This window comes from Rutidosis leptorrhynchoides, chromosome 8 (assembly GCF_046630445.1).
Source record: "Rutidosis leptorrhynchoides isolate AG116_Rl617_1_P2 chromosome 8, CSIRO_AGI_Rlap_v1, whole genome shotgun sequence".
Classification (NCBI taxonomy): Eukaryota; Viridiplantae; Streptophyta; class Magnoliopsida; order Asterales; family Asteraceae; genus Rutidosis; species Rutidosis leptorrhynchoides.
In genome coordinates, this window is record NC_092340.1 from 99316840 (window position 1) to 99388928 (window position 72089).

The 72089-nt window shown below is 35.1% G+C and overlaps 8 protein-coding genes across 9 annotated transcripts; 7 read left to right on the top strand and 1 right to left on the bottom strand.

Annotated features, from left to right (window-relative positions):
• Positions 1-2384: 2384 nt before the first annotated feature.
• LOC139862130 (O-fucosyltransferase 27) lies at positions 2385-8255 on the top strand. Its single transcript, XM_071850681.1, has 10 exons — positions 2385-2822; positions 3487-3571; positions 4012-4082; positions 4161-4249; positions 4336-4579; positions 4982-5094; positions 5200-5290; positions 5413-5541; positions 6336-6886; positions 7667-8255. The coding sequence occupies exons 1-10, from the start codon at positions 2607-2609 to the stop codon at positions 8157-8159; spliced, it is 2082 nt and encodes a 693-aa protein (XP_071706782.1). The 5' UTR covers positions 2385-2606; the 3' UTR covers positions 8160-8255.
• A 1267-nt stretch (positions 8256-9522) lies between these two features.
• On the top strand, positions 9523-11454 carry LOC139862795 (uncharacterized). The gene is made up of 2 exons (XM_071851425.1): positions 9523-9729; positions 9883-11454. Exons 1-2 carry the CDS (start codon positions 9534-9536, stop codon positions 11451-11453), a joined length of 1767 nt encoding a protein of 588 aa, XP_071707526.1. The 5' UTR covers positions 9523-9533; the 3' UTR covers position 11454.
• Positions 11455-17177: 5723 nt separating this feature from the next.
• On the top strand, positions 17178-28679 carry LOC139863659 (uncharacterized). The gene is made up of 20 exons (XM_071852268.1): positions 17178-17267; positions 17469-17528; positions 17584-17702; positions 17809-17920; positions 18039-18116; positions 18468-18540; positions 18619-18676; positions 18868-18963; positions 19079-19196; positions 19272-19325; positions 19521-19961; positions 20704-20805; positions 20871-21228; positions 21307-21420; positions 22186-22808; positions 22894-23090; positions 23726-23945; positions 24055-24174; positions 24722-25483; positions 25575-28679. The coding sequence occupies exons 1-20, from the start codon at positions 17178-17180 to the stop codon at positions 28494-28496; spliced, it is 6717 nt and encodes a 2238-aa protein (XP_071708369.1). The 3' UTR covers positions 28497-28679.
• A 1181-nt stretch (positions 28680-29860) lies between these two features.
• Positions 29861-32102, top strand: LOC139863660 (WPP domain-interacting tail-anchored protein 1-like). Its single transcript, XM_071852269.1, has 2 exons — positions 29861-30455; positions 31408-32102. Exons 1-2 carry the CDS (start codon positions 29861-29863, stop codon positions 32100-32102), a joined length of 1290 nt encoding a protein of 429 aa, XP_071708370.1.
• Positions 32103-33350: 1248 nt separating this feature from the next.
• LOC139862069 (WPP domain-interacting tail-anchored protein 1-like) lies at positions 33351-37268 on the top strand. 2 transcript variants are annotated; one of them, XM_071850620.1, is made up of 4 exons: positions 33351-33432; positions 34180-35721; positions 35816-35959; positions 36692-37268. In XM_071850620.1, the coding sequence occupies exons 2-4, from the start codon at positions 34225-34227 to the stop codon at positions 36848-36850; spliced, it is 1800 nt and encodes a 599-aa protein (XP_071706721.1). In that variant the 5' UTR covers positions 33351-33432; positions 34180-34224; the 3' UTR covers positions 36851-37268. The 2 variants fall into 2 exon arrangements, with proteins under 2 accessions (XP_071706721.1, XP_071706722.1); XM_071850621.1 differs by having other exon boundaries at positions 33361-33432; positions 34192-35721.
• Positions 37269-38426: 1158 nt separating this feature from the next.
• LOC139862029 (probable galacturonosyltransferase 9) lies at positions 38427-41214 on the top strand. Its single transcript, XM_071850576.1, has 3 exons — positions 38427-38826; positions 39495-40736; positions 40835-41214. The coding sequence occupies exons 1-3, from the start codon at positions 38656-38658 to the stop codon at positions 41108-41110; spliced, it is 1689 nt and encodes a 562-aa protein (XP_071706677.1). The 5' UTR covers positions 38427-38655; the 3' UTR covers positions 41111-41214.
• Positions 41215-58604: 17390 nt separating this feature from the next.
• On the bottom strand, positions 58605-59387 carry LOC139863661 (uncharacterized). The gene has a single exon (XM_071852271.1). The coding sequence runs from the start codon at positions 59385-59387 to the stop codon at positions 58605-58607; it is 783 nt and encodes a 260-aa protein (XP_071708372.1).
• A 1413-nt stretch (positions 59388-60800) lies between these two features.
• LOC139861403 (6-phosphogluconate dehydrogenase, decarboxylating 2-like) lies at positions 60801-64002 on the top strand. Its single transcript, XM_071849787.1, has 2 exons — positions 60801-60832; positions 62119-64002. Exon 2 carries the CDS (start codon positions 62338-62340, stop codon positions 63790-63792), a length of 1455 nt encoding a protein of 484 aa, XP_071705888.1. The 5' UTR covers positions 60801-60832; positions 62119-62337; the 3' UTR covers positions 63793-64002.
• The last annotated feature ends 8087 nt before the right edge of the window (positions 64003-72089 follow it).

Here is a 72089-nt window from a genome sequence, read left to right on the forward strand (position 1 = left end):
AACAAACACAATTTTAACTCAAACTTCCTTCCATTTTTCAAAGATCAATGGATTTCGTTCATGCTAGATAGGTCCGGGTCAATGATTCACTTTTGTTTTTACAATCTCAAGAGTCTCATAGGTCCTTTTCGATTTATACGAGTAAAATTACGGATGAACAAATCAAACCAAGAAAATGTGATCGGGGTTTTGGGATCATATCAAAATTCCACCAATGTCTCGTGAGCTTTGTGTATAACCTCGACTTTAGCCCCGAAGGTCCAACTGGCAGTGTAGTTCTCGCACATGTTTATAGAAACTTGTGTCGTGCCGCTGACTATAAGGACATATGGGGCATAAACGGTGTGATGCTTTTAGTACAACATTAGTTATATGCAAGAATTCCAACCCTTGTGCCAACTCTCAGTATTTATATTTATATAAGTTAATTCGTATGTAGAAGGCGTAGACCACAGACAAACAGAGAAATGCTCGCACATGTATTGGTAACGTGTCGCGCATCATTTACGGCGTTACACGAGAATAAGGTATATATATATATATATATATATATATATATATATATATATATATATATATAGTCATCATCAATAGGGAAACACTTTTTTGGAGGGAGTAATTTTTTCCCCTTTTTTTTATTTTTTTTTAAACATTAACATCACATGAAAATATGAACATTTTAAAAAGACACTTTGTGATGAATGCTATTATTTTGGCGAGAAAACGCTCGAAGAAATAAAAGATAACAAGTAATGTTTTAATTATAGTTTTTTCTCATCTTTTTTTATTCATCTTATGTGAAGTTTTTTTTCTTCAAAATTTAGCCCGATTTAGAGTTTATGATTTAGGGTTTAGCGTTTTGGGTTTAGTCCCTAAACCTTAAACTCTAAACCGTTCGAGTTAAAAATTCAATAGAAACCCTAACCCTAATTTATAAACCCTAAACCCTAATTTCAAAACCTAATTTATAAATCCTAATTTCTAAACCCTAATTTCTAACCCCTTAAAAAACAAACTTTATTATTATAACATTATAAATTATAAATGATTGCATGTTATCAATTATCTCTTCTAACGTTTTCCCGTCAAAGTAATAACATTTATCACAAAGTGTTTTTTTTAAATTTTCATATTTTCATGTGATATTAATGTTTGAAACAAAAAAAATTTTAAAAATAAAATTTACTTCCCCCCAAAAGTGTTTCCCTCTTGATTAAAACAATATATATATATATATATATATATATATATATATATATATATATATATATATATATATTTATATATATATGTATATATATATTACATCAACGAGGCTATATATATGAATTCTAAACAAAAAATTGATTTGTTATTATATTATGTTGTTGCAGTTTGTATGGCGTGCATATATTCAGATTTGATTTTGAGGCGACTACCCGCTGAGTGTAGAGCTAGTAGTGACATGTAGCTGTAGGCATACCGTGGGCGGATTATATTATGGGCTACGATTGAGATGTATATCTCAAATAGGGTATGCAGCAGTTCGGACGGATTCATGATATTCCGTTGACAAACCTGATGTTCACATCGCATCAGCATAATGCCATACACGCGCAGGGAAAACAAAACGTGGATTAAGGCTTATGACCCCGCATGTTACGTACATTGGTCATTGGATGGACCGAGCTAACAGGGTCTATCATGTTACGCCGGGGGAGGGCACAGTTCAATGGTAATTTCGGGGGTACTACGACCCCACGATTTGTATAATCACTGATCCTGGAAGAGAACCACCCGCTAATCAATATCGTGATTGGGGAGCAACTCATAATGTATATGTAAATAACAGTATTGTTATATATTAATTATATAAATTTTCTAGCATACGTTCGAAATGATTGGTTTTAATATTTGTTTAGTTTTAACTAATATGCATGAAACGACCTCTACCCGTTTTCAGAAAACGACAATTTTTCTTTCTTAAAGCTGTTCCAGATGCGGCACATATGCATCTAATAGTCCAGGTTCAGTTACCTTAAACCACATGACTCGTTTCCAAAGACCCAAATCGACACTTTGTTTAATCAACACATAATTCACCTCAATTACCTAAAACCAACTCTTTTATAAGTTTACATGTTCGTCAACAACATGGAGTTTCAAATGTTCTATTTCAACCATAAGTGTCAAAGAGCAGAGAGAGATTAGTGAAAGAAAAAAAAATTTATGCTCATGTAATTCTGATGCGAAAAGATAAGTTCAGCGAATTACAAGGAGGCGTCTTAAGTTACCCATCTATATAAAAAGTGTGTTACAAGATTTTTTTTTAATAAAAAGAAATTTTGTATACTCCGTATAAAAAGAACAAGATTCACGCGCCACCGAAGTATTAGGCGAAATACTTGTTTTAATCCCCTGCAAAAAATGAAGCATGTCCGCTGCAACACATCCTTTTTAATTAATCAATCATCAATCTTAAACAAATCATATTTTTAGCGAAACGCAAACACTCTCTCATCTTAATTTAACTCCTCAACTTCCCCACTTCATCCATAATTCTAGAGAGAGAAACAACAGAGACAGAACAACAGAAGTGTGTATGTATATGTACATCTGATCTAATAATGAAAGGGGATGTTGGGGGAAAGATGGTAATCAAGTCAAAATTGAAGTGGGTAGGTTTAGTTGGACTTGTACTCTCTGCTTTATCCCTTTTTACTCACTTCCTTCTTGCTAGGTATTCTTCATATACAGATGAACCCCTTACTGAGTATCAAGCCTTTACTATTTTTTCTTGGAGACCCATTTTTGAGAATGCAGCGGCAGATCTTTCCCCCAATGTAATTTTACTCATTACCCACTTCTAAGTTCTCATTTTTTTGCTTAAAGTTTATGTCTTTTTGTGAAATTTGCATTTTTAGATCAATCTTGACTATAGGGTTTGCCTTTTTTTTTCCCCCCCTATAAAAAGGGATGTTTATAGTGTCTGAGTATCAAGCCTTTACTATTTTTCTTGGAGACCCATTTTTGAGAATGCAGCAGCAGATCTTTCCCCTAATGTAATTTTACTCATTACCCACTTCCAAGTTCTCATTTTTTCGCTTAAAGTTTGTCTTTTTTTGAATTTTGTATTTTTAGATCAATCTTGACTATAGGGTTTGCCTTTTCTTTTCTTTATTTTGTCTATCCAAAAAAGGGATGCTTATAGTGTTTGAGTATCAATCCTTTGCTATTTTTTCTTGGTGACCCATTTTTGAGAATGCAGCAGATCTTTCCCCCAGTGTAATTTTACTCATTACCCACTTCCAAGATCTCATTTTTTTGCTTAAAGTTTATGTCTTTTTGTGAATTTTGCATTTTTAGATCAATCTTGACTATAGGGTTTGCTTTTTCTTTTTTTGCTACCCAAAAATGGGTGAAGTTTGCATTTTTTCTTTTACCTGGGTTGTGTTTATTATCGAAGTTAATTAGGCTATTTGCATGATTTAATTGAATGTTGTGCAGAGTAAACTGTATAGAAGATTATGGGGACCTGTTAGACGTTTTGAATATTTACAACCGCATGCTAAAACCAGAGAGCACTATGCAGGTTTGTTTATTTCATGAATTTTGTCTAATTTATGGTCATTTTACACAACCTGTGATTTGATTACTAGAACCAATGGAATTAATGCATAGAATATGTATGCTTTGACTGCTTTTTGTTTAAAAAAAAGCCTTAAAGATTGAAGCTTGGAGTTGCAAGTAGTGTTTTACAGTTTCAAAATGCAGATTCTGATTGAGTTGAAATTTAAGCTTGTTTTGATCTGAACTTTAGCTTATTATTCTACGATGTTGACCCATAATTTATTCTTCCCTGTTGATATATTAGAATTGAATAAAAAGATGTAAATCAGTGTTTTTAGTTCCTATTTAAAACACTGGACACTAAAATAACATTTATACTCTGATAGGTATAATGTTTTCTACGCGCAATATGGTTCCTTCCGTTTATGTTTCATACTTGTTCTGATATTTTTCAATTATCAGTGCCAGTTTCAGAAACAGATAGGTTTATTTTTGTTCGGATACGTGGAGGTTTTCATGAGATTAGAAGCTCGGTGAGTACATCTTTTAATAGCATCAAATTCAACACAATATGTTATTTTTGGTTGTGTTAATCCGTTAGCCTTTTGTAGATATGTGATGCTGTTGTTATCGCTCGGCTTTTAAATGCTACACTAGTGATCCCGGAAATTCAGTCGACCACTAGTAGCAAAGGAATCAGGTCTAAATTTTTCTTAAATAATTAAAGAGTTCCGAAGTGTATGTTCATACATATTAACCAACGTGTTAAAATTATGTTATTTGCAGTGCTCAATTTAAGAGTTTTGCTTACCTTTACAATGAGGATCAGTTCATGGCAGCATTATCGAACGATATAACAGTTGTAAAAACACTTCCCAAAAGCCTTAAAGGAGCTAGAAGAAAAAAAGAAATTCCATCGTTTAAAGTGGCCAACTCTCAATCTCCGTATTATTATTTACATCACGTTCTCCCGGTTTTAAAACGCCACTCTGTGGTTGAACTTGTTGTGTCAGATGGTGGATGCTTGCAGGTAATGCACTACTTTTCTCCTTCCGTCCCAAAATAACTGGCCCTTTTTGACTTTTGAAAGTCTTTACTTTTCAACTTTGTTTTTATGTATTTATTTATGTTATATAATATTTGATGAAATGAAATTTATCTGTATAAACCAGGTTTTAAACGCGTTTTCATTGATATAAATCCATCAACTACAAACAAAAATATTTAAAAGATAGTAATTTTGGGACAGAGGGTAGTTATACTCACTTTCTTCACATGTGCCATAGAAGCTAGAGCTCGTGAAAGTTGTTTCTATTTTTTATAGAAGCATATCTTTACGATTGAATTCTTATAAAATAATGCAAAATGTCTTCAACTTTTCCATGTAATCGAATAAACTTTCCTAATAAATTCGATATTCACTTTTCCGAAGGCAATACTTCCTCCAGATCTTGAGGAATATCAACGGCTGAGATGTCGCGTTGCATTTCACGCTTTAAGCTTCAGACAGGAGGTCCAGGAATTGGCAACCAAGATTTTGCATAGGTTATTTGGCACCAACTATTTCTTATTACTTTGAAGACTCGGTTCATCCATGGTTATTGTTTTTATTATTATTTTTTTAAATAAATCATTATTTATGGTCTTCAGGTTAAGGGCTCCAGGAAGGCCATTTATAGCGTATGACCCGGGGATGACAAGAGATGCTTTAGCATATTATGGTTGTGCAGAACTCTTTCAGGTACTTAATTATTTAATTTAATCCAAATTTCCTACTTTACAAAATAGCGTCTGCTAGAATTTAGATTGTTTGAGAGAACAATGTTTTGAGTATATTTTGATGTGTTTTACGTATATATGAAGGATGTGCATACCGAACTCATTCAGCACAGACGGTTGTGGATGTTAAAACGAGGAATTGTGAAAGGCAATCTTACTGTGGATTCAAATGCACAACGTTTAAATGGTTCTTGTCCACTTATGCCAGAAGAGGTAAAGTTTATAGCGATTTATTTTCTTAATCATCATACTTGATATTTCATTGTAAACAGGCTTTAGAGTGTTATCTATCTTGCAAAAATGAAAAAGTCAATTATCTGTTATGCAAATAAGGATTCAGGACAGAAATTGTACAACATGAATTCTTTTGTATTTTTATTTTTTGCAAATTGTAATGAGTGGCTTGGTATTTTCACAATTAAGATTGTAACAAAAAGACTATTATGATGGTTTAAAAGTTTTGATCAATATTGTGCTAAGATATTATATATTAAGGTGACAATGAGATTTTATGAAGGTGTAAAATGATTAGAAAAAGATTAAGATATTAGTAGTCTTGAAGTCTTCTAGACAACTGAATCCTCGGTATTGAATGAATGACACATTTAAGGACCGTGTGCCCAATGTTGTAGAAGTCTTGAGTCGGGACGAGTCGGCCGGGTCCTTAGAGGGACGAGTCAGACGTTGACCTACATTGACTTTTAGTAATAAATATATTAAACACACACACACACACACACACACACACACATATTCATAAATATTTCAAACATAGATATATGGAACAAAAATCTAATTTTAAAAAATATAATTTTTTAACCGAACTTTGACTAAGACCGACTCAGACCGACTTTTTAGCGTTGACTGACTTTTGAGGTGTTTTTGGGCGACTCGGGTCCATCCATAGACAATGCGTCAGCCGACTTTTACAACAGCCCTTTGGAATCAGGTATTCTTTTGACATCAAGCGTCTTCTTGTTAAAGGTGTGTATTTTGCTTCTCTGTAGATTGGCATCATCCTTCGTGCATACGGATACTCTTGGGACACAATAATCTACATATCTGGTGGAGAAGTCTTCGGTGGTCAAAAGAAACTAATCCCGTTTCACGCAATCTTCGAAAACGTAGTCGACAGAACATCCCTTACTACGCCTTGGGAACTAAACAAAATATACGGTCGTGAAGCCAACCTCGTTGACAAATATATAAAAACACCTCCTTCTGCTGAGAAAGAAACGAAATATGAATCTTGGAAAACATCGGGTCAACGCCCTCGGCCGCTGCCGCCACCTCCCGCTAGGCCGAAGTCCTATAACATCGAAGGGTGGTGGGGTTGGGTGGCCGAGAGTGATAATGAGCCCGAGAGTACCGTAATCGAGTTGAGGACTAATGCTCATAAGCTGTTATGGGAAGCAATTGATTACATGGTGTGTGTAGAAGCTGATGTGTTTGTTCCTGGTTTTGATCGTGATGGTAAAGGAAGACCGAGTTTTGCAAGTTTAGTAATGGGCCACAGACTCTATCAATCCGCTTCAGCCAAATCTTTTAGGTTTGACAGGTAATTACTCTTTTCACGAGTCGTAATCAGTTATTTTTTCTGGATTTTTTATGACGAAAGCTACAATCTTTTGTGTTTAAATGTGGCTTTGGACCGAGTTTTGTGATGTTGTCGAACACTTTATATGTCAGACTTATAGGAGTAAACCTGTGATGATGACTATACCTATGGGCATTTGGGTAATTCTTGTTACGAAGATAATGGGTAAATAGCCAAATAATAGGACGTATATTGGCGTGAAAGTAAAAAAATGCAATTACATTGTAATTTTGACTATTACATTAGGCTAAAATGTTCACGACAGAATACACGGACCTTGTAATTATAGTCTTGAGTAAATAAATATATGGTTTCGAATGTTGCCATAAGTGATTCAACCCTGTGGCAAGGTTGCAAATCTCGCTACTCGGGAGTACTCTGTCGGAACTTTTTAAGTAGTACTCAGCAACTCGGGTAGTACTCGGATGTTGACCAAGTTTGATTTTGACTGAGTTCTGACCGTGTTTGACTGATCCGGAGTTTGACCGATTTTTGACTGAGTTTTGACCGATTTTTCGAGTAATCCCAAATTTTGGCCGAGTTTCGACCGTGTTTGATTACTCGGCTCGGAGCTCTCCAAAAACTCTTCAGTGCTCGGCGTGTAATTCCAAGTTCTGCAACCTTACCCTGTGGTAATACTGACTGTTGTTTTAGAACCGGGTAAAATGGAGGAAGTTTTTCGTTGTTCATGTTACATGTGGTAATCTTCCTTGATTTAAGGTTGTTTTTTTGTTGATTCAGGAAAGAAATCGCAAAGTATATGGAAGATATCAATGACCATATGTACGAAGTCAACCATACCTGGATCAAATCAGTGCGACGTCACCTGAGTAAAAGCTTGCTTGACGGTTTAACACAAGACTCAAAAGTTTCAAAATCATCATCTTTTCTCTCTTTCCCGGTCCCAGAATGTTCTTGCCTAAGATTCGAGTCAAACAACTCATCATCTCGTGCATCCTCTTCCCAACTTCCAGCTGCTATTAAGGCTGCACATGGTTGTCCTTCATGGATGGGTAAAGATGTAATTTTACATCCTGGAGACGAAGATGATGTTGAAGATGATGATAATGATGATGATTCTGGACTGTTTAGTTTGTTTGCTCGACCTAGCGGTGGCGGTTCTAGTAATAGAAATACTGTAAGCAGTGGCGGCAGAAGCGGTGGAGAGATGATGAGCAGCAAAGAAGAAACTCAGATGGACGATCAAGAGGAAATGGACGGTGGTGATCGATAGATGATGGAGTTAGGAGATTTCGTAATCGTAGATTAACTTTAGTGTTTTTTTTTTTTTTTTTTTTTTTTGTACAGTAGGAACACATTGTTGATGGTTAGACTGTTCTAGTTTGTAACTACAGTTTGACTTCTAATGTCAAAAGCTGTTGTATTTTAAACTGTAAAATTTATTGTAATTTATTAAATGAATTTTGTTAGCTTATTACAACATTATAATGTCTGACATTCAACTTGATTGTCAGGTAGATAACCAAGACTATATTGAAGCCAGATGACCAAAACCACCAGCTCTGATTGAAGCGTCATATCCTGGCGGATCTAGGAATCGTAGTATCGTAGTTATGAGCATCACTAATTAAAAGTTCAAAAATATTTACACTACTAAATGGTGTCACTAGTTAAAAGCCTAATTTTTTTTTTTTTCACTGGATTGTGTATCTCAGTGGTAGCCGGTGCTATCACTCGCCCCTGTAGGGACTAAACTATTATAACTACTATCTTTTAAGTAGTGTAGGGGTAACTAATAAAAAACGTAAGCATCAAAGTAGTTTGAAGTGTCTTCATTGTCATAAACCAACACAAAAACATCAAATTATAGTTTGAAGTCGTCTTCATTGTCATAACTCATCACAAAAACTTTAAATTAACATTACCACCAAAAGCTCTGAGAAGCATATTTTCACAAGCTTTTACTTTTCTTTCATAGCCACAACCGGCAATTTTGTTGTTGGTCCGAGGGCAACTTAGATAGAAGGTTGAAAACACATAATATCTACAAATAAGATTTAAGGCATTGGGGACAACAACCATCATGTTCTCAATACCTGTTTCACCGTTTACACCACATCACTCTACATCCAAAAAGTCGATTCACCCTAAACCCAACATAATCAATCACATCAAATATCAACCAGACAATGTTGGGGTATGGGTTAAAATTGATCGGAATAATAGCAACGAGACTGTCCAACCTTCGATTAATCAAGTCCCTAAGCCTGATGAATTCCCCGATCTGAACCAATCTATCAGGAACCCTAATATTCCCACAGCCGCCAGATTCAACACCTCATCTAACAACATCTACCAACGATTCAAATCCCATGAGAATGCAAAAAACCTGATCAAGCAATACGGATCTAATTCCAACCAGCATTCTCGTGATAAACCTGAACCAAAAAACATCATATCTTTCCTTTTTTTCAACTTTCCCGACTCCTGGAATTCTGTAAAACTATGGGGTCTGTTCAAACAATTTGGGGATATCACCGAAGTTTACATCCCAAAGAAAACGTTAAAAAATGGAAAACGCTTCGGTTTCGTCCGATACAGGAACATTCCGGAATATCTTGTTGTTTCGATGGTGAGGAAACTCAATATGATTGTTGTTGATGGTATGCTTCTTGTAGTTTACAAAGCTCATGACAGAAAATTGCACAACGTGTCCAATACTCATCCTCCTGTGAACAAACCGTGTCAGAATAATCATCCGCCAACAAACAAGTTCACTGATGATCGCAAATTCTCCGAAGTCACTGCCCCTCAGGCTCAAAATGAATCGAACAAAAGCTCAGGTATAACTAATAACTATCTTAAAACTATAGAGATTAACGTATTGCAAGACGAAAAGCTCAATGATTTACTTGGTCATGCTCTTGTTGGGGTGATAAAAAACATTGATCACCTTATGTATTTTGATGAAATCTGTAAATCGGAAAATCTTATAGGATTTGAGCCTAAATACCTAGGTGGTCGTGATGTTATGCTTATCTTTGATGACAAAAAATTGGCTCTCGATGTTTTAAACACTAGCAAACTGAACGAAAATAGGAACCCCTTGTGGAATTGGTTTGATGACATCCAACCTTGGGATCCTGATGAATACTCCCATCCTGGGCGTTTAGTTTGGGTTGAAATCAAAGGGGTACCGTTTACATGTTGGTTTGAATCAACGTTCAATGACATTGCTAAAGAATGGGGTGAAATAATTGAACAAAAAAATTGTTCCATTGATGAGAAAGGTTCACAAGATTTATCTTCAGGAAAGGTTCTCATCATTACTAGATCACTTGAACCCATTTACGGTCGTGCCCTTATCAATCACGGGTCTACATCTACATATGCTTTTGTTTCTGAAATCAACGAACCTACGATTGAGTTTAACTCCATGGATAACGAATCATCAGTTTGGGATGATGATGTACTATCTGATGATTATGCTTCGGACGAAGAATCCCTCATGGATGGTAACCAAATATTTGAAGGTTATGCGACACAAAAATCGCCAAAAAACATGTTCAATACCAACGACACTAGCGACAACAATTCTGGCACCGAAAATATACCACCTTCGGATGGGTCGTCTTTGTCTAACTCGAAGAGATTTGCTGCCTGCAAGTTTCCAAAAAATCTTGATGACACTAATTCGAACTCTGAGCCTAAAGATAATGGTAATAATGAACATGTTGTTTCATCAGATTATGATCATGTTTCGGAAACGGACACAGGTGATGATAACTTATCGTCCCCTATAAGCGGTAATCAGAACAGTCCCCATACATCCCATGATTTACACAACTCGACATCTGAACCCAACCCCAATCCTCTAAACGAGACTACACCTCCAACCATACCTATTAGCCCAATTCAGATTATGAATAACCTACAATCCTTGAACTCCGCTAAGCCCAATATCGATCTCCATGCTCCTATAACAAACCCAATAAACCTATCTTCTCCTAACCCACCTCATAACGAACCCGTCCCTTTAACCCAACCAAACCACGAAACCAATCCTTCTAATTCTAACTTTGATGGAAGCTGTGATGTGTCAAATAAGGCTGATACAGACAGCTCCTCAGGGATCCCTTCATCCACTCATGATTGTCCAATTAATATTGACGACAATGTGACTTCTAATCCAACACTAGCCGAGATTCGATCTAACGAAAAGAAGAAACGTTTGCATGCGAAGAAAGAAAAAAAGAAAAGTCATCGAACTAGCGACCTTGAATTCAAAAAAATCGCACGGAATCAACCAAAACCGCCTCACCATTCTACGCTAGCTGAACCGAGTAGAAAAGCACCGCAATCCAAATTCCTATATATTAAACATTGTGCACGTAGCGGACAAAAACTGAAATTCGGTCAACTTAACCGCAAATGTAGCTCGACATCTAATCCCAACTCTACACTGAATATTCCCAAAAAATCGGGCTCAAAAAATGCATCTGGAAGCAGCACAAGTACAAATGAATTTGGTACAGGTATCGGAATCCGATGGAATGCGGAACATTAGCACCCTCCTTCATCATCTCGTTCTTTGTAAGTTTTCTAATGGCTTGTATTTCTCTTAATATTCGGGGAGTAGGGGTAACGGGTAAAATTAATTGGCTTAAAAAAATATGCAACTCAAACTGCCCTATCATCTTAGGTCTACAAGAAACAAAATGTGGACAATCTCCTGATTCACTTATTGACTCCTTTTGGTATAATTCCCACTTCAATTTTGTTCAAAAAGACGCTATCGGGGCCTCGGGTGGTCTACTATTGATCTGGGACTCCTCCACTTTTACATTTGAAAGTGCAATTGAAGGTGAATTTTTCATTGCTATCAAAGGAAAGTGGTCTGGATATGCCTCAGACATGGTAATCATTAATGTTTACGGGCCCCATTCACACAGGAAAAAACTTGTATTTTGGGATGAACTCTCAAGACTTGTTGATTCCATTGATATTCCTCACATCATCTTTGGTGATTTCAATGAAGTTCGATCCAAATCTGAACGCCTAAACTGTTTCTTCAAGCAATCCTGGGCCGACAATTTTAATAAATTCATTGATAACTCTAACCTTATCGATATTCCACTTGGAGGTAAGAAATACACCCGCTTGTGTCTCAAGACAATGAAATTCAGTAAACTTGACCGTTTCTTGGTGTCTGAGTCCATCTTAAAACTTTGGCCGAATATCTCCTCAAAATCACTCGACCGTGACCTTTCCGACCATTGTCCTATTATTCTTAAAAACTCTATCGTAGACTTTGGCCCTAAACCCACTCGTGTTTTTAATACCTGGTTGAAATTAAAAAATGCAGACGACATCATAAAATCTACATGGTCACAACCCGTAAGCGGAAACCGCCCTGACTGTATCCTCCGAAACAAACTAAAAAACGTCAAATTTGAACTAAAAAAACTAAGCGCACAACTAAATAATCTAGACAATGAAATTAAAACACACCTCGATGCTTCTAATGATTTTGAGAAACTTGCGGAAATTAGGCCCTTAACAGATCTCGAAAAGGACAAATGGATTAATAACAGAATGCAACACATAGTAAAAGAAAAACAGAAATCTAACATGTTCAAACAGAAAGCCCGAATCAAATGGAACCTCGAGGGCGATGAAAACTCTAAATACTTTCATAATTACATTAAAAGAAGAGTTAACAAAAACAATATCCGTGGCATATCCCTAAATGGTACATGGTCCGAAGAACCTAACACAATAAAAAACGAGGCACTTAAATACTTTGAATCACTTTTCCGCTCCAAACCACGTAAAGGGTCTTGCCCATTCGAAAATGAACCTGACCGCATCTACATTTCGCAAGAAGATAATCTAATCCTCGAATCCCAATTCTCAGAAAAAGAGATCTGGGATGCCCTTAATGATTGCGAAAGCTCCAAGGCGCCTGGACCGGACGGTTTTAACATGAAATTCTTCAAAAAATACTGGTGGTTAGTTAAAGAAGACCTCATTAGGGCCCTAGATTGGTTTTGGCTCAAATCCGAAATATCTAGGGGATGCAATGCATCTTTCTTCACGCTAATACCTAAAAAATCCAACCCTATTGGCTTTAACGAATATCGACCCATATGCTTAATCGGAAGTTACTATAAAATCCTCACCAAGATTCTCGCTAACCGTCTTTCAAAAGTTATCCATAAAATAATCGGTGTTGAACAAACCGCATTTCTAAAAGGCCGTAACATTCTCGATAGCGTTCTAATTGCAAACGAAATTATCGATGAACTTAAAAGAAAAAAGCAAAAAGGCCTCATATTCAAAGTGGACTTCGAAAAGGCATTCGACTGCATCGAATGGGATTTTCTTTTCGAGACCATGGCATGTATGGGATTCGGACGCAAATGGATCAGTTTCATCCATGCATGTCTTTCCTCTTCCTCCATTTCCATCCTTATCAATGGTTCCCCGACGGCGGAATTCTCTCCTGAAAGAGGAATTCGCCAAGGCGACCCTATCTCTCCCTTCCTTTTCATCATCGCGGCCGAAGGTCTAAACATCCTCACTAAGCGTGCTATAGCAAACGACCAATTACGAGGGATTTGTGTCGGGCATGATAAGATTGTGTTATCCCATCTCCAGTATGCGGACGACACAATCTTCTTTGGTGAATGGAGTAAACGGAACGCTAAAAACGTGTCCAAATTACTCAAATGCTTTGAAAACATATCGGGCCTAAATGTTAATCTCAAAAAAAGTAATTTATACGGAATTGGTGTTGCACAAAATGAAGTTGATGCTATGGCTTGCTACATAAATTGTACGGCCGGCACAACTCCTTTCACTTACCTCGGACTTCCCATCGGCACCCTCACTACAAAAGCCTCGTCTTGGAAACCAATCATTGAGAAGTTTGACAAAAGACTCTCTGACTGGAAAGCAAAATCAATCTCTTTTGGCGGACGACTAACCTTAATCAAATCCGTATTATCTAGTATCCCTCTTTACTACTTCTCCTTATTCCATGCCCCTTGCAACATCATCAATTTACTCGAAACAAAAAGACGCAAATTCTTTTGGGGTGGGTCCGAAGCGGACAAAAAAATTAATTGGATCAAATGGGAACACATTCTTTTACCTTATGATAAGGGTGGTTTAAACATTGGTTCATTATCTTGCAAAAACATCTCCCTACTTTCCAAATGGTGGTGGAGATTCCATAACGAAAAAGATGCTCTCTGGGTTAAAATAATATCTAGCATTTACGGTCCGGGTGGGGGGGGGGGTTTGCGCTAATGTTTTATCTAGAAATGTTTCAGGTAGCACAATTTGGAATGAAATTATCAAGGCGGGTAATATCGCGGACAACCTCGGGACAAACTTCACCAAGTCTATCACCAAATGCATTGGAAACGGAACCGACACCAAATTTTGGCATGACACTTGGTGTGGTTCCGAAAAATTCAGCAATCAATTTAGAAGACTATACATGCTTGAAAGCAACAAACAAGCTCTGGTTGCCGATCGTATCACGTCACAAAACTCTACTTCCACCGGATTATGGAATTGGTCGAGAAACCCATATGGACGTACCCTCAACGAATTAACGGAACTCAACAATCTTATTGCCTCCTTTAATTTAACTGATAAACCTGACACTTGGAAGTGGGCCTTAGATAACGATGGTATCTTCACAACAAAGAAACTTGCTTCTATCCTCGACAACACCAAACTCGCCACTCCACAACACACCTTCAAAACTCCGAAAAACAAACTTTTACCCCAAAAAATTAACATATTTATCTGGAGATTAATTTATGGTAGAATTCCCACTCGCATTGAACTAGACAAACGTAATGTTGACCTTAATTCGCTTCTTTGCCCATTATGCAACTCACACGTCGAAACCATTGAACACATTCTTTTTCTTTGTCCGAAAACATCAAGTGTATGGCTATCTATACTAAAATGGTGGAACCTTCCTTCTAACACCCTCACCACCTTTACCGACATTACCATCTCGGAGCAACCGTTCCCTACGTCGAAATCCGGTTCATACATATGGCAAGCCACTAAATGGGCATCTACATACATTATTTGGAAACATAGGAATCTTAATGTCTTTAGCAAAAAGGAATGGTGTGTTGCTACAATTTTAGCCGAAATCCAATCACAATCTTACGCTTGGATCTCCAAAAGAGCAAAGAAGTCTATAATCGATTGGCATCAATGGCTCATCAACCCATCATCATACACCTCGGATCAACAAAGAACGGGCATTGGCTAATTTACTTCACGTCCTAAATAGTCCTTTTGTACTCATGCTTCTCCATGGATAGGTCTTTGCATTTTGTCACTTGGTTAAACGGATAGTATTAATCAACTTTGTCACCGAAAGTTCGGTACTGTTCGGTTAATTCTATCCTACTTGAATCCTCAAGTTCCGCGGTGTCAAAATGTGTGATTTATTCATGAAGGCGGCATTTGCTTTTTTCCGTTATCATCATATTGTATAGAATTTATAGGGCTTGTAACTTTCCATTATATAAATAAAATTTCTTGCTTTTCAAAAAAAAAAGGCATTGGGGACAACTACCCCCTTCCTTAACTAGTTCCGTCCATGCGTACCGTTAAAAGGATCATATATCGCTTAGGGGCATTTTTGAGATTTAACCAAACTAGGTGAAGGATCTGTCGCACGTTGTGCGGGTCCCCTCTGTTTGCAGGAACGTGTTTTGACGACATGTTTGTTGTATGTGTTTGGTGTTAACAATAATTGTGTTTGAAAACACATAATTTCATCGTTATAATCGGGACTCCTCTTTATATGCAGTAACGTGTTTTGACGAATTGTTTGTTGTATGCATATGGTCTTAACAACAGTTGTGTTTAGAAGTTTATAATTTGTTACATGCGGTTATAAATAAAATATTGATCTATTAATGTTAAAAAATCGCCGTTTAAAAAAAACAGTACAATATTAGTACAATATTAGACGTTTTAATTTAACATTTTATTTATAATAATTTGTTACAAAAGTTGGACAAATATAGAAAGTGATGAAGTGTAGAATGGCTATTTTCCATTACATATACTACAAACAAACATGTAGTGTGGTTGTTAGAAATATGTACTTAAAAAAAATAGAGGGATGTGAGGTATGTGTCCAAAAATAAATGTCAAATCATCATATGGGTCAATGGGTCGGGTGCTATATCCTCAAAGGAGCTGATTCGCTCACTACTAGATTTTAGCCATACACCAAAGGTGCATTAAAACATTGTACTCTACAATACTGTAATGCATATTTTGTAGTGTATGGTAAAATTTGGTGGTGTACGAATCAGCCCCACCTATCACCAAGTAGTGCTTGAATTATAACTGAGGGCATTTTGATAATTTGATGTGATACATGTTTCCCATTGGCTATGGGCATGGTTGCAAAAATCGTGAGAACTCGGCGAGAACTCGGAATTTCATTCCTGGCGAAAACTCGTTTTAAAATCGGTCAAAAAATCGGTCAACGACCAAAAATCGGTCAAATCTCCAAAAAAATCGGTCAAATCTCGAAAAAATAGGTCAAATCTCGAAAAAAGGTCAAATCTCAGACAAATCGGTCAAATCTCGGTAAAATCGGTCAAATCTCGGAAAAAACTCAATAAAATCTCGAAAGTCAACGAAAGTCAACCACCGATAACTCCCCGAGTTCTCCGAGTTCTCGTTTTGGAGACCCTACCGAGAACTCCCCGAGAACCGATTTCTATAACCTTGGCTATGGGCATTACTTAAAAGAGTAAAACAAAATAAAAAGAAAATAGTGAAATTACATTTCAATCCAAAATGAACTCCAGCCAACTTTAAGAATTAAAATTAATTAATATATTTAATATATTTATATAATTTCAAATTTACGATGGCAAACGAATAACATGCCGATGCTCCGCTTTCGTCACAAATACCGGATAAACTCCTAATTTGGAAGACTATTATCGCTCAATTACAGTGTCAATTAAACAATAACTGTTTTCGTATTCACAGAGACTAATAACGCAGATGCAATCGGAACAACAAATTATGGAAACTGTTTGCTATTGATAAAACGAAGCTAGGGTTTGTACGCCAATTCAGTTTTATTTACAATTTTGTGTATACATTGTAGTTTTGACTGTAAACAATAATATCAGGTGCGGTTACAGGTGTGCTGTGAAGCGAACATGTTGATTTTAACGTAGAAAAAGAAGAAGTTAGATTTGGAGGTTTAATTAGCAACAAAATGGTGAGTCCGGCGAAGCTTATAGTTGACGCGTTGCTACAACGATTTGTTCCGCTTGCTAGACGTCGAATTGAAACGACACAATTGCATGTACGTATGATCGTTTGATGTTAAACTTGAGGCATTAGGTTAGCTCGATTATTTGGAGGTTTAATTTAGCGATCACGATATGATGATCATTACTTGAAGCTAATGATCACTGTTATAAAGTTGAAAACACTTATATTATTGTGATTTGTGCTTTACAACTTTGTTTGAAACTGCTATAATCGCGATAATTTGATTATGTAGGTGTTGATAATCACAATTGTTCATCTGTCTCATGCATGCTTAGTTGCTTATACCGAAAAAGTTTGTTTAGTGGATCTTCTGATGAATTTATTGTCAAATTATGGGGGAATTGCAGGATGGACAATATTTTAGGCCTTCAGATCCTGCGTATGATCAAGTGTTGGACTCATTAGCTTTAATGGCACGACACATGCCTGTTCCTCTTCTTGATGCGCTTCTTCGATGGAGAGACATGTGAGTTATTTTCTGTTTAATATAAATGAATGTGATCCTGTGAAGAATATGTGCTCATATTTATATGCAGAATATTAACTATATAGTTACTAATTGGGGAAAACAGAAATAAAGATGAGTCTACTGAACAAAACAGGATAGTATATGACGTAATAAGCTTGTTATGGGTATCAAGTTCCAATGCCAAAGTTAAATCAAAAAATTACGACCTTAATTTGGTGAGAGTTAAATGAAGGTCTAGCACCTAATTTGCTAAAGAGAGTTTCATCAATGTATATCACACTTCTTCAGTCCATTATATCTCTGGCATTATAATAGATATATGTTCTTACACAGTTGCTTATGCTGTTTTCTGGCTTCTTTTGCAGTGAATCTCCAAAAGGTGCAAATGATACGTCTACAATCCAAAAAAAGGTTTGTGTGGCTTTATATATAGGTGTGGGTCATCTTTAAGAAGACTTTCTAAAATTGTTTCATATTAGTTCAGAATCTTAAAGTTCGTTATATTTAATAATAGAATCGATCCACTTCATATCAGAAATCATTCTTGGTCCTTCTTGTGACTTCCCATTATGTGAGTAATGAGATGGGGTGGCCTATAACACTCCTTGTCATATTGGATTTCGAAACTTATAGCATATGCATGGCCTTATCGCTATCGTCATATTATATATGATTTATGTGACAAGCTATCTAGTGTTAACTGTTTGGAATTTGCTTGTTTGTAAGTATAAACTTATATAATGATGCTTCTACTTGTATCAGCTTGCTGCGGAGTGCATATTTTGCTCGGCATGTATTCGCTTTGTGCAGTGTTGTCCACCTGAGGGACTTACAGGTTTGGCATGTGAAACATTGTGTATCCCTGTAAGTCAAGTCAATTGGTTCTTAACTATATTACTTTCTGTTCTTACAGAAAAACACTGGATTGGACTTGAACATTTTGTTTTTGATTGGTTGATCAATGCTGATAGGTAATTTCAAGTTAGTTCAGAAGCTTCAACATAAGTTATCTATCTATGGCTATTTTAAGCTCGGTGCAGTTTATGTCATGTGGTCTACTGGTCTTGTTGTGTTTATGTGATTAAGTGGGTGGTTAAGACAAGTTATAATTTGCATGGCAGATTCTTTTAAATGGTCCTAGCTAAAAATTTGTAAATTGCAGGGTTGTAAGTCAGGTTGAATACCCCTCATTGGTTAATTTGCGTGGGCTTCTTCTAGACTTAGTTGCAAAGCTTGTAGGTGCTCTATCACAGATCAGGTAACTTGTACCTATAAATCAGTCTTGAAATTGCCAGTAATGGAGACTTCAGTGAATCAAATTAAATTTGCAGTTAGTTTTAGTAGTTTAAGAACGTTTAGCTTCTCCTTATTAGGTTTAGTTCTGTAACCGAACGTTTTTTCATGGAACTGAATGCCCGTCGGAGTGATACTGGTGGTGCTCGAAGTGAAACCCTTAGTATCATTAGCGGCATGCACCATTTAAGGCTTGGGGTATGTGGCACATACTCCTATTTTATGTCATTTTGGTCAATTAATTGATAACAAGATTGCAAAATTCATTACCAGGGGAGTACTCGGTGGGTACTTTTCAGGGAGTACTCGGCAACTCGGGGAGTACTGGTATGTTGACCAAGTTTGAGTTTGACCGAATTTGACTGATTTTCGGAGTAATCCCGAGTTTAGGATGAGTTTTGATCGATTATCCGAGTAATCCCGAGTTTTGGCCAAGTTTGACCGAGTTTGCCCCGAGTTGCAAAAACCGAGTATACTCTGACTAATTCCGAATTCTGCAACACTGATTGATAATATATCCAGGTCAAGACCGAGGGTGGTCTTAATGCATCAGCTTCTTTTCTAGCAAAAGCGAACCCTCTTAATCATGCTCCAACGAAACGGAAAAAAGAACTTCACCATGCGCTTTGCACTATGTTGTCAAACGTTTTGGCACCAGTTGCAGATGGCTGTAAAGGTCAGTGGCCACCTACTGGTGTGCAACGTGCACTTACTGTGTGGTACGAAGCTGTTGCACGTGTAAGGATGCAGATCAGTCATTGGGCAGATAAACAAAGCAAGCATGTACCTGTAAGTTATAAATTAATGGTTTTGTGGTTCCTTTTTATTACATTTCCTTTATACCTAGCAAACGGGTCAGGTTGGGTCGGTTTGGCCGTTTGGATAACGGGTCAAAATGGTTTTGGGTTGAAATTCCTCATGGATCCAACGGGTAAAAATTTTAAACAGGTTGAAACGGGTCAGGTTAGGTCGGTTTGGGTAACAGGTCAAAAGGGGTAATGGGTCAATGGGTCAAATAGGTCGAAACAGGTCATATACTTTTACATTTGATTTGTTACATTTATTATATAGTTTTAGTTATTATTATCTATTTTATATATATATATATATATATATATATATATATATATATATATATATATATATATATATATATATATATATAAGAAAATATCAATATACATAATAATTGATATAACCATTAATGCTTCCATATATGATTTACGGATGAATCTTGTTATGCTTGACCCATTTGACCCATTCACAAGACCCATTAGACCTGTCTCTATTTATTGAACTTTAGGGTTTAATACCCATTTGACCGTTCTTTTTTATTTTGTATAAGACCCAATAGGTTGAAGAAAAGCTCATTGGACCTTTTTTTAAGTTTTGGTTTACATTGTCAGGCCTAATTTTTTTAAGACCCAATTGACCCAAAAAGGTTTGACCCATATGACCCAAATTTGAGAGTATGGGTCTCAATTGCCAGGTTTACTTTCCTTTTTCTAGGTTGCAATATCGACCCATTTACTAATGAATGGTCGATTTCAGTTATGTTTATCTTTAACACTTTAAATGGTTATCATATATATCATTCTTAAAGTCGCGGTTTGAAAGCTACACAATATGTATTTTAATGCTGAAAAGCTTCATATGTTCAGTTCATTTCACTTGGATTGATCCTATAAATTGTTGTTTGTGTTAGGCCGCTTACCCTTTAGTGACTTTGCTTCTCTGTCTCGGTGAACCTTCCGTTTTTCTCGGTAACTTTAGTCCACATACGGAACAACTCTACAAGTATCTTAAGGTAACTTTACTCCCACACTGTTTCTCCATTTTATTTTTTCAGATGAAACAATATATTTTTTACAGGATAAGAACAACCGGTTTATGGCACTGGATTGTATTCACCGTATTTCAAAGTTTTACTTGAGTGTTCAGGCGAAGTCCCAACCATCAAACAGGGTATGGGACTACCTGGACAGTGTGACGGCGCAACTTATAACAATTCTTCGAAAAGGGATGCTTACACAGGATGTTCAACATGATAAGCTTGTTCAGTTGTGTATTACTGTAGGGGAACATAATCTTGATTTTTGCATAAACCATCTGATATTGGAAATGCTTAAACAAGATAGTCCAAGTGAAGCGAAGATTATTGGTCTTCGTGCTTTACTTGGCCTATCAACGTCTACAACAAATGAGCACGTTGGTCTGGAAATTCTTCACGGTAATTAATCTTTTGTTTGCGTGGTTTTAAATGTTTCTTTTCGATCTTGCATTAACTATCCTTGGTCAACATTGGTAGCTCCTGAGTTACGCCACTACATTCCGAAAGTAAAGATTGCGATCGAGTCTATATTGAGGTCATGTCATAGAGCTTATAATCTGGCTCTACTCACTTCTTCAAAGACAACTATAGGTATTCTTTCAATGGCAAGGTTTCAAAAATATCTACTCAAGTACTCGGTCAGGACTTTTGAGGGAGTATTCTGGAGTAATCGTTTGGACTTTTTATACATTTTAATAATAAAGTTTCAAAATTATATGTGTAAATATTCAAGAAATCCCTAACCATAAACGTTAACATAATTGTCTAGAAACACAAACATAATATTCATTTGTTCAAGAACTCTAAAATTCCATTTTAAATACATATTAAATTAAATGTTGAGCGATACCAACTTTGATTGTTTTTGACTGACTAAATCCGACTTTGACCAACTAAATCCGAATTTGACTAACTAAATCTGATTTTGACTCATTGACTGGTGTTGATCAATCAATTACTCGGATTTTGGAAAATCTGATTGGCCGGTTCCTAAAAATAAGTAATCGGGAAGTAATCGGCATTAATTGGGGAGTTTTACAACACTGGTTAATGGTATATAAGATCGTTGAGTTAATAACTATCTTGACTATACGTGGCAAACGGTTCAGGTTGGGTCGGTTTGGGTAACAGGTCAAAACGGTTTTGGGTTGAAACGGATCATGGGTCAAACGGGTAAAAATTTTAAACTGGTCCAAACGGGTCAGGTTGGGTCGGTTTGGGTAACAGGTCGAAATGGATAATGGGTCAAATAGGTCCGAACAGGTCGAAAGCTTGACCCATTTGACCCAAATTTGAGAGTATGGGTCTCAATTGCCATGTATAATCTTGACCTCTAATGAAGCATATGTTATGCAGATGCTATCACCAAGGAAAAATCACAAGGGTATCTTTTTCGGTCAGTTTTGAAGTGTGTACCTTACCTGATTAAAGACGTTGGTAGAAATGATAGAATAACTGAGATGATTCCCCAACATATGATAAGCATCGATCATGGTGTTCGTGAAGAGGCAATTCAAGCACTCAATCGATTTGTAAAATTTATTGTTGACCGTAGATTTGCAATTGTAAGAGGTGTGATGAACTTCATCCTACGGCTCCCAGACGAGTTCCCTCATCTCATTCAAACGTCATTGGGACACCTTTTAGATCTCTTGCGTTTATGGAGATCTTGCCTTTCGGATGAAAATATTGAACGTGATGCTTCAAATACAAAGCATGTACAAATGAACAAAAGATCAAAAAGATCTTCTTTTAGTAATGGAGAACCAATTGAATTCCATGCTTCAGAGATCGATGCAATTGGTCTTATTTTTCTTTGTTCCGCTGATAGTCAGATCAGACACACTGCGTTGGAGTTGTTACGTTGTGTGCGTGCTATACGCAATGATATACAAAACGTTTTATTATTTGACAAGTTGGATGTCACTGTAGATGAAGCTGACCCAATACTTATGGTTGATATATTTGAGGAGCACGGGGTACCTTAATTGACTTTGTTTTATTTTACTGAACCTTTTTTTTAATGTAAATTGTTAATTAATGTAGAAATTATGGATTTGACAGGATGACATCGTTCAGAGCTGCTATTGGGATTCCGACCGCCCGTTTGATCTCAGACGAGAATCTGATGTTGCACCGTCTGATATAACACTCGAGTCTTTGCTTTCTGAAAGCTTTGATAAGAACAGATGGCCTCGGTGTCTTAGTGAGCTTGTAAAATATGGTGCAATGCTCTGCCCACGTTCTGTTCAAGAAGCAAAGTAATTAAAAGTTTATAAATTACATTTTCTAGTCTCATGCACTGTTGTAAAAGTCGGCCGTGTCGGCCGATGCGTCGGTTAGGGGACAAACCATTTTGTTTCGCCTGAAAACGTCTAAAAAGTCGGTCAACGCTAAACAGTCGGGTCTGAGTCGGTCAAAGTCAAAGTTAGTCAAAATTTTAATATTTTTTAAAATTAGATTTTATGGCTTATTTCTATAACTTATGAGGTTTTCCCTGTTCGGATTACCTGGGAAGGGCGAGTAATCCGACATTCCGACCCATACTCTACTGTACACAACCCATCAGGAGTATTCCTAGCTGTTTTCAACCCTTCCCTGGCCACCCAAAGATTCGAACGTGAGACCTCTTGCAAGGATGTCAGGGCCCCAACTACTGGTCTAACTTGGGATGGTTATGCCTTTTATCTATATTTATAAATTATTTATATTTTTTTATCTAATTTATTTATTACTAAAAGTCAACATTAGTCAACGCCAGACTCAACCCTGACTCGACCGTCCCTCCAAGGTCCCGATCGACTCGTCACCGACTCGCGAGTTTTACAACCTTGGTTTCGTGTACTATTCAAACATGGAACGGTTAATATTTAAATATAAATAATTATATTCTCAGGGTACAGATTACTAAGCGTCTTGCGCTTCTTACACCCGTTGAATTGGGGGGAAAAGCACATCAGGTACAGGATGCAGACAGCAAACTAGAACAGTGGCTGATGTATGCAGTGTTTGCTTGTTCTTGTCCACCTGGAAAGGAAGGAGCTGGTGCAACAGCAACACGAGAACTGTTCCAACTCATCATTCCCTCATTAAAATCTGGTTCTGAAGCATACGTTGTGAGTACTGCCTACGAACTTTGTATCGACAAAGAACTAAACATACATTACGGTAGAAGTAAATCAGTAAAAAGCTCTTTTTACTATTATACTTTCTATTCTGTTTCAGCATGCTGCTACTATGGCTCTTGGGCGTTCACATCTGGAAGTGTCTGAAATAATGTTCAGTCAACTCGCATCTTTTATGGATGAAATTTCTTCTGAAACCGAAGGAAAAGCGAAATGGAAGGTATGTGTTTGTACCATGGTTACAAACGATGGTTGAGGCGGCCGTTGCTGCGGTTTGGTGACTAGCCCGTCCCGTTTCATGCAAAAACGTTTCATTAGTCGGTCAACGATAAAAAGTCGGTCAAAAATCGCTTCTTTGTATGGCCTTGTTTTAGTGTAAATGAAAATCCCCACCCCTTTAAATGTTACCTGGGAAAAATACCGACGTACGTATTATCCCTTAAAGATAAATTAATAAATACGCTATATAAATACATAAATACACTTTATTAATTATAATAAAAACACTATTAAAAACCTGTATATTATTTAAACTAACACCTAATCATCTTATCTGTAAATCATTTATTTTTAAAATATCAATGCTTGAAATATTTGTATTTTTATATTTGATATATATAAATTTAAAAGTCAGTGTTGGTCAACGTCCGCGTTGACCCTGTCTCGACCGACTCGAACTTAAAGGTCTTGACCGACTCGTCTCCGTCTCACGTTTTTTTTCAACCTTGGTTCGTACTTATTTAAACATCTTTTCCTTATTGATCCAGAGTCAAAAACCTCGCCGTGAAGAACTGCGTATCCATATAGCAAATGTATACAGAACCGTTGCAGAGAACATATGGCCTGGCATGTTGTCCCGTAAGCTAGTTTTACGTGTACATTACCTAAAGTATATTGACGAAACATCCAGATTAATCTCAACTTCATCTCTTGACAACTTTCAAGAGATTCAAACTCTTCGCTATGCACTTGCATGCATACTAAGATCCCTGGCTCCCGAGTTTGTCGAGTCCAAATCAGAAAAATTTGATCCCAAAACACGAAAACGCTTATTCGATCTTTTTTTCTCATGCTGTGATGATTCTGGTAATATATCAAGTCAAGATGGCCTGAGTGATTACCGGCGTGAAGTTGGACGTTACAAGTCTAGTCAGCACACACGATCAAAAGATTCAATAGATAAATTAACGTTTGACAAAGAAGTATCTGAACAAGTTGAGGCGGTTCAATGGGCTTCCATGAATTGTATGGCTTCCTTGTTATACGGCCCTTGTTTTGATTCCGATAATACAAGAAAAATGAGTGGCCGAATCATTTATTGGATCAATAGTCTCTTCATCGAGTCTGATACCAGGTCTCAATTCGGTTATTCACCTACGGATCCACGAGCTCCATTTTATGCTAAACGGATAGGATCTACTGGGCGTGATAAGACAAGAGCTAGTCAATTTCGTCTTTCCCTTGCCAAAATAGCCTTAAAGAATCTCATTCTTACAAATCTAGACCTGTTTCCTGCTTGCATTGATCAGGTGCGACATATATATAGTTAATGTATTGTATATAGTTATGTTTTTTAGTATAAAATGTTCTATTTTTTTTTTTTTTTTTTTTTTTTTTCAGTGCTACTTATCTGATGCTGGTGTAGCAGATGGATACTTCAGTGTATTGGCTGAAGTGTACATGCGTCAAGAGATACCTAATTGTGAAATTCAACGCCTTTTGAGTCTGATTCTGTATAAAGTGGTGGACCCATCAAGACAAGTTCGTGACGATGCTCTACAGATGCTCGAGACACTATCTGCTCGTGAATGGGCCGAAGATAAGATCGACGGGTCAGGAAGTTACCAGGTTGCAGTCGTTGGTAACCTTCCCGATTCCTACCAACAATTCCAATACAAATTATCTTGCAAACTTGCAAAAGATCGTCCCGAGCTGAGTCATCTTCTTTGTGAAGAAATCATGCAACGACAACTAGATGCAGTTGATATAATTGCACAGCATCAGGTACTAACGTGTATGACACCTTGGATCGAAAATCTCGATTTCTGGAAACTGCAAAATTCAGGGTGGAAGGAAAGATTGTTAAAAAGCCTATACTATGTGACGTGGCGACACGGTGATCAGTTTCCAGATGAAATTGAGAAGCTTTGGAGAACTATTGCTAGTAAGCCGCGTAATATTCGTCCGGTTCTTGATTTTTTGATCACTAAAGGAATCGAAGATTGTGATTCGAACGCGTCAGCCGAAATAAGTGGTGCATTTGCTACGTACTTCTCGGTTGCTAAACGAGTAAGCTTATATCTAGCTCGTATCTGCCCACAAGGCACAATTGACCATTTAGTTTACCAATTGGCCCAACGTATGCTTGAAGAGAGCCTGGAGCCGGTTGGGCCCCACAAGAATGATCTCAATGAAAATTATATATTGGAATTTTCTCAGGGTCCCACAGGTGTAATTGATAACCAGCCTCACACGTCATCTTTTGTTCGAGGATCTTTAGATGGTCTAGTAAGGAATCTAAGTGGAAGCTCTACCTCGAGGACGAGTCGAACCACGGGTCGAACCACGGGTCGAACCACTTCAGCTTCGGTGCTCCATATACCTCCCGATGTTACGTTTGGACGGTCTATTCGGGTTCGTAGTTCGGCAAAAAATTCTAGAAGCCGACATCTTTCTAGAGACAGTGCAGATTATCTGATTGACACTCCAAATTCTGAAGTTGAAAGTCTGCATAGTAGTGGAACTTACGGTTTTAGTGCTAGAGAATTGCATAAAGCGTTACAAGGACATCAACATCAACATTCGTTAACCCATGCTGATATAGCGTTGGTTCTACTTGCGGAAATCGCTTACGAAAACGATGAAGATTTCAGGGAACATTTACCGTTACTTTTTCACGTCACGTTTGTTTCAATGGATAGCTCAGAAGACATCGTGTTAGAACACTGCCAGCGTTTGCTTGTTAATTTGTTGTATTCTCTCGGTGGGCGTCATCTCGAGCTTTACAATGTTGAAAATAGTGACGGAGAAAACCTTCAACAGGTTGCGAGCTTGATTAAGTACGTTCAATCAAAACGTGGGACCAAGATGTGGGAAAATGAGGACCCCACGGTTATTGAATTCAAGCTTCAAAGTGCGGGTTTACTGTCGGCTTTGGTTCAGAGTATGGTGGATGCTATATTCTTTCAAGGTGATCTTCGAGAGACGTGGGGAGCTGAGTCACTTAAGTGGGCCACGGAGTGCACGTCGCGACACCTGGCATGCCGGTCCCACCAAATCTATCGGTCCCTTAGACCTAAAGTCAACCACGATGCATGTATATCGCTACTCAGATGCCTTCATAGATGTTTATCGAATCCCGTACCGTCAGTTTTGGGATTCGTTATGGAGATTCTTTTGACATTACAAGTTATGGTCGAAAATGTGGAGCCCGAGAAGGTGATTTTATATCCCCATCTTTTTTGGGGATGTGTGGCTATGATGCATACAGACTTTGTTCATGTTTATTGCCAAGTACTCGAACTATTCGTTCGCGTCATTGACCATTTGACTTTTTCCGAAAGAACCACGGAATACATTCTTCTTTCGAGCATGCCAAGAGACGAGCTTGATCACAGTGTTATCGATATTGACTACCGAAGAATGGACACACGATATTCTGACGATTGTTCACCATCTGACGCAAAGGTTCCAGCTTTCGAAGGTGTGCAGCCTTTAATTCTCAAAGGACTCATGTCAATCGTGAGTCACGATATCTCAATCGAGGTTCTATCACGGCTAACCATACCCTCGTGCGATTCAATCTTCGGGGACCCAGAAACAAGACTTTTGATGAACATAACCGGCTTGCTTCCATGGCTGTGTTTACATCTAAAGCCAGATGCGGTTACGTGCTCGGACCCCACTTCACCTATATTACAACAATACCAAAAAGCTCGTTCAGTTTCGGTGAACCTGGCAATATGGTGTCAGGCAAAATCATTAGACGAATTAGCTACCATCTTCATGGAGTATTCACAAGGTAGAATTAAAAGCATAGACAATTTACTTGCTTGTGTGGCCCCACTATTATCCAACAAGTGGCTACCGAAGCATTCGATGGTGGCGTTCGGGCATTTACTGAATCTTCTACAAAAAGGGCCCACTGAGTATCATCGTGTGGTTCTTCTTATACTGAAACAATTACTTCACCATATATCAATGGATGCTGTTCAGAGTCAACATATGTATGCATTGATTTCACAGCTTGTTGATAGCAGTTTGTGTACAGAGGCACTAAGTGTGTTAGAAGCTCTTTTGAATAACTATGGATCCATGCCTTATGATTCAGATTATTATGAAAGTAGTGTTTGTGGGATCGATGAGTCAGCATTTATGACACGTGGCGTACCATCAACTGAATCGAGTATTTCAGCTAAAGATTTGGCTTTGCAGAATACACGTTTGATCCTGAGTCGGGTGCTTGATAATTGTGCACTTGGTCGGAGACGGGACTACAAGAGACTGGTACCATTTGTGAATACCATTGGTAACCCTCAATGACTTAGTCTTCGCATCATTCAGTTTCTTTTTAACAGTGCAGTAAATTTTTGGAGTTTTTAGTGTTTGATTGATACTTTACTCTGGCACAAGATTAGGCCTCCTTTTGTATAGTTCACATTTTTTTTTTAATCGTACATTTAATTCGACAAAATCATGTTTAGCTACCGTATGCTTGAGTTTTGAGACAACCAAGATCGTCTTTATTGAATCTTGGAAATGGTATAGGATTGTAGAACAGTTTGTGCAGAGGATTGAACTCCAACAAGCTTCAGATGTCCTTGTTTGTTAATAAAACTAATCTTCATCTACAAAATTTATTAAAATCCACTCTAAAGAATTAGCCAATGACTAACTAGATACCAGTTGTATTAGTAACATTACAATAGGCTTCTAAAAAATCTACAAATTTGAAAATGTTATTTATACTTGAAAAATGTGATTCACACTGACCATACAAATGTCATTCATCTAATTTACCTTGGGTAAAAAGTAAAGGCTTGTTCAGTTTACGTGGGAACGGTTATTAATTTTTACTGAGATGTGACTATGTGAGATGTATGCGATGTATCCGGGTTATACTATTTCTGATTTATTACCATTGAGTTTTAAATTTGAGATCTCTTATCACCCATTAGGTCATCTTGTGATGGTTTAAAAAGTAAAATTTATTTAATATATATTTGAAGGTACAAATTCTTTCATCAATCTGAATATTATTATGTAAAGATAACTTTTTCCTCGTGTCAAATTTTCCAACTGATTACCAGATGACTTTCTTAGCATTACAAAACATAAATTGCAAAAATATTTAAAAATTAGGAATTTTACAACAAACTGGAGGGTTATTCTTGTAAATGTTGGAAATTGGGGGTTATATAGTGAAACTAAAACACCCACCTGTGGTTATGAATGTCAAGTTCCAAACATTAACAACGAATGCCATGAAATGAAATCTGCAATCCCAAAAAATCTCCCCGCCTTAATCCATTAAACTTCTGATTCAATTATCATAAGGTATGTTGATTCATTGCACAAATTCATATTTTGTTAAAATTTTCATCTTCAAATTCTTCGTAACATGATGCATTATTTATACGATGTTTGCATATTTTCGTTACTATTTTATCATTAATAACACAAAAGGTGGAGACTATAACGTCAATTGTATTCCTGGATGATGAATGAAGTCATGTTTTTTATCTTCTTTTTGAGGAAATTTAAGATCAACATCATGTCTTTCCATATAATATTATATTTGTATTAGATATGCAATAGCATTTTAAATGTTCATGATCGAATGATCAATTTACAACCTCTGATGATTTTATCAGGTGTCGAATTAATCTAATCTGTTACATCACAAAATGGATCACTTTAGCTTTGGTTATGAGCCATCTTCGGCTGCTGCATCAGTCTATTCTTGTAGACCAGAATCCGAATTCAAAACAATGTCTAGAAGAAGCTCATCTGTTGCAGACACATTTCAAGAATTAGAAAGTGTTGGTGAAGTTGTTACACGTTTTGAGCTCGATATGGCTTGCGTTTGCGAAAAATTGGCTAACTTAAACTTACTCTTGATGCATATGGAATCAATTGAGAGTGAATTTGAGGCTTTTGTATCTGATATAAATCCAAACATGAGTGATTTGGAATTTAAAGCGCTCGAATTTGACTTGTTATCAGGGTTTCTAAATTCTGAGGTGAAAGTGTTGGAAACTCAAATTTCTGATTGTCAAAATGACGAAAATAATATGCAGGAGTTTATATCTTCAAGTAAGTACTTGGGAGAAACTTCTATGGAACAAGAAGATATGTTGCGCGATTCAGAAAAGTCATTGCAACAGTCGATGAATCAGTTGTTTGAATTAAAGGCACGAGCTCAAATGTTTGAAAACAACGTGGCGAGATATACAGGAGGAGAAACCCGTAAGATTCTTATACCTGAAAAAACCCGAATTTGTATACCCGACCCGTTTAAATTTAAATAATGTATAATATGCATATTATACATTATACATATATTATAAAATAAAATACTATGTATATTTCTTGATAATAAGGGATGTAAAACTGATAATATACATATGCTAGTAAGTAAATGGGGACCCAGATATTCGTGGGGATACCAGTTACCCGCTAATTAGTTTTAAATGGCGACGCGTCGGGTATGGGTCCATGTTTGGGACGAGTTTTTTTAATCGGGTCCGGTTACGGGATTACCCATACCCAGCCGGATGTCATATATTCTAGAACATGACAATACTGTATGCATTATTCATTTGATGAGCATATGTGCAACAACGGCTTTAGTTATTGAGTCGACAACAAGCGTCGATTTATTGGCGACTTGACTGACTCTTAGAGCCTAAAGTAAATTTCAGGCAGAATTTAAAACCCATGGAAATTTGATTTTACCATTTTCATTCTCAATTTTATTTTTGATTTTTATTTTTTTGTTAAATTTTTTTTCCTACTTATTGGCTGGAGGTCCACTCGGAAGCAATCTCTCTATCCGTCGAATAGAGAGATGGATGACTTTCTCTATTTTTGAGAGTGTTTTCACTCTGGGCGTAGAAATGACTTGTCTTTATTCTCGGATAGGGGAAGAATTGTCTACTTCTCACCTCCCACATACACCATTTATATGGTATTGGGTTTTGTTATTGTTGTTGTATATGTGCAACAACCCGACCTACATGAGTTTATAAGCTTAAAGTAGTGACTAGCTAATATCTCCTACCATTGTTTTTAGTTGAAACCTGAAAATATCCATTTAGTCCACTGTTATAACTGCAAGGGGTGATAGCCTCTCGGGGGGTGACAGACACGCGATTCGTGCTGTTTTGGGTAACTTTAAGGGTCGTTTCAATATGTAAATAATATATGTTTATTTTTAAAAATGTGTTTTTAGGTACGGACAAAGACGATTCAGTGACTTCAGGCCGGAACAACGAGCTGCCTGAACTAAAAGACAAAATGAACCTGCAGACTATGGAACATCAAAGACATATTCTGAGGATGCTTGAAAAATCATTAGAAAGGGAAATCGAGTTTGAGAAAAGGGTGAACGAGTCGACTCAAATTGAAGAAGCGTTGACAATGAGGTTGCACGCTTCAGAACAAGACGTTATTTATGCCGAAGAAGAAACTGTAGTCACTTTGGAAAAGTTTTACGAAGCTGATCATTCATCCGAAATCTTAATGGGAATCACTAAAGATCTGTTAAATAAAGTTAATATGTTACAGCCTGCTGGTAAAGTTTCAAGCTTTAAAGATCAAGAAAATGCTTACGTGGCAGGGCGAAGAGTGTCTATGAAAAATGAAAAGGCAGTTAAAGATTTGAGAGATCGGCTTGCTAAGGCAGAACGAAAGGCTGATATTGCTGAAGCGAAATGCAAGTTGTTGACTGAAATGAGTAATGAGCGTAAGTTTTCATCTGATCAAAAGATGGTTTATCTTGAACAAAAGCTGAAGAATACTAAATATAAGCTAAAACTTAGCAAAAGTCGAAAAAACAGTTTCGATGACATGGAATCGGTGGTGGTGATGATGGTCGGAGTGCCCACGGATGATTATTACAGTTATGCGTTTCCCAGGTTTCAGTGAAACATTATGTTGTTAAACCTTGTGTATGTATATTCACATTTTCTTGAAATTTAGGCAGATGTTCAAGATTAGGCTAGTTTGATTAGGCTAATATCATCTTTTTTTGGAGCCTTTTGAAGCAAGAACATGTGATCCATTTGTGTATGTGAGATTGAAATAAAGAATGATGCTGTATAACTATGTTATGTGTTATATTATGAAAGATTCTAATCGTTATCTTTGTTAATCATCTTTTTCAAAATAACTGTCTTAGTTTGACTTTAAAGTATTTCTTTTTCACTATCGATTTTATATATTTTTGTTTGTTATATAATACAGAGTGTTTGATGTTTGATAAAGTTATATTAATGAAAATATATTTTAAACTTAATCCTATCATATAAACTTCAAATATTATACCAAACAAACAAAATCTAAAAGATTCAAATATTATATATAAGAGTTTTTCTTTGTCTTATACAGTAATATAAATATATAAATATAAATATAATTCAAAATAAAAATATATCAATGTTGTTTTTACACTCCAAAATCGTAAAAGAAATTATACATAATTAAAAATCATAACTTAATGAAGACAATTAAAAGTTCACAACTCGCTAAACTAATCTTTAAAATGATACTTATGATCTCAATATCATACATGTAAAGAAAGTATTATTCAGTTCTTATTCAGACCAACATTAATATCATAAACTCCAACATAAACCATAATTTTAACATAAACCATAATTTTAGCCATAATATGTAAAGAATATATTACTAACATAAACCAATTAATTCATATAAGCTATTTAATAAAAAGTAATAGAAGATATTAATGCATACTCTATTTAAGTTAAGGTTTATATGGATTTAGCAATAAAACGACAGTACAAGTGTTAAAATATTATGATGGGCGAGTGCGGTCAAATTGGTATGAATATCTTTTATTTTCATAACTGACTCATAAAATACGATGAATTCAAAAATGTTGTCCAAGCTTGTGGTTGTATGCTCGAATTGGTTAATTTAGTTTCGTTTTATCGGTTAGTATCTTGGTTCAGTTAATTCAGTTTTTTCTTACCGTCAATCCAGTAATAAACGCTTTAATGAATCGAACCTTCGTCACTAGAATAATAAAACTTAGGGACTAAACTGCCATTCTACGAAACCATAAGGTTATATTTAGAAATATTGTGAAAAGTGGTGAAGTGGTGATTTCAAGAAGGAACAGATCACTATGACACTGTAAATAAAAATACTGCAATCGATTTGAAGAAAAAAAAAAGTGAATCGTAACTGCATAACTTTGGTACCGAAACCGACTCCGATTAATTTTTGGAATCAGGTATTATAGATTACGAAATGACTTCATAATCTCGTTTTCAATTTCTCCTTTCTGATTCGATTAATTTTGTTTTATCCGATTAATTTTTGAAATCAGATATATAAATTTGTTGTTGTCCAGAATCTGTTGTTTCGTTTAGTTTAGGGTTATATAGTGTGCTCTATCTATGTTTGTTAATGATCCTATTGCGTATTAGGTTATTAAGTTAATTAAGTGTATTTATTATTTATTATCAATAGTAACTGCAGTTAGTAAAACGTCAATGATTTGAGATGAAAATTCGATATATTGTGAAGTTCAATTTTAATGTATTTTAGGAGTATTTGTAGTTGTAATCTGAGATTGAAAAACAGCTTGTGTGATAGTATTAAAATATTAAATGTAGCTTCTACTTTATTATGTGCACTGATTAAACTTAATGTTGAATCGTAAGAGGCATTTAGTGTAAACTTTCACTTTTTTTGCTCAACTTTGCCTCTTTATGCCTCGTGTGTGTGTGTGTGCGCGTGCGAAATTTGACCCTTTTTAACAGTTGATGGGGTCATTAGGGTAAAGTCATACTTCAATTTTGGCACAGTGAAATTTAAGAATTCATGTTGCGTCTCCTTTTTTGTCTTTCATCTGGCTCCGTAGACATCATATAATAGTATTGTGCATCACATGAATAACATATAGTGTTGAATCCAATTATGGATTCAGATTAAGAGAGGCTAGCAATGGTTTGAAGTTTGTATACTTTTCAAATAGTTAACTTTTCAGGTTCTAGATCGAGCTTACGGCTAGACTTTTAAGATGGATGCCGCCACCAATTATGAATCATCTTCTCCTCCGGCATCTCTTAATTCCGGTGGGATCGAATCAGATTTCAATAAAAGTAGTCTATCTTTAAAGACTTCTTCTGGCGGTGATACATTTCGAGACTCCGAAAGTACCGGAGAGATCTTAGCAAGATATGAACTGGATATAACGTATATATGTGAGAAACTGACCAACTTGAACATGTTATCTATGCATGTAGAAACTATGGAAAGTGAATTTGAGGCCGTTGTTTCTGATATGGATTCTGATATGGTTGTCAAGGCACTAGAATACAACTTATTATCTGGATATTTAAGTTCAGAGGCGAAAGTACTAGAATCGCATATATCTGATCTTAAGATCGAGAAGGCGAATGTAAGGGAGTTTTTATCGTCTCGAAAACACTTGGGAGAACATCTTGTAGGAATGGAAGACATGTTGTGTGATTCTGAAAAAACATTGGAGCAATCGTATGAACAGGCTGTAGAGATAAAAACACGGTCTGTTAACTTTGAAAGGAACTTTAAAAGGGTTGTTGGAGATGAAGGCGATACGGATTCGTTAAACAACGTTGATGTTCTTGAATTAAATGAGAGACTGAAAATGCAGAATGTTGAACATCAGAGACATATTTTGAGGATGCTTGAGAAATCGTTAGGAAGAGAAATAGATTTGGAGAAAAGGGTGAGTGAGTTGGCTCAAGTTGAAGAAACGTTAACGATGAGGGTGCACATGTTAGAACGAGAATTAAATTATGCTGAAGACGAAGCTGAAACGGCCTTGGAGAAGTTTTATGAAAGTGATTACTCATCTGACTTGTTAATGGAAACTTCTAGAGAGTTATTAAGTAAAATGAAGATGTTACAGTTCAATCTTAACGGGTCAGTTCACCGAGAATCAGTTTTAAAAAGTGATTTACAGAAACTTGAAAAACGTGTTACAGAATACGAGGCTCAGTTAGTTAATGAGAAACCGTCTGGTGAAGAAATTGTGAAAATGGAAAATTTGATTAAGGACTTGAAAGAACAAGTTGTTAAAGCAGAGAACAGGGTTGTGAATTATGAAGACAAGTGTCGGGAACTGAACGATGCTGATGAGAAAGTGATGTCACTTGAGAAACAGCTTAATGATGTTAAAGTGAAGCTACAACATGCAGATGCATGTAATGAAGCTAGTGAGGAGGATAATAACATGTTACGTTCTACAATTAAAGACATGGATAATGTAATTGATGACATGAAGAAAAAAGTTGCGAAAAGTGCAGTTGACTTTGACAGTGTTGAGGATAAGTGTGTTTTATTATCGGAGTCAAATGCAGACCTTAAGAAGGAACTTAGCTTTGTTAGGGGTAGGGTTATATGCTTAGAGACGTCTTTGCATCAAATGGAGGAGGCCAAGAATGCATCTGCTAAAGACATAAGTCTTCGTAGCAAATTCATAACAGATTTGGTTTTGCAGATGGCACATGAAAGAGAACGCCTCCAGAAGCAGGTTCTAATATTATGCTAGACATAGTATTGATTGATTGATTGATTTGTCTTTACCATTGTGTGTAAATGGTGTTATTAATTATGTATGCGTGCAGATATCTACGTTGAAACAGGAGAACTTTTTTTCGGTGAAGAGCTTAAAGAAAACAGAGAAAGGTCCTGATGTCAAAGTCATCCATGCTGATAAAGCTAGTGACTTTGTTACAGAAAACAAAGAAGCCTTATCAACCATTTCTGAGGTAGCATATTACTCCGTCCCAAAATAATTGTTCCATTTTGACTTTTAAAAGTGTTTCTTTTTCAACTTTGACTTTAGAAATATTTGTTTGTGTTGTATAATATTTGATGAAATTTCTGTAAATGGATTGAGTTTTAAACGTGTTTTTATTGGTATAGTTTTTATCAAGTATTTTATAACCCAAACTAAATTTTTTCGAAGTTAAAGTTAAGAAAACAGACTTTCAAAAGACAAAACGGGACAATTATTTTGGGACCGAGAGAGTAATTTCTTTTCTATAGTAACTTTGTTAGTGGCCTTTTATCCAGTGGCAGAACTTGAACCCGGATACAGATGGGGCGGATGTAAAAATTTAATAAATTTTTCATTGTCAGCGGGGTAAACACTAAAAAAACCTTATTTTTTAGTAATTTTTTTTTAGTGTAAAATTTTTTCTTCCTTTAAATCCAGATGGGGCGGATACCCCATTTGGGGTACACTAAATTACACCACTGCTTTTATAAGTTCTGTATATTTTAGGATAAAAAAAATGCTGTTTAGATGGCTCAAGTGCATTTGAATCTGGTGACCTGCAAATCTGTAACACTTGGGTCTGATTTATCGTGTGTCGTGTCTGTCTTTATTCAATTTGGATGTGTCTAAGCATGTTGTGAATGCTGAATGATGTGTTGGTCATTTACTGGATTTAAGCGGTATGAAATGTGATACTAATATGCAGTCTTTTAACTTTCAGGTAGAGAAGACATGCAATGAGACTGTAATGCAGTCGACAGAGAAGACTATAAGAAACATTGATGCAAGGCAGCTTAAAGCAAAAGACATTTTGAAAGTACTCCTCATTCTAATCGTTCCACTATTAGGGGTACTTTTATATCAAGTTAAGGTTCGTTAAGTCCAGGTAGTTCACATAGATGGTTTCGGGCAGCTGGGTCATCTGAATCTTAGGTTTCATATTATGTTTAGGCAAAAGGCAAGTACTAGTGTTATAGATTACCAGGTCTGGTTGGAAATTTTGTTGTTCTTTAAAACCAGCCAAGGTTGGGTTCTATTTTCTCATAAGAGGTCATTGACCATACTAATGCCATGCAAATTCCAAATCTGAAATCGACAAATTTAACGCAAGCTGCAACCTGATTGCATGAGGTACAAGTCATCACATCAACTTGCTACAGAATTTGTTGATCCATCATATGGAAAAACTTTTAGTCCCAGCTGACTTTTTGTTGTATATGCAGGGATATAAGACCTTGCAGATATAAAGTTGTTTTTTGATTACTCATGTTACATTGCTCATGATTTGTTTAAAGCCTTTTTTTTGAAGATCCAACGCTGTTTACATGTTTTCTTAAATTAAAGCACATTTTAAACTCGCCGTATTTAATACGAGTATCTAGTTTGAAACCGTTTAATACAAATTCAAACAAGAAAAAAAAAATCTATTTTGAATTTATTTTTTGGTTCGGTTTTAAAATTTGAATTCGGTTCTGTTTCGGTTTTTAATGTTACTTTTTTGAATTTAATTTAACTGAAAACCGAATTAAAATTCAAACTAATAATATATTTAATTACTAACATGTATTGTAGGCCTTAAAATGATCTTCAAATGATATATCAAATTCAAAATCAATTTCTATTGCTGTTTTGGTTAAATTGTACCTAATTTTTTAGTTTTTCGGTTTCAACCAAAACCCAATTGAATTCAAATTCAGTTTCGGTTCAATTACAATTTTGATTTGTTTTTTGGTTTGATTTTTCTATAACTGAATACATCAAACTGAAGAAATCGAAATAAATTGAAAACCGGAACAATGCACACTACTACCATATAGAAGTTATATTGTTTAAACTCACTAGTAATTCTTCTGAACAAAAAGTAAATAATCAGAATAAATCTTAAATTATTTATTTATATTCTAATTATTACTCTTAATAAATAAAATAATAATTAGAAATTTAGAATATCGGTATCATCAATTTTGCTAAATAGTATAGGTAAAATAAACCAATTATATACTAGTATCATTTAATCATTATGTATTAAGGGTTTTAATAAAGTATAAAAAAAATTTGGGCTTGACTCGTTTAACATTTACATTACTCGCATTTGAGAAATTTTTAAAACTGTGTTGGAGCTTGAAAAATTAATTATCATTCAAGTTCGAGTTGATATTCGAGTTCGAGCTGATAGATGTACTGAATGTTCAATCGGGAAGTTGACTTTTGGGTCTGGTATTAGGGATTGCTTCGAGAAATCCTTTCTTTCTCGTCCTCTCTGGAGTTAGGATACACCTGCGCGGATTACATGATTTCAATGCTTGGTTTTCCTTGAGATTTTTTTTTTAACTAACTTTTGACATCTAAAATGTCTGTAAATTTTAGAAACTTAAGGGATGAAAATTACATTTCTTTCAAATTATAACCAAAAAGTGAAAACTTCATTACACGTAACACGTCCGTGTAATGCTTCACCTAATGGGCCCACCACACCAGAAAACCAATCAACCACCACCACAACCACGGGCATCCGATCACCGTCGCCGTCGCGGTTACCGTCACATCTCCGCCTCTTTGGATCATACCTGATTTCCTGATTTTGAATATAACATGCATATTCTAAAACTTCCTCAACTGCTATACAAAATAGTTTAAACAGTGTGTTTATAGGTTTGTAATTAGTTTCATATTTCGCCGGAGGATATGGCGGTCGTAGTACGGAGCGGCAGAAGCACCGGTGGATCTGCGTCTTCCTCCGCCGTACGCAACTTCTTCTCTTACCGGATCTTCATCTCCGCTATGTTTACTCTTCTCTTCTTCGCTACGGCTTCCGTACTTTTCTCTTCTCGTCCCGTGCATTTCTCTCAACACACTGTATGTATATGCATTAATTATTCATCTTAATGAAACTTGTGTATCTATCTGTATGTGTTTTAATTAATTGATTTAATATTTCAATATTAATATTATAATGCTGACAATTAACTAATGTACTTTTTATTTTTATTGTAAAAGTGATATGATAATGATATTCATAATATGTTATACATGCTTCTGTTTATGCTAGAATGTGATAATTGACGTACTAAGAGCACTAGGAGTCGTGACACTAAAAAGAGTGTCTAATTTCATTTCAGTGTCTTCCAATTTAACACTGATGGCGAAAGTGGAAAAATCGTTCAGTGTCTAATTCTTTTTTTATAGTATTTAATATTTTTTTTAATAACAAAAAAGTTAATAAAATAAACATTTCAAGGCTTTCTTCAGCGTCAATCAGCTAACGTCGAGATCATTTTTTGGAATTTAACAATGATTTAACACTCAGGGGGAGTCGAAGACACTGAGAAACTCAGTGTTGGATTTGCTATACGGTGAGAACATTGTATGACTCCGAGAGCACTAAATCATTAGTTGCGTTGCTGTTACTTTCAAGTCTGTATACGCAATTATATGATGAAAATTTAAGTTTTCTAATGCAACAAGGGTTATCATTAGTTTACTTTAAAATGATGTATGGTTTTTTGCTGATTGAAATGATATAGGAGGTGAAAACAACAGGGAGAGCATTAGTGCACAGGACATTTCTAGCTTTGAAATCAGATCAGTTAAAGACTAGGGTAGATTTAATACATAAGCAAGCGAATGATCATATAGTACTTGTGAATGCATATGGTGCTTATGCTAGGAAGCTTAAGATTGAGATAGGGAAACAGCTTAAAATGTTTGAGGATCTGGCACAAAATTTTGCTGATTTGGTTATGAAGCCCGAGTATCGGGCTGCATTATTTGAGACAGATGGGCCATTGGATGAGGAAGTGTTAAGGCAGTTTGAAAAGGAGGTTAAGGATAAAGTTAAGGTTGCTAGGTTGATGATTGCCGACACGAAAGAGTCGTACGATAATCAGTTAAAAATTCAAAAGTTGAAAGATACAATATTTGCTGTTCAAGATTTGCTAATTAAAGCTAAGAAGAATGGTGCATTTGCTAGCTTAATTGCAGCAAAGTCAACTCCAAAGAGTTTGCATTGTCTTGCTATGCGTCTAATGGGAGAATGGATCGAAAATCCTCAAAATTATACAGATGATGCGCCAAAGCCTGAATTTGAAGACCCCTCGTTGTACCATTATGCTATATTTTCAGATAATGTGATTGCAGTCTCTGTTGTGGTTAACTCAACTGTAATGAATGCTGCAGAGCCCTGGAAACATGTTTTCCATGTTGTCACAGATAAGATGAATCTAGCTGCAATGAAGGTTTGGTTCAAAATGAGCCCGTTACAAGGGGGTGCTTTTGTAGAGGTGAAAGCAGTGGAGGAATATACTTTTTTGAACTCGTCATACGTCCCTGTTCTCAGGCAATTGGAGTCTGCAAATTTACAGAGATTTTACTTTGAGAATGATGCAGAAAATGAAACGAAGGATGCAAGCAATAACATACAATTTAGGAATCCAAAGTATTTGTCAATGTTGAATCATCTTAGGTTTTATTTACCTGAACTATTCCCGAAGCTGCATCGAATATTATTTTTAGATGATGATGTTGTGGTTCAGAAAGATTTGACTGATCTCTGGGAACTTGACATGGATGGAAAGGTGAATGGGGCTGTTGAGACTTGTTTCGGGTCGTTTCATCGTTATGCTCATTATTTGAACTTTTCGCACCCACTGATTAGGGATAAGTTTAACCCAAAAGCATGTGCCTGGGCTTTTGGCATGAATATATTTGATCTCGATGCTTGGAGACATGAACACTTGACTGATCAGTATCATTATTGGCAGGACCTTGTACGCTTCTTTTTATTATTTATTGCTTTTTTTTATAACTTTTTCGAAATGGTACCTAATGATTAACATTTTACTAGTGTTAATCCTTTTTTTTTCAGAATGAAGACAGGACATTATGGCAATTAGGGTCGCTGCCACCTGGACTAATCACGTTCTACTCAAGAACAAAATCAGTGGATAAAAAGTGGCATCTACTTGGTCTTGGGTATAATCCAAGTATAAGTATGGATGATATAAGTAACGCTGCAGTCATTCATTTTGATGGGAACATGAAACCTTGGCTTGATATTGCGATGAACCATTTCAAGCATCTGTGGACTAAATATATAAACGGTGAAATGAAATATGTTCAGGAATGCAACTTCGTTTTATAGACAAGGATTAATTAATTTCTTCTCAGCGACGATTAAACAGAGGTACGAACTAAAGCCTCTATCCAGTTTGGATCTTGATTTTACGTGTCAATAGCTCTGGCATTGGAAGCAAAGCTCTTTGCCTATATTTTTGTTACTTGCTATTACTTGAAATTTTGGTCTCAAAGTTATTCTTTAATTACAGTCCTGTTTGCAGTTTGTCAGCCAAATAAGTTTGTTAGAATAGTATATTTGCGTATTCTCACACATGTCCATTTACTTTAGCCCTAAAAAATTTCAATTCAAAGTCTGCATTGGAACTTATGGATCTCCAAGTTTAACATAGGTTATTGCAGCATGTAAGTCTAAATGAGAATGCATTATGCTCTATTATGTAAAAAAGGCCAAGACACACACCTCTAAGGTTCTAACTACACTATGTATTATGGAGTAGACTTGAACTTGAGACTTGTTAGTTATTGGGTTAACTTGATAGTATTAGGCGGTCATGGGTCACTGATAACTATTATGATACGACTCAGGAAGTGATTAAAATATAAAACGCTCCTTTAAAAATAGTACATATGTTGTTCAAATTTATCATCTTTGACGTCCAGGTAATTTAACTACCATATTTCATATTTGTATTCTTTCCAATTAGCTATACATTAGTACATATTTCGGGTTGCTAACAAACAATTTCATGTAAAACGTAAGAGGGTCTTATATGCGTACTACACTTTTTCATGTCCAGCTGGTGTACCTTAAAAAATTCTTAGCGTACACATTCAAAGCAAAGTCAAAGTTCGTCTTTAAAGCCATGTAATTTTGTAATATGTCAACATTACGACATGATTACGCACCACCAAAGTGGAATACATTATTTAATCGACGAGAATAAAGGAGCAATTGAAATAATAATAATGTTTTTACCAAGAAACAGATGGTATAATTAACAAATTGTACCTCACTTTTGAACCACCCCAAACATAACCACTGGTTGAAACATTTGTAATGATCATAGTTTGATTTCCATTTTTAAAAAATGATGATTATTTTTAAAGTAACAATAAAGTTTGATGGATATAATACAAAGAAACCAAAAATATATCGATGAGAAAAATAAGGATTGGAGCAATTTTCTGTTGTATTTCTCGAATGAAAACAATACAAGACTTGAATTAAAAACAAATTACATAATTCATCTATTTAAACTAAACAGAGATAAAATCTTGCATCATTATTCCACTTATCCACGTTTTCTTGTATCATTATTCCACTTCTCCACGTTTTCTTACATCATTATTCCACTTCTCCATGTTTTATTCACACGTCCAAATACTCAGTCATATCCTACAAATTCGGTCAACTCCACAACGTCACAATTTGTTCCAACAATCTCCCCTTCAAATTTGACTTGTGCTTTGAAGATCTTTGACTCCTAAGAGATCCCTCATCTCTGCGAATTTGATCCTTGGTAATGCTTTTGTTAATATATTTGCCTTCTGCTCTTTGCCGCTAACGTATTCAACTGCAATTAAATCTCTTTCGACACATTCACGTATGAAATGGTATCGAGTATCAATGTGTTTGCTCCGATTCTTCATTAGCTCTAAAGCCGATTTGTTATCAACTAGTAAGGTCACCTTCGAGTTACTCCAACCCGTCACATCGCTTAACAAATTCTTTAACCAAATCGCTTGGCACGCTGCTGACGTTGCTGCCATGAACTCCGCTTCACACGATGATAATGCAACAGTATTCTGTTTTTGTGAAGCCCACGTGATAGGACTGTCTTCGAGGTAAAACACCATACCGGTTGTACCTCGTCGATCATCTTCATCCATCCCATGGCTACTATCGCTATAGCCGATAAGCGTTCCTTTTCCACCTCTCTTATAAGCAATCCCATATTGGATTGTTCCTTTCAAATAACGTAAGATGTATTTCACAGCCTTCATATGTGTTTCCTTGGGCGTTTGCATATAACGGCTTGCCACCCCCACCGAGTAGGCTAAATCGGGTCTTGAATGTAATAGATATTGCAAGCTACCTATAATCCTTCTATATTCAGTGGCATTTACGGCTTTCCCTTCTTCATCTTTTGACAAACGAAATTTATGATCCATTGGAAACTTGACTGGATTACATTCCCACATGCCACTTGATTGCAATATTCTTTTTGCATAAGCTGCTTGGGATATTTCGATCCCATTGTCTCTTTGCTTCACCTCAATGCCCAAGTAGTAACTCAATTTTCCCAAGTCACTCATTTCAAATACTTGCATCATCTTCTCTTTGAATTTCCTTATCTCAAGCTCACTAGACCCTGTCACTATTATATCATCTACGTAAATTCCAATAATTAAAATGGTTTTTGAGCAGACCTTGTAAATGGCTTGCTCATGTGCACATCTTTGAAACCCCATTTCTTTGATCGCCTTATCCAATCGAATATTCCAAGCTCGTGGAGCTTGTCGTAAACCGTATAGAGCCTTATGAAGTCGATACACCATGCTCTCTTTTCCTTTGACAATGAACCCATCCGGTTGAGACACGTACACCTCCTCCTTTAATTCACCATTTAAAAATGCGGACTTCACGTCTAAATGATAAACCTCCCAACCTTTCATTGCTGCAATCGCTAGTAATAGACGGATGGTCTCGATTCATGCTACGGGTGCAAATACTTCATCAAAGTCGATTCCCTTTCGTTGAACATAGCCCTTTGCAACAAGTCGTGCCTTGTGCTTTACGGTTCTTCCTTTTGAATCCTTTTTTACTTTAATGACCCACTTCAACCCTATGGCTTTGTGACCATGTGGTAAATAAGTGAGCTCCCAAGTATGATTTTTTTCGATGGCTTTTAACTCTGCCTTCATAGCTTCCTGCCATGCTTGTATGTTTGCTGCCTCAACATAATTTGTTGGTTCTTCACCTATAAACATCAATTCGTCATCAGATAAGCCTTCACCGTCAACATAATCTTCCAACCAACGAGGAGGTTGTCGGTTACGGGTAGGCGTATGATCATGAATAGATGAGTCCACATTTGCGTTAGATTCATAAGATGTTTGTGCACCACTTGAACTTCCACTTTGAACATGGGCGGTTGAACTTCTACTAGGTGTTGAAAATGCACTTTGACTTGGACTATTTGTGACAAAATCATTCACAACATAACCTTCTGCTTTACTACTCATATCAACAACAAATCTTGCATTTGTTGACAAGCTCTCTGTCTCCTCAGAATGTTTCCACACCCATTTTCTTTTTTCATCAAATGTGACACTTCTTGCCACTACCACCTTATTATCACATGGATTAAACATACGATATGCCTTGCAACCCGGTTTGACCCCAAGATACACCATAGCTCGGCTTCGATCACTTAACTTCGTTACATGATTATCTGTTACTTTCACATATCTGACACACCCAAATACCTTCAAATGTTCAAGTGTTGGTTTGTTCCCCTTTAACGCCTCATAAGGTGTCATTTGCTTTACGCCTTTTGTTGGAAGCCTATTTAATATATAAACCGAGTGATGAACCGCTTTTCCCATAATTCGTCCGGTACTTCCATTGTCTTCATTATTGATCGGGTTGCCTCCATAATGGTACGGTTTCTTCTCTCAACGACGCCATTTTGTGGTGGTGAATATGGCACCGTTAGTTGTCTTCTTATACCTTCCTGTTCACAAAAATCAGAAAACAGTTTGGAGGTGAACTCCCCACCTCGGTCAGTACGCAACCCGGTTAGCTTTAAAGACGTTTCCTGTTCAACTTTTCTTTTAAACGACACAAACTTTTCAAAGGCTTCATCTTTAGTTCTCAACATAAATATCCACATATAGCGACTATAATCATCAACAATCAACAGAAAATATCGATTACCTCCAAGTGTCGCTGGTGTGACCGGCCCACAGAGGTCAGCGTACACTTGTTCGAGTGGTCTTTTGGCTCGCCATTGGGCTTCTTTTGGAAACGGTTTCTTTGGTTGCTTCCCTATAATGCACCCTTCACAAACCTGTGATGGATGTTTCACCTTTGGTACACCCCGCACCAGTCCTTTTTGAACCATTGACTCGATAACCTGAAAGTTTACGTGACCCAAACGAGCATGCCACAACCAAGCCTCTTCTTCTATATTTGCCATTAAACAAACAGGTTGTGTGACTTTAAGGGTAGCCTTGTACAGTCGATTTATTGAACGCTCTACTTTCAATATCAGTCGATTACTTTCATCATGAACATTTAAGAATTTGTGTAGCATTTCAATTTTGTACCCCAACTCTGTCAACTGACCTAAGCTGATTATATTACTGCGTAGTGCAGGAATATAATACACATCGGCAACAAGTAATTGATCACCATTTTTGCATTGAAACAAAATGGTTCCTTTGCCTTCGATTTGAACATTTGACCCGTCATCAAACCTTACTTTCCCAGTAATATTTCCATCTAAATCAGAGAATGAATCCGTCCTTCCTGTCATGTGATTACTTGCTCCATTATCGAGATACCACATGTCCACCTTTGATTGTTCACTGTTGTCAAATCTGTTCGGAACCACTTTCTCTTCATTTAGCAATACCATTTTTTCAACCTTCTCACCACAAACCGACAACAGTAATGCAGGTTCATCTTCAGATGTATGGTTCAAATTTGCTTCCTCATTCTTTTCTTTATCGACCTTACATTCAGAAGCATAGTGTCCATAATTTTCACAATTAAAACACTTAATGTGCTTTTTGTCTTTTGGTCTTTGATAGTTACCCCCACTATCTCTGTATCGATGACCATTATAACCGCCACGATTGCTCCTTCCTCGTCCTCTACCTCAACCACCCATTCGACCACCCCGGTCATGATGATTTGCACCACGTCCTCTACCTCCAGAACTCGAACCACCCCTTGAACTCTTCTGGGATGACAGGGTTTCTCCTTTCATAAGGAGTAAACTGTTTTCACTGTTGTTCGTGTTGCTTGCACGAAGTTTCAAGCGATCTTCGTAGGCTTTTAACCTACCAATTGCTTCTTCAAAGGGCATCTTATCGATGTCCGAATATTGCTCCATGGATGCTACCAACTGGAGGTATTTATCGGGCACGGAATCGAGCAGTTTTCTTACTAGCATGTTGTCTTCAAGAGTGGCTCCTAAACTGTTATGTTTAGACACCATGCCGCTCAGTTTTCCAGCGAATTCATCAATCGATTCGATGTCCTTCATCTTCAAGCCTTCGAATTCACTCTTTAGTGTGTGCAACCTTGCCTTTTGCACACGCTCAGCACCGAGGTATCGCGTCTTCAATGATTCCTAAACGTCCTTCGCCGTCTTATTCTTTGAGATTTGTAACAACACATCTTCTGGTACAGCCTGAAATATGAAAGCCCTAGCTGACTTGCTTTTCTTCTCATCCACATCCACCCCGGCCTGTGGTTCTACTGTAACGTCCTCCCAATAGGGTCTGGAAGGAACGTCACTAATATCAAAACATACCAACATATTATAATAAACGAGAACAATACTAAATGATGAATTTAACTTTAATGAGTACGCAGCGGAAAATGAAATGTAGTTACAATGACAGGAATAACAATAACGTAAATGTTCACATGCAGAAGTAATAAATGCGATATCTCTTGATCCTATGTCCAAGTAGCATCACATAAGCAGTAAGTATAAGAGCTTGAATCAAACAGCACCTGAGACAAAACATGCTAAAGTGTCAACCAAAAAGGTTGAGTGAAGTTCATAGGTTTAACAAAAAGTTTGTCGTTGTTTTAGACCACAAGATTTAGTTTGTAAAGTTGATCTCCCGCAGGATCAAAAAGTTATGCCAATGCGTGATATTTAGACTAAACGTTCAAGTTTGCCCCATGACAAGTTGTGTCTGTCCTTGTCGGTTTAATTTCATTATTAAGTAATACAATGACTTGGTCAAATGTATCGGGGACGTTACTCCCGATAGGCCTACCCCCAATAATTAAGCATGCCGCAGCAATTAAAAATATCACTGTAGGGACTTAGTCGGACATAGCCGGGTATAGCATAGTTTAACAGTTTGGTACTTGTGTCTAAAGTGTAAAAAGTAAAAACAGCATGTGTCTCACCCCAAGTAAAAGTAAGTAAGTTTGCTAGCAATAAAGAGGGGCTATGAATTCACCTTAGTAAGTAGTGAGAGTGTTATTCCTCGGAATAAAGAGTTGAACGAGTGAGCAGGAAAGTCAACCTATTGACATTTAAGAGTAGTTAAGTGTTTTGCCCATGTTTAAGTTTAAGTATGTGTTTAAGTATAGTTTGTTTTACTAAGTTTCTATTCCTAGTAAGTTACTATTTTTATAAAGTTTCCATTTTTAGAAAGTGTGATGACCCGGAAATTTCCGACCAAATTTAAACTTTAATCTTTATATTATTCAGACACGATAAGCAAAGTTTGTTAAGTTAAATCTCAAGAATTTTAAACTGTGTTCATACATTCATTATAACCTCGACCAAATTCCGACGATTCACGAACCGTTATATATAAATAGATATGTATATGTATATATATATTATAACTTGAGAATATTAATAAAGTATTAAACGTATAATACTTTACACGAACGTATTTGTTTCAATATGATTTTTGACGGAAAAATATATATTAAATGATTGAATTATCAGAAACATTGAATTATGATTACAAGTCTCTGTTGAGAGGTCCACTATGATTTGAGAAAATCTATTCCTCTTAACGATATTCGGAATAATTTGTAAAGCTATTTATAAATAAAAACAAAAAGTGTCATTTACGAAAGTTAGACAAAAGTTAGTGGAGAATTGGTTTCCATAATATTCTATTAATCTATTTTCAAACGTACAAAGACGTTTTCAGTTTAAAAAGAACTTTATTATTAAAACGTATATAACTTTTATAAATATCTAGAATCACTTTTGACAACTCATTACTTAACCAGCATAATAAATATAACGATATTTATATTTTATTTCATTAAATATATATAACGATTTAAATTAATATTATATATATTTATACGCATATTATACATACATAGTTTTTTATACTTTTACTATACTTTAACTTTACCTTTACTTTACTTTTACTTTACTTTAACTTTAATAATTCATACTTTAATAATTCACTTTAATAATTCATACTTTAATAATTCACTTTAATAATTCATACTTTAATAATTCACTTTAATAATTCATACTTTAATAATTCACTTTAATAATTCAAAAATCTATTATAAATAGAATTCAATAGGTTTCATTATTTCATAGAAACTTGAAAATATATTTCTCTAAACTCTCTCAATTGATATATATATATATATATATATATATATATATATATATATATATATATATATATATATATATATATATATATATATTTGCTCTGTATTATTTCAAGATATTATTAGTATACATAAAATATTACGACGGAGTGCTGTCCGAGTGATTTCAAAATAGTTTTTTTGAATGAGTCGAAGCTAAGGAAATTATGAGTTATAGCTATGGAGGTGATGGGTATGGTTCATGGGTATGCTCGTGAGGTCAATCTAGTGTTTATCATCTCCGTTGCGTCTACGTACTTTCCTGCAATATTGAATCTCAATATTGATACGTTCGTGAATCCGAGGCCAACCTTGCACTTATTAAATGACGTTATATGTATTTTTACTACGAAATACAGTATTGTGAGTTTCATTTGCTCCCTTTTATATATATTTTTGGGACTGAGAATACATGCGCTGTTTTTATAAATGTTTTACGAAATAGGCACAAGTACTAAAACTAATTCTACGTGGGTTTAAACCAGAAATATACCCTTAGCTTGGTAACATTAAACTACTTGTCTATGTACGGTAGGCGCGAATCCTAAAGATAGATCTATTGGGCCTGACAAACCCCATCCTGACTATGGGATGCTTTAGTACTTCGAGGTTATTTTAAACACACCTGATCTGGTGTACTTCAGAGGGTAAAACATGAACGTTAAGGCTTGTTACTGGGTGCCTACAACTTATAGAATACTTTTATACACTTGCGAGTGTACATATATTTATAAACGGAAATCTTGTGGTCTATTAATATATTAAAATGATTGTTATGATAAACCTGTGAACTCACCAACCTTTTGGTTGACACTTTAAAGCATGTTTATTCTCACGTATTAAAGAAATCTTCCGCTGTGCATTAGCTCATTTTAAGGATATTACTTGGAGTCATTCATGGCATATTTTGAAAGACGTTGCATTCGAGTCATTGAGTTCATCAAGATTATTATTAAGCCAATTATAGTTGGATGTATTATGAAATGGTGTGCATGCCGTCAACTTTCGTTGTAAAGAAAGTTTGTCTTTTAAAAACGAATGCAATGTTTGTAAAATGTATCATATAGAGGTCAAATACCTCGCGATGTAATCAACTATTGTGAATCGTTTATAATGTATATGAACGGGTCCTTTCAGAAAGTTTCTTATTTTACTAAGTTTCTATGACTAGAGAGTTTCTACTTTTATCAGTGTTTTCCATTTTAGGATACTTGTCGTATTAGATAAGCTTCCAATCACCCCTTTCCCTTCGAATGGCTAATTTAGATCTAGGGGCTTGAGCCATAGGACCCTTTAAATCGGAAATCCAAACCCTCTGCCTAGAATCTCATAGAAACCATTCGTCAAGAAAGTTCGAAGATCTATACATCTCTAATACATATCCCAAAATGTTTTTATGTTACAATATAAGTAGTAGGTTATAGGTGCTAGTAATAGTAATAGTGTATACATGTTATTTATTTTATTTTTAATTGCATATAATTTATAACATTATTTACATATTTCGGTAAAAATAATAACCGAAGTAAAAAGTAAAAAGTAAAAAGTAAAAAGTGAAAAGTAAAAAAAATAAAAAGTAAGAAAAGAATACTTACTAGTAGTAATTCTTCAAAGAGAGAATGAGAGAAATTTTAGTGTGAGTTTGAATGAGAAATGAGGGGTATTTATACTTGAAAAAATTAGGTAAAAAGAACAAAATAATTAAAAGAAAAAGAAATATTTAATTCTTAATGGAATTTTAAAATTTAAAAGTATTAAATGTTAGGTAATGGGATAATGCACAAAATAAAATAATAAAAGTAGTTTTTCCATTAAAATTTTTAATTAAAAAGTAATTTATTTATTTATTTATTTTTTATTTATTTTAAGGATTTTTTTTATGTAAATAAACAAATTTATTTAATATTTTTCCAAGAATATTTGTCAATAATATTTTATTTTTATTTTTGTTTTATTTAATTAATAAATACAAATTTTGCATAAAAATAATAAATAATTCGGTATTTTGTATTTTTAATAATAATTATGATTTTAATTATTAAACTATATTTTTAGTAAGTTTGTAAATATTATTACATTTATATATAATTGGATTTATTATATAGTTAAATATATAATACATTAACTAAATAATAAAAGTGATACAAAGTTTATATACTTAATTAAATTATGTCAAATTATATAAATTAATAATATATTATTTATTTAAGCGTACATTGTTGACTAAAAATTACTATTCGGTCAATATTTAATTGTATATAACAACCCTTAATACATATAGTCAGACATATAACCCTAGGGTTAATTCAGTAATTTAGAAGTCGAAAAGTGAGGGTTGTTACAGTACCTCCCCGTTAATAAAAACTTCATCCCGAAGTTTTAGGTAGACTTCTCGGATGCATCAGCGGTTGAGAAGAGATGGGGATATTTCTGTTTCATTTGGTCTTCACGTTCCCAGGTATGTTCGGGGCCTTGCGTGTTTTCCAAAGGATATAATATTGTTTTGTTTCAAGCGTTTAAGTCATACAAACCATAATCTCTATAGGTTCTTCTACGAAGTGCATTTTATCATTAATGCAGAGATCATTCAAAATGATGATGTTATGCAAGTCATTTCAGTAAATTGGATACATGAAATGTGTTATGAATAATATTGAGCTCATTTAAAACCTTGAGCGTTTATGCTGCAATATTAGGCAGACAAAACAGAGAGGAGTTCATGAAAATCATAGTCATGAAATTTGATAGAGATCGTCATTCTTTATAACAAGAATGATGAATTAGAGTTTTATCGACATTAAATAATATGGATAAAGTAATTCGATTATAGAAAGAGTATAAACGAAGCTATTGTAAAAGAGTAAATGAGAAAATTAAATGTTTGCCTTAACTTTTGACGTAGTTACGATTGATTTCCGGATTTCAAGGAATTAAAGAAATCTTCGAAATCTTTATAAGATTTGATTTTCCGGTAATTACAGAAATTAGGATTTTCTTTAATTAAAGGCGGTGAATTGCCTCGATTGCTGTGTCTGGAATTTTTGCTATAAATTAGCTTCTTCCATTTCATTATCTTCACCACTTATATACTTTCTTTCTCAATTCATACTTCCAAAAGTTTTGTTAATATGCTCAATCCAGTTCTTGTCTTTGACATTATATTGGTTATCGCCACAATCATCCTTCTTTTCCAACTCCCACCAGAGGAGTCTGTTTACTTCTACTATGCTCTAGAATTTATTGTGTTTTTAGTTCTCCCATGTCTTTATATTGCTATACGCATTGATATACACGGTTTGTAATTTCAGTGTTGTTATCGGGATTTATATTTTCCCTTATATGTCGAAGCTTCATGCTTTTGTAAAGCAAGTAACGGTTCAGAATTCGTAGGTATGAAGTTTCGAATGATCATGATATTCAAAGCAGAAGGAAAGGTAATAGCACGATTTGATTTGTCATATTACCATAATATCCGGAAAAGACCGAATTATCAAGAAAAATATTTTCTTGATATGTTTAGAGTTTAAATAGATAAGAGTCGTGTAACATGGCAAATGATGATTATAAAGTCTATGAATCATCATTTTCCATTAAAAATTTAGCATGACTTACTGTAATATAATCACGTTGGCCTGACGTCATTATATTATACTAACTCATGCTTCAATTCCCAACACTACTTCAAATCATTCATAATTTAAACTTGAACTTTACAGAATATAGAAATTAAAACAGTTTCCTTTATGATGTGATAAAGATATAGCAAAGAGATAATTAATTGCTGACAAGAATCGTTATAAATATATCTTCAGAAATATAGAGGATATTTATAACAAAAGATACAGTGATATCTCAGAATTTCTAAGTTCAAATGACGAGGAAAATTCTTTTGTTTCCTCTGCATTTAATGCTACCATATCTGAATCATTGGTTATCAATCCGAGATGGTTTCAAGAATTTTTTTTTTTAGATGATTAAACGCTGATTGTAATCGTCAACGGATCTAATGGTTAACGAATAGGCGTTGTTGATGATAATTTCGGTGGTTTGATGTGATAATTCATCATAGAATACGAATGAATATAATTCATGAATGTAGTGATCTTTAGGAAGATAACACCTGCTAAAGCTTTACTTGAATTCTGGTATGTTAATTTCAGAATGTGTAATTAAATTTGTATGAAAATGATTGTGTATCACAGTGAAGGCAGTGAGTATAATTAATGATTTATGAATCGAAATTGAAGAATGTACAGTGTATTTATGTGAGATGTAAATATTTCTCGGGTATTACCTACCCTTAAAATATTTTCACAATTAACAGTTTTTACAATCTTTATGAAGATATACGTTCATATATGTATTCTTCAGATATAATCATGGATTTAATGAGTTAATATATATTAAACTCATTTGATTTGCGGTTTGGAACGAGAGTAAATAATCTCCAAAATCTTAGAGATTTCATAATTGTTGCGAAATATTTCGCTAATGAAGTTATGAATCAATACATTCATCGTTATACTTGATTTATTATGAAATGGAGTTTATTGTGCTGAAGCAGTGATTAACAATTGTTAAGTCATTAGCGAAGGGTGTACATCATAGCATATTAGTGATATGAATTAACCAAGTAGTACATACTAGTTGAGATTCTCACGTAATTGCTTAGTACGACAAGATTTATTATTGTTCCAAATCATATATATATATAAGGTATACATATATAATTCTTCACGAAGAATGAGTCAATACATCTTAACTCTTTATTGCTAATATTCCTTGGTATCTATGGGGCGTATCATGTTGATGTTTGAGGTACTGAGTGTGTTGTTGAGGCGGGGGATGCGAATGTTGTTGTTGATGAAGCTGATGCTGTTAGTGGTGATGTTGATGGTACTGGTGGTGATGCTGGTTATGCTGCTGGTGTGCTGCTGGTGTTCGTAGGTTTCGCACCAGATTTTCCAGAGCCACTACTCGAGCGCGAAGCTCGTTGACTTCTTCTATTATTCCGGGATGATTGGTGGTTGGAACAGGGGGGTGAATAAGATCTAGAATCTTCGATATTATATATTCGTGACGGGATACCCTGGAAAGAAGAGAGAAAATGGTGTTTCGGACTGGTTCGCCGGTAAGCGCTTCAGGTTCTTCGCCAAGAGGTGAATTCGGTTGGTGGAAGGGATCACCTTCTTCTTGTCTCCATTGATTGAGTCGGCTACGAACCCATCCCCAATTCATCCAGAATAGATGATGGCTGATTGGTTCGTTTGTTCCGGTTACGCTGCCGTGGGAGCTTGAAGAGTTTGAGAAATTCATATTATAAGTTTGGAATAGGGTTTGATATGAAATGGGTATTGAATACCGAATGATATATTCGTCTCCTTGAATACGTATTTATAGCAAAAAGATTTCCGTAATTTACGGAGGAAATTTAGGATAAGTGGTAGACAAAGTTTATAGACATGATAATATATGATAAGATATGATGTGTCATCCATTTATGTAATAATGGTGGTATGACGTGTTGAGATTTGTAACCAGATATTGATTAAAGAATTTCAATTCGTATACTGTGATAACTCAATAATATTTTCCGGTTCGCAAACCGATGCATAAAGGCATAAGATACGTGAGTGTTTGAAGTAGTAGCAGGAGCTTGTAGACGAACCGTTATCTTCAATAACATATAGAAGTTTGATAAACTTGATAGGTCATAAGTTTGAAAAAAAAAATTAAGTGGAATAAAGATGAATATGATATAAACGAAACACTTTATTTTATTAAGAACAAGGCTTTAAACAAGCCTTCTTATTACACGATTCGGGGATAGAAATAGTTTAAGGCCTAGCCTTTGCATAGACAAGGAATTGGAAAAATAATCTAGGAAATATTAAGATTGAAGTAATCTTCATATTTCTTCTTCTCATCCTCCACCTTCTTCATAAACTCATCAACTTTCTTGTTCCTCGCCTTTTGTTTCTCATGCAGGAACTCGAGATTATCATAAAGGTTAGAAACTTCATTGTTGATTACATGGTACTTGTGGTCCCTTATAGAAAGTTTATTATTCACGCGGTTTTTCTCCATCTTCAATCTAAGGTCAACATCTTTTCTTAGGCAAGAGAGAGATTGCTTCCCCCATCGGGTATTTCTATCACCTTCATACTTCACCAACTTTATCTCTTTCTTTAGTTCAGCATTTTCCTCCATGAGCTTCTTGATCGCTAGGTCTTTTTCCTTCATTTGAAAATCGATCCTTGCAATATGGCGAATTAGGTCATCGGTAGTTTTTCGCAGATTCATGAGCTCGTACTTGGCATCAACTTCATCGTAGAAAGGAGATCGGGATCTTTTCTTTGACAGCCCAGTTTCTTCAAAACATTTCCTCTTGTCTTTATTCCTCGGGGTTGGATAGTATTCAGGAGAACCATGTAACTTTAGAGTAGTATTTGGGCTATAATTTGGTGAGGGAGGACCACCAAAGCCATAAGGTGGACTTTGGACTGGTCTTTCTGTGGAAGACCTTTCAGTATCTTTTTCGGTTGGCTTGAAAAGATTCATTTTGGTCGTTTGATGATAATTAGACATCCTAACATTAGGAAGGATATTTTGATTAGAATCTTTAAGTCAAGTTTATTAAAGCATAATCGTTAAGATTATGGGGCAATTCTAAGTGCTTTAATTCTAAGGCAGGAAAGGTTATAGTTTCCTAGATTGCTAAGGCACCCTAGCTAACAAGTAAGACACACATAAAAATGCAATCCTGGTTCTCTATAACAGCCTGGTTATACTCTGATACCAATCTGTAACGTCCTCCCAATAGGGTCTGGAAGGAACGTCACTAATATCAAAACATACCAACATATTATAATAAACGAGAACAATACTAAATGATGAATTTAACTTTAATGAGTACGCAGCGGAAAATGAAATGTAGTTACAATGACAGGAATAACAATAACGTAAATGTTCACATGCAGAAGTAATAAATGCGATATCTCTTGATCCTATGTCCAAGTAGCATCACATAAGCAGTAAGTATAAGAGCTTGAATCAAACAGCACCTGAGACAAAACATGCTAAAGTGTCAACCAAAAAGGTTGAGTGAAGTTCATAGGTTTAACAAAAAGTTTGTCGTTGTTTTAGACCACAAGATTTAGTTTGTAAAGTTGATCTCCCGCAGGATCAAAAAGTTATGCCAATGCGTGATATTTAGACTAAACGTTCAAGTTTGCCCCATGACAAGTTGTGTCTGTCCTTGTCGGTTTAATTTCATTATTAAGTAATACAATGACTTGGTCAAATGTGTCGGGGACGTTACTCCCGATAGGCCTACCCCCAATAATTAAGCATGCCGCAGCAATTAAAAATATCACTGTAGGGACTTAGTCGGACATAGCCGGGTATAGCATAGTTTAACAGTTTGGTACTTGTGTCTAAAGTGTAAAAAGTAAAAACAGCATGTGTCTCACCCCAAGTAAAAGTAAGTAAGTTTGCTAGCAATAAAGAGGGGCTATGAATTCACCTTAGTAAGTAGTGAGAGTGTTATTCCTCGGAATAAAGAGTTGAACGAGTGAGCAGGAAAGTCAACCTATTGACGTTTAAGAGTAGTTAAGTGTTTTGCCCATGTTTAAGTTTAAGTATGTGTTTAAGTATAGTTTGTTTTACTAAGTTTCTATTCCTAGTAAGTTACTATTTTTATAAAGTTTCCATTTTTAGAAAGTTTCTTATTTTACTAAGTTTCTATGACTAGAGAGTTTCTACTTTTATCAGTGTTTTCCATTTTAGGATACTTGTCGTATTAGATAAGCTTCCAATCACCCATTTCCCTTCGAATGGCTAATTTAGATCTAGGGGCTTGAGCCATAGGACCCTTTAAATCGGAAATCCAAACCCTCTGCCTAGAATCTCATAGAAACCATTCGTCAAGAAAGTTCGAAGATCTATACATCTCTAATACATATCCCAAAATGTTTTTATGTTACAATATAAGTAGTAGGTTATAGGTGCTAGTAATAGTAATAGTGTATACATGTTATTTATTTTATTTTTAATTGCATATAATTTATAACATTATTTACATATTTCGGTAAAAATAATAACCGAAGTAAAAAGTAAAAAGTAAAAAGTGAAAAGTGAAAAGTAAAAAAAATAAAAAGTAAGAAAAGAATACTTACTAGTAGTAATTCTTCAAAGAGAGAATGAGAGAAATTTTAGTGTGAGTTTGAATGAGAAATGAGGGGTATTTATACTTGAAAAAATTAGGTAAAAAGAACAAAATAATTAAAAGAAAAAGAAATATTTAATTCTTAATGGGATTTTAAAATTTAAAAGTATTAAATGTTAGGTCATGGGATAATGCACAAAATAAAATAATAAAAGTAGTTTTTCCATTAAAATTTTTAATTAAAAAGTAATTTATTTATTTATTTATTTTTTATTTATTTTAAGGATTTTTTTTATGTAAATAAACAAATTTATTTAATGTTTTTACAAGAATATTTGTCAATAATATTTTATTTTTATTTTTTTTATTTTTATTTTATTTAATTAATAAATACAAATTTTGCATAAAAATAATAAATAATTCTTTATTTTGTATTTTTAATAATAATTATGATTTTAATTATTAAACTATAGTTTTAGTAAGTTTGTAAATATTATTACATTTATATATAATTGAATTTATTATATAGTTAAATATATAATACATTAACTAAATAATAAAAGTGATACAAAGTTTATATACTTAGTTAAATTATGTCAAATTATATAAATTAATAATATATTATTTATTTAAGCGTACATTGTTGACTAAAAATTACTATTCGGTCAATATTTAATTGTATATAACAACCCTTAATACATATAGTCAGACATATAACCCTAGGGTTAATTCAGTAATTTAGAAGTCGAAAAGTGAGGGTTGTTACATCTACCGACTCCCATAACCCATGAGCGTCGAGAATGGCTTCCATGCGAATTGCCCAGGTTGTATAATTTATTGATGTTAAAATTGGACATTGGAATGAAACGGAACCTTCTTTTGCTGTATGAGCTACGATCGGCATATCTTTAGTTTTTATGTATTTTGGCATACAACCAGGTTAGCTCTGGATACCAATTGATGGATATAATACAAAGAAACCAAAAATATATCGATGAGAAAAATAAGGATTGGAGCAATTTTCTGTTGTATTTCTTGAATGAAAACAGTACAAGAATTGAATTAAAAACAAATTACATAATTCATCTATTTAAACTAAACACAGATAAAATCTTGCATCATTATTCCACTTCTCCACGTTTTCTTGCATCATTATTCCACTTCTCCATGTTTTATTCACACGTCCAAATACTCAGTCATATCATACAAATTCAGTCAACTCCACAATGTCACAATTTGTTCCAACAAAGTTCAACATCCAAGTTTTTATTTTTATTATTTTTTTCTTTAAAATTTTCTTTAAAATTACAAAAAAATTAAAAAATATATATTTTGTAGTTTGAATTAGGTCGACATCTGCCAAAACACCAACGAAACAGCGTATATATGTTCCATGCTCTTTAGCCCCTTTATAATTCAAAGCATCACTTTGCCCCTTAATCTTCACTACAATTACTTTTTCCGTCTACTTTATCTAACCAACTCATTGGAAATCTTCTCTCATCCCTCGAAATGGAAAAGTTTTTTTACCCACAAATAATGTCAACTTATTATTTATTATTATTTATTATTATTATGGGAGTTCCTTTGTTTACAAAAGATTTTTCTTATATGAAAAAATATGTATACAAAATGACTTGTCTTCATGTTAGTGGTCTAATTTATCTCTCCTAATCTTATTTTTTTTTGAAAGATCAACAAGATTTTATTAATGACAAGAAGTACAAGGGGGGCCAAAGGCCGTAAAACTCGAACAAACATGAGAGAGCCTATACAAGTATACTATAAATCCTACCGATCTAAGAGGTAATCACTAACAAAGACACAGGGAAAAATCCTCAACTCACAGGCTAACTCTCGGCTTTTCCTCACTTAAATTAAGCTGGGCCGATTATAATTACAGTACTAAACTTTCTTAGCGACAAAGCAATTAATAGCCGACACCATTTAGGTACTAACCAAGAGTCCACCTGCGAGAGAGGATGAAAAAACCCTGTAGTATTAACCGATACCTTCTTTTGATGAAGGGTTGACATCGAATTTTCTCGGATTTGTTAGCCAATTATGCCAATCTAAGCACCCATTTTTTAGTCTTGAGGAAATCCATTCAAAGGATTTGATTTGGATTTCGGATACTAGTTTAGCGATGCAGAATCTGGAATTATTAAACACGTGATCGTTTCTATTTTTCCAGATATAATAGCTGGTAACCCAAACTACAGCTTGCCAAATGGAAGCACCGGTTGCCGTTTGGATTTGTGAGTTCGAACCCTTTGAGAGCTCAGCTGTATCCGCGAAAATATTCATGTTAAGATTCCACCATTTGAAAATTCTATCCCAAATGTCAAAGGCCGTTTTGCAAAGGATGAAAGAGTGGTTTATGGATTCAATGTCATCGTCGCAAACCGGGCATCTAACGGAATCCAGATCAATTCCCCGACGATCTAATTCGGATCGTACAGGTAATTTGTTCTGGGAAGCACGCCATATGAGAATACCCACTTTTTGTGGGATTAGATTGTTTCTGATCGTAGGTCTGACATGTGATGCAACGGAAGAGGTTAATAACTCAATCAATGACTTCGTGGTATAAATGCCAGAGTTACACGGTTTCCATATCCAGATGTCTTCGCTTTTTCCCGAGCATTTAGAAGCAGATAGCCTACTTTCGAGCTGTTGGAGATCGGACAATAAACGCCATCTTGGAAGAGTCGACCATTGCCAAAAAAACTGAACACGTCCCTCTGAACCAGTCCATTGTAGCCTGTCCGAAACTAGCGCCATGTTGTTTGAGTCGAGCCTGAATAGCCTTGGAAAGGCTTGCTTTAAAACGGTATCACCAATCCATTTGTCATGCCAAAACAAAGTATCTGTTCCTGAACCAATAGACTTAACAAACTCGTTAGTAATATCACACCCTAACTTGGTTAGGGTGTGTTTGACATTGATAATATTGGACCATGTAGTGCCAGAAAATCTTTTGAGGTTTGTAGAATTAGGAGAGATACATTCTAGCCCACCGTTAGACCCATAGATACTTTTAATGACTTTTACCCAAAATGCCTCCTTGTTTGAAAGGAATTTCCACCACCATTTAGTTAAGAGGGCTAGAATTTATGTAAGCCTAAAATTACTCATTATTAATGTGTTTTTAGGGCATTTTAGTTTTAGATGTACATCATTATGCATTTCTCAACTGTCACAAACTCACACGGATGGAAGCTAGTCCAATGTTTCATAAATAACCATCTTAAAGTTATCATTAAACATAAGGACAATAGCCCAATAGGTACGGAATTGTATATTAAAACATATATACATTAATATTAAATACTTTATACTATCCTTAATCTGAAATAAACATTTAAATATATACCTGACAAATATTAATGATGCTACAACATGTCGACATCTATCCACTTATTATTCTTTGAGAAAAACTGTGATTACAGTAAAGTTACAATACACGTTTACATTTCTTCTAAATTCTTATTAGGATTACAACAACACCCGATCTCGCATATCCTTAAAAAAGAGAAAAATAAAATTCCAAGCCCGATAGTACTTACTCAAGTAGAAGAACTGAATGAGAAAGCTGCCGGAAAACCTAAGAGAATATGAAAGAATTCGTTTCTCCACACCCACGTGTAGAAAAATATTTCTCCATCAACAAAAAGAAAAACTCATCCCCCTCTCCTTTCTAGAATAGAGATTTCCCACTACTGAAATTCTTGTCAAGTTGGCCGTGCCATTGGATCGGTTTCAAGGTTTCCTCCCGGGCAACGATGGGGGCGGGGTTATTATCGCTGCATCAGCATAGTCGAAACGGAAAATGATCGCAGCGGATGGTTTAGTCCCCCTCAAGTTATCCCAATCGCTGTTAAAAAAAAAAAAAAAAGTTCAAATCATGGGGTAGGTATAAATGTGCTCTTTTTAAAAATGTGTCAGCAACTTTTTTCATAAAAGGCCAAAAAGATTAGGGGGTTGAATCGTACATAAACCAAAATAAAGGGGTGTAAACGGAAATATATTTTATGAATCTGATAAATAACCACCACCACCATTACCATACCATTCGCCAACGACAACAAAACAAGGTGGTCAAAATTGACTCGATTTAAAGCCGCCCTCTTATAATAATCTCTTTAAATTCTCTTCTATTTTCCCCAATTTCACGTCCTCTCCATTTTCTATTTCCTGTAAACAGTTTTCACATCGATTTCTAGAAGGTACCAATTTTTATTTCTATTCCTGTTTCGTTTTTTTGACATTTATCATTTTATCTGATTGCTAAACGTTAATTCGATCAGTTCCTTTATCTTTTATGTGTACGTATATGAGTGATGTATGTATAGATAGATAGATCGATCGTGAGCTGTATCACTACGCTTTCAAAACGTAAAATTTGTTTGATTTGATTTGATTTGATTGTTAGCTCTCGATTTCTTTAATATATTTCATTTCATTTGGTGTAAAATGAATGAATTTATTGTTATTAAACGTAATAAAGGTTAATTTAAGGTTTGCTTGCTACCTGCAACCGGTGATCAGAATATATGTGAGCCGTGGCTGTCTGTAAAGCAGCAGTGGAAGCTCATGATACTTCAGCAGACATGTATTCCGATCGCCGCATTTTAATTGATGATTATGCATCTGGTTAATATTTATAAAAATATTATTAGGTCAAACTCTCTAATGAAGCTTGTATAAAACTTGATTGGTGTGGATTAGCTTATAATAGCCAAACCGAACTGTTTTGATTGTGAATTGCTGTTGAAGTCACCGAAGATCGATCTTCGGCTGATCTTATTATTAAGGTAGATTAGTGAATTGAATTACTGATGATGTAAACTGGAAATCAATTTCTTTATCAATTTATAAATATCTGCATGCCCCTAATAAATACCGTGGTAATAACTTTTGATTATAAAACTTGTTATGAGTAGCAAGTTCAAACTTGTTATGAGTAGCAAGTTCTGAGGATGTGTATGTATACGTAAATATATGAATCATGGTAGAAGGTTTTTCCCTATTCGGGCTACTCGGGAGGGCGAGTAATCCGACCCCATACTCTGATGTACGAAGCCCAACAGGATTACCCCCGGCTGTTTCCAATCCATCCCTGGCCACCCCTAAATATTCGTCCTAGACAAGATTCGAACCTGAGACCTCTTGCAAGGAACGTGTGACTTTAACAAATACTTTTATAGTAATGCTTACATTTGCGGATCAATATTATATACAAGTGTTATGTTCTATACTTGTATTACTTGGTAAAGGAGGTTAAATGACATGATGCACTTGTTCAAAATATTTAATCTAAAATGAAGGATTTTGTGTTGGGCTAAGAATTTTTATTTGTGAATCTTTTCAGTATCTAGAACTACTAATTTGTACCCTTATTGAGTTGAAAGACCAGTTAATGGCATGGAAATATCTTCAAATATCTGCAAACTGCATGATTTTAGACAGTTAATTTTATCTGTTCCACTCTATAATTTTTTGTTTTTTAAAGGCAATATATATTATACAAAAAACGATACAAGGATGGATAGCAGCAAGCATATAGCGCAAACTACCCAAAACAGAATAAGGCAACTGCGTGCACCAGTAACCAAGCAGCTTGAAAAATACACGAATTACACGAACATGAAACAGATATAAGTTATTTTATGCGTGAAAGGGTAACATTTTTGTTAACAGTCTCAATTGATATGTGTTTACAGATAAAATTATGGCTGAACAGAAGCTAACAAGAATAGGCCTTGCTGGTCTTGCTGTTATGGGTCAAAACCTGGCCCTCAACATTGCTGAAAAAGGGTTTCCTATTTCGGTTTACAACCGTAGTACTATTAAAGTTGACGAAACCGTTGAACGAGCTCAAAAGGAAGGGAATCTTCCACTTTTTGGCTTTCACGATCCAGAATCATTCGTTAAATCAATCCAGAAACCTCGTTGTATTATCATGCTTGTCAAGGCTGGTGCACCTGTTGACCAGACTATTAAAACTCTGTCTCAATATATGGAAAAAGGTGATTGCATCATCGATGGTGGCAACGAGTGGTACGAAAACACTGAAAGACGAGAAAAAGCCATGGCGGAATTAGGTCTTTTATATCTTGGTATGGGTGTGTCTGGTGGTGAAGAAGGTGCGCGAAACGGACCGTCTATGATGCCCGGTGGGTCCCTTGAGGCGTACCAATACATTGAGGACATTGTTCTCAAGGTAGCCGCTCAAGTACCCGACAGTGGCCCGTGTGTGACGTATATCGGTGAAGGTGGTTCAGGCAATTTCGTCAAGATGGTCCACAACGGTATCGAGTATGGTGACATGCAGTTGATCTCAGAGGCTTACGACGTGTTAAAATCTGTCGGAAAGCTTTCAAATGATGAACTGCATGAAGTATTTTCAGAATGGAACAAAGGTGAACTTCAAAGTTTCTTAATTGAAATTACTGCTGATATTTTTGGGATTAAGGATGATAAGGCAGACGGTTATCTAGTCGATAAAGTGTTAGATAAAACCGGGATGAAAGGTACTGGCAAATGGACGGTTCAACAAGCTGCTGACCTGTCAATTGCGGCCCCCACCATTGCAGCATCTTTAGATTCACGTTTTCTTAGTGGGTTAAAGGATGAACGTGTAGAAGCTGCCAAAGTTTTCAAAGCGGGCGGGTTTGATGATATTTTAGCAGATCAAAATGTGGACAAAGAGAAACTGATTAACGATGTAAGACAAGCGTTATATGCATCCAAGATTTGTAGTTATGCACAGGGGATGAACTTGATACGTGCGAAAAGCATTGAAAAGGGGTGGGGTTTGAAACTTGGTGAGTTGGCTAGGATCTGGAAAGGTGGGTGCATTATTCGAGCCATATTTTTGGACCGGATTAAAAAAGCTTATGATAGGAATTCAGAACTGGCTAACCTACTTGTGGACCCTGAGTTTGCAAAAGAAATGGTGGAAAGGCAATCGGCTTGGAGAAGGGTTGTATGTTTGGCTATTAACTCGGGTATTAGTACACCTGGTATGTCTTCAAGTCTTGCTTATTTCGATACTTATCGTAGAGAGAGGGTACCGGCTAATTTGGTGCAAGCTCAACGCGACTACTTTGGTGCACACACGTACGAAAGGATTGATATGGAGGGTTCGTTTCACACCGAGTGGTTCAAACTCGCAAAGCTATAAAAAAAATTAAGATTCTCCAGGTGATCTCTGTATTCATCATTTGGAAATTGAAATTATAATAAATCTTATTTATTTATGCTCATCCAATAAATGTTTTTGATTTGTCTGTTTTGGATAATTGTGAGCTGCTTGTTTAATATGTTGGATCAGAGCTGTGCTGTGTTGTGTTGTGTTGCAGTAGATGTTACCTTAATAATATTATTTGATCTAGTAGGTGATGGAATCAGTAGGCTTTGAAACTTGATCAACAGTACTTTACCTAACAATTTCAGTTGTCATATCTTGAATAAACGTAGTCACTTGAACTAAGGGACAGTACGTGTGTCTTTGAAGTTTCAAGAAAAATTTAAATTTTTATAGTATATGACTATTATATATTATATTACTGTATATTTTTTACTCTATATATAATATAAAAAGTCATTAACTAAACTGAAATATTATTTCATTATGAACAATATTTGCATGCTCTAACCAAACTGAAGTACTCTTGCCGCCACTGTGGGTACTGGGAGGAGGTACTTTTCCGGCACAGGTCTCTTTCGGGGTGGGATTGGTGGGTGCTACGGCACACAGGGTTAGCGTGTCCCTGCCATATATACACGTTTTGACACAAGTACTACTACTTCAAAGTAGTACAGTAACTAATATACGCTACTACACGGTCTAACCAAGTTATCCAGCGATTGTTTCTGACCCTTTCCCTAACCACACCAAAATATTTAGTTATTGAGGTTTGAACTTGAGACTTCTTGTGACAATATTATACAACAACTCGGCTATCTTAGAATGGTTAGAAATATAAATTGATCATGAATGTGATTTTCCTAATTGAGGTTACCCGAGGTGAATACTTTTACTTGATTATATGCAGCTTAATCGGGTTTATCCCAGCGTAATCGGGTTATCCCATGACTGTTTATGGCCATTTTCCTTGCAAACCCCAACATTTGCTTCTAATGTGGTTTGAACTTTTGACTTCGTGTATGGATATTAGAACGCTAAGCACTAATTCATCTTGAGGTGATTCTTGTTAACTACGAGTCAAATCAGTTTTTATAAAAGATAAAAAGAACTACACATGAGGTGATTCTTGGAAACAGACATGGAGTAATCCTGCTGTGCTGCGTACATCAGAGTATGAGGTCAGATTACTCGCCCTCCCGGGTAGCCCGAACAGGGAAAACCTTCTACCTTTTACCCTTTTGTTGGTCTGTAAAACCCAAAACTGAATGCTTTTAGAAAATGTAGGTACACGATAGATCATGCCAATTGCCAAGTGTAAAAGGATGACATCTCATATTAGTACTTATCCAATGTAGAAAAATGTATTCATTACTATTGTTGCTGCATGCAAGAAAAAGCTGATCCTCACCGTCATTGATATACTACTTTACCTACATTAATTTACACTTGTTATTTTCCTATACTTTTCAACACAGTCTCAGCTGCATGGCTGTTCGGATCAAAATATGTTCATTCCGGCCATATTTTCCGGTTAATTACTTATCACCATTCCCCACCCTTAGGTAATGTCTCACAATTAGTAAAAAGTTATAAAAAAGAGGTTGTACCTACCAACAAAACTAGCAACATATGAGGAAGACACCAATGTAGCAATGGCTCAGTGGTACTCGATACCTTTGAAGCTGATGTGGAAGCTTGAACATAAAATAGGTGCAGGCCGGGTCAATCCCCACTCGGAGACTTGGTGGCAGGGGCGGAGGATAGCTAGAGCAGGGTGGGGCGCCCGCCCCAGCTAGATTTTTTTTTTTTTTTTTTAAAAATTACACTAAATTTATTTTTTACTAAAAATAAGGTTATTTTTAGTGTTTGCCCAGGCTGTCAATGAAAATTTTAATAAGTTTTTACACCCGCCCCATCTGTGGTCGTGTTTAAGTTCCGCCACTGCCTGGTGGAGGTACTTTTCTGACATCCGACTCTTTCACAGTAGGTCTGGTGGATTTTTAAATAAAATACATGTCTCTGACAAACGTACACCTTTTGAACATAACATTTTAGGAAGACTAATACTTTCAAATGTTTCGTCACTGTTTATATGGAATTTAAGTTTGTGATTTTTCACCATCCAAGAAAGTTATGGTAATTTAATTAGTAATGTCGCTTATTTACATATGTAAGCCTGAAACTTTCCTAACAAATAAAATAAAAAAGGTAAAAAGAAAAAAAAAAGACATGCAAACCATCTAACAGTAACAAATCTAGTGAGAAGAGTCTGAAATTTGGGTGGTCGTACCATCACTGTCTCTGGGTACATGAGCAGGTGCAGCTAAGTAAGTCGGAATTTCATCTCCCGCCATAATTACTGCAATCTTGGGGCTAACTTTATTGGCTTCATCGTGAGTCGCCTTATGAGAATGGTCGTCACCATTGGTTACATTGTCACTTGTGGTCTCCTGAGATCGGTACCTATACTCAGAACAAGCTATAAACAAGGCCAACGATATAAGCATGAGCATTGCACTTATTCCACCAAACAAGTAGATTACTGGCGAATCCAATCGCAATGCTGATGGTGCTTGTGACTCCGTTGGTGATGATGATGATGATGTGTTTTCTGGCTGGTGTCCCATAGTTTACTATGTGTATTTGTTAAAACTAGTAATAGTAGAAAGATGACAAGTATATATATATATATATATATATATATATATATATATATATATATATATATATATATATATATATATATATATATATATTCTCTCCCTACTTCGAATGGATAAAAATAATAAACTTCAAAATGGATAAAAAATAATAAGGTAAAGTTCTTTAAGCGCTTAACTTTTACATATAAGTAAAAAATATAAGTAAAAATAAGGGTTAAAAAGTAAAGAAAAAATACAATATAATAATTAAATTTCTTTAATTATGAGTGTTCTATATGAAGACTAACAATATGAAACGGGCTACTATATAAAAGTTCTAGGGTTTGAATATTAAATTGAGGGTGTGTTTAAACAGTCAAGGAAATAAAGTTTCCAAGATTTTAGACAAAAACATTCTCACATGTATGAATGTACGAAAATACAAGGAAATTGTTATAATTCAGTAGGCTTATAACTACTTTTAGTGGTCTGATTTTTGACTATAGAATACTAATTAAAGAAAAGAGTGAATATGAAATATGTATATTATATCAAAAAGTATATGTGAGAATTATATTATGAATCTTATCTCTGCACCACACACACATATATATACTACATAAATTTTACTGTACAATATTTGAATATTAATATATATAGCATCCATATTTGACTATATTTGTTCAACAAAATTGTCTATACATTGCATGTAATTTTCGTAACACTCCCCCTTGGATATCAATTTTGTTTTATTGGAGATCAACGGTAAGTTACTACATCGTTAAAAACCTTGCTAAAGAAAACCCAGTAGAAAAAAAACTTTAGCTAAGGGAAAAAGATTGCAGTATAGAGTTGACTCCCCTTCAAGTAGGCATCGCCTCAGCTGTTACATCTTTTGAACATGCCTCATGCCAATATTGTGAATGTGTGTTCTGAAAATAGCAGTTGGAAGTGCTTTCGTGAAAAGATCAGCAGAGTTTTTGCTGGATTGAACATATCTCATTTCAATCTGGTTGCCCTTAATGAGATTTTGAGTGTATGAGAAGAATCTATGAGGTATATGTTTTGTTCGGTCACTTTTGATATACCCTTCTTTCATCTGTGCTATGCAAGCTACATTATCTTCATAGATAGTTGTTGGACTTTTATCACGTTCTAGTCCACAAGAATCAGTAATGAGTTGTGTCATTGATCTCAACCAAAAATATTCCCGAGTAGCTTCATGTAATGCAATCACTTCGGCATGATTAGATGTTGTTGCAACAAGTGTTTGTTTTTGAGAACGCCATGATATTGCAGTACCTCCATTTAGGAATACATATCCATTTTGAGATTTAGCTTTATGTGGATCAGATAAGTAACCTGCATCTGCATAACCAACTAAATCTTGTTTTGATTCGTTAGAATAAAATAATCCTAAATCATTAGTTCCTCGAAGGTATTGAAAAATGTGTTTGATCCCATTCCAATGTCTTTTGGTAGGAGCTGAGCTGAATCTTGCCAACAAATTAACTGCAAAAGAAATGTCAGGTCTTGTACAATTTGTAAGATACATAAGAGTTCCAATTGCACTAAGATATGATACTTCTGGTCCCAGGATATCTTCATGATCTTCACAGGGACGAAATGGATCAGTGTCAACATTAAGTGACCTAACAACCATAGGAGTTCTTAATGGTTTTGCATTGTCCATATTGAAACGTTTTAAAATCTTTTCCGTATAAGTTGTTTGATGTACAAGTAAACCATTAGGCATATGCTCAATCTGCAAACCAAGGCAATACTTGGTTTTTACGAGATCTTTCATTTCAAATTCTTTCTTTAGAAGTTGAATGGCTTCATGGATCTCTTTATTTGTACCTATGATGTTAAGATCATCTACATAAACGGCTATGATCACATATTCAGATGTTGTTTTCTTAATGAATACACATGAGCAAATAAGATTATTGGTATACCCTTTGCTTATCAAGTAATCACGTAATCGTCTATACCACATGTGACCCGATTGTTTCAACCCATATAAAGACCTTTGTAACTTGATTGAGTACATTTTTTTGGGTTTTGCATTGGTTGCTTCTGATACCTTAAATCCTTCAGGTATCTTCATATATATATATATATATATATATATATATATATATATATATATATATATATATATATATATATATATATATATATATATATATATATATCTATTAAGTGATCTATATAGATAAGCAGTCACAACATCCATGAGATGCATTTCTAAATTTTTAGAAACTGCCAGGCTGATTAAGTATCTAAAAGTAATTGCATCCATAACAGGAGAATAAGTTTCCTCATAATCAATTCTTGGTCTTTGGGAAAAACCTTGAGCTACAAGTCTAGCTTTATACCTTGTAACTTCATTTTTCTCATTTCTTTTTCGCACAATAACTCATCTATATCCCACAGGTTTCACATCTTTAGGTGTGAGAATGATAGATCCGAAAACTTTTCTTTTATTGAGCGATTCAAATTCAGCTCGTATTGCTCCTTTCCAATGATCCCAATCATGTCTGCTTTGACATTCCATGACAGATTTTGGTTATGGATCATCATCATCATTCATGATGTCATATGCAACATTATATGAAGATATCTCATCAAGAATTTTCATTTCATTTCGGTTCCATAATATTTTTGAATGTGCATAATTGATTGAAAATTCCGTATTGACATCGTCAATCTCCTCTGCAGAAGGAGTATTGATTTGTGGTTCTTCTTGAACACTTTCTTTTACCTCATTATCAGCCGATTTTTTTTTTCGAGGATTTTTATCTTTGGAACCAATTTGTCTTCCACGTTTCTGGCGTGGCAAAGACTCAAGAGCGACATTATTGCCAGCTTTTGGTATTTCAATTCGAGCTGGAGCATTTGCTGCTGGTATATATGATTTAGTCACTCTTTTTGTATCTGTAAATGCATCCGACAATTTATCCACAAGTTCTTGCATATGCATTATTTTTTGAACTTCGGTCTCGCATTCTTTTGTGCGAGGATCAAGATACATTAATTGAGGTTCACACCATGAAACATCATTTTCTTTATTTTTTATTTCTCCCCCTAATCTAGGGAACAATATTTCATTAAAGTGACAATCAACAAAACGTGTTGTAAAAACATCACCCGTCATGGGTTCAATATATCTTATGATTGAAGATGTTTCATATCCAACATATATTCTCATCCTTCTTTGAGGACCCATTTTAATGCGCTGTGGTGGTGCGATAGGAACATAAACCGCACAACCAAATGTTCTAAGGTGGGAAATATTTGGCTGATGGCCAAAAGCAAGTTGCAAGGGAGAATATGTATGACTTGCACTTGGTCTAATGCGAATTAATGATGCAGCATGTAAAATTGCATGACCCCATACAGATACTGGGAGTTTTGTTCTCATTATCAATGGTCTAGCTATTAACTGCAATCGTTTAATTAGTGATTCGGCTAAACCATTTTGTGTATGTACATGAGCAATAGGATGTTCAACAACAATCCCAATAGACATGCAAAAATCATTAAATGCTTGAGATGTAAACTCACCAGCATTATCCAATCTCACCATTTTAATAGTATAATCAGGGAAATGTGCTCTCAATTTAATAATTTGAGCAAGAAATTTTGCAAATGCCATGTTTCGACATGATAATAGACAAACATGAGACCATCTACTAGATGCGTCTATTAGGACCATGAAATATCTAAATGGTCCACATGGTAGATGAATTGGTCCACATATATCACCTTGAATTCTTTCAAGAAACATTGGTGATTATTTTTCAACCTTAAGAGGTGATGGTCTTATTATCAATTTTCCAAGTGAGCATGATGTACATGGGATAATTGCATCATGAGGGATCTTTTGATCCGTCAATGGATGTCCATGTGTATTTTGAATTATTCTTTTCATCATTGTTGATCTTGGGTGACCTAATCTTTCATGCCACAGATTTATCATTACAGGATCACATGTCTTTTCATTAACTACCATGTGTGTTTCTGGTACATTTATATATGTATAATGTAAACCAGAACTAAGTCTTGGTAGTTTTTCAATCACATGCTTCTTGTCAGTGATATTTAAATATTTATCATTTTCTGTAGTCACTGACTGATAATCATATCCATTTTAGTATATGTCAGAGAAGCTTAACAAATTTCTCTTTGACATGGGAGAAAATAAGGCATTTTTTCTCAGAAAATTTGTACCATTTGATAACATGAATTTTGCCTTTCTCATTCCTTTTATTAAATCCGCAGGACCTGATATAGTATGTACCGTTCCTTCTGTTGCTTTAAAATCAGTGAAATATTTTTTAGATTTGAGTATAGTGTGTGTGGTACCACTGTCTGCAATACAAAGATCCCCACCATTTGACTGATTTTGCACTCCAGTAGTGTACATCATGAACTTCAAAATATGAGAAACAAATAATGAGTACATAATTCATCAATATATTACATTCAATAATATGTTATAAACGAAAATACATAATAAAGAAACATATAGTAAAGTAGATATGGTATAGATCGTAAATCTACATCCATTTATTTGATATGGACATATAATAGGAAATTTATTCATTAAAGTAGTCACTTGTTGGCTCAGTGATTTTTGTATCAAGGTCATCCACAAGGTTTGCCTCTTTTCCTTTTCCTTTTAGGGATTCCTGATATTGATTAACAGAATATTGATTTGTTTGACAGTTTTTAGACCAATGTCCAATTTTACCACATCGATAACAAGAATCTTCAATATTCTTTGAAGAGCTTCTGTGATGACCCGGGAATTTCCGACCAAATTTAAACTTGAATCTTACTTGATTTCGATACGATAAGCAAAGTCTGTAATGTTGAGTTTCAAAAATTTTGGAACTATATTCATTTAACAATTACCCTTTTGACTGTGCTCGACGATTCACGAACAATTGTATCCAAATAAATATGTATATATATATATATATATATATATATATATATATATATGTATATATATAAGTATATATTATAATTGGGAATAATAAAATATAATTGAAACATTAGAATTAAATATGTAAAATAATATACAAGGTAATAAAGTTGTATTAACACCTATATTATTATTACTACTTTCATTATAATTAATATTAACATCAATACCAGTATTATTAATATTATTTTAAACATATGATCTATATATATGAATTTAATGTATATAAGTGGTTATAGTATTATTATTATTATTACTAATATCATTATTATTATTAATAATATTAACGTTATTATAATTAGTATTATTATTATTAATAATAATATTATTACTATAGATATTATGATTATTATCATTAATAATAATATTACTATTATATTATTATTATTATTATTATTATTATTATTATTTAATATTAAAAAAAATATTATTATTACTAGTACAATTATATTTATTATTAATACTAAATATATAAATAAAAATTATACTGATAGAGTCCAAATTCTGTTACCAATCATTTTCAACCTTTATTCTTTTGTCTCTGATTTGAATATAAACGATCTCAATCACCTGCCCTATATTCTTTCTGATTTCTATTTCTTTCAAACAAACACTATGAGACAAACTCTACTACTTTTTGTTAGACATTTCGATCACATCTACTACCCATTGCCTATCCACTAAATCAACAA

Coding starts and splice junctions, on each gene's coding strand:
- LOC139862130 (XM_071850681.1), top strand. CDS start 2,607: ATGAAAGGGGATGTTGGGGGAAAGATGGTAATCAAGTCAAAATTGAAG. Junction 4,250..4,335: donor ACTAGTAGCAAAGGAATCAG/GTCTAAATTTTT, acceptor TGTTATTTGCAG/TGCTCAATTTAAGAGTTTTG. Junction 5,291..5,412: donor GTTGTGCAGAACTCTTTCAG/GTACTTAATTAT, acceptor GTATATATGAAG/GATGTGCATACCGAACTCAT.
- LOC139862795 (XM_071851425.1), top strand. CDS start 9,534: ATGATTGTTGTTGATGGTATGCTTCTTGTAGTTTACAAAGCTCATGAC. Junction 9,730..9,882: donor TGAATCGAACAAAAGCTCAG/GTATAACTAATA, acceptor AAAATCTTATAG/GATTTGAGCCTAAATACCTA.
- LOC139863659 (XM_071852268.1), top strand. CDS start 17,178: ATGGTGAGTCCGGCGAAGCTTATAGTTGACGCGTTGCTACAACGATTT. Junction 19,326..19,520: donor CGGCAACTCGGGGAGTACTG/GTATGTTGACCA, acceptor TAATATATCCAG/GTCAAGACCGAGGGTGGTCT. Junction 20,806..20,870: donor AACTCTACAAGTATCTTAAG/GTAACTTTACTC, acceptor TATTTTTTACAG/GATAAGAACAACCGGTTTAT.
- LOC139863660 (XM_071852269.1), top strand. CDS start 29,861: ATGGATCACTTTAGCTTTGGTTATGAGCCATCTTCGGCTGCTGCATCA. Junction 30,456..31,407: donor ACCTGAAAAAACCCGAATTT/GTATACCCGACC, acceptor ATGTGTTTTTAG/GTACGGACAAAGACGATTCA.
- LOC139862069 (XM_071850620.1), top strand. CDS start 34,225: ATGGATGCCGCCACCAATTATGAATCATCTTCTCCTCCGGCATCTCTT. Junction 35,722..35,815: donor GAGAACGCCTCCAGAAGCAG/GTTCTAATATTA, acceptor GTATGCGTGCAG/ATATCTACGTTGAAACAGGA. Junction 35,960..36,691: donor CCTTATCAACCATTTCTGAG/GTAGCATATTAC, acceptor TTTAACTTTCAG/GTAGAGAAGACATGCAATGA.
- LOC139862029 (XM_071850576.1), top strand. CDS start 38,656: ATGGCGGTCGTAGTACGGAGCGGCAGAAGCACCGGTGGATCTGCGTCT. Junction 38,827..39,494: donor TGCATTTCTCTCAACACACT/GTATGTATATGC, acceptor GAAATGATATAG/GAGGTGAAAACAACAGGGAG. Junction 40,737..40,834: donor ATCATTATTGGCAGGACCTT/GTACGCTTCTTT, acceptor TTTTTTTTTCAG/AATGAAGACAGGACATTATG.
- LOC139863661 (XM_071852271.1), bottom strand. CDS start 59,387: ATGGCGCTAGTTTCGGACAGGCTACAATGGACTGGTTCAGAGGGACGT.
- LOC139861403 (XM_071849787.1), top strand. CDS start 62,338: ATGGCTGAACAGAAGCTAACAAGAATAGGCCTTGCTGGTCTTGCTGTT.